The sequence below is a fragment of the Ranitomeya imitator genome, chromosome 6 (genome assembly GCF_032444005.1).
Source record: "Ranitomeya imitator isolate aRanImi1 chromosome 6, aRanImi1.pri, whole genome shotgun sequence".
Lineage (NCBI taxonomy): Eukaryota > Metazoa > Chordata > Amphibia > Anura > Dendrobatidae > Ranitomeya > Ranitomeya imitator.
In genome coordinates this window covers 321,595,421-321,667,509 of record NC_091287.1, presented here as the reverse complement: position 1 = coordinate 321,667,509, position 72,089 = coordinate 321,595,421, and positions in this window count along the sequence as shown.

The following is a 72,089-nucleotide window of genomic DNA, read 5'->3' as shown; positions in this document are numbered from 1 at the left end:
AGCAGAGCAAATCAGAAATACCTCCATATTCCCGGGGCAGAAGTACTGGGAACCCTGCACCCAAATAGCAGTTTGTGATCCTTTAATGAGGGGACTCTTAGAAGAACGTCCCTCTACCCTGTCCTCAGCTGAACAAGACCATTCTCTACAGGTCCTCCCACGTCTGGCCAACACTGGATTCACTTCTTCCTTTAAATTTCCAACAAATAGGTTTCACCGACTTGCCTGCTGTACTGGATCTCAGTCACCTCTAAAGTTTCTTCATTTCCTTCCTGCCTCATGCCTCTCAGCTCACTTCTCACTAACTCTGTTTGTTTCCAGATCTCTGCACACTCTCTTCTCTTCCACAAACTTCCTGTCTTTCACTATCCAGAGATTCCCAATCTTCCTCTCCACTATGGGCTGGCCTTACAGTTAACGCAGACACTGTCCCTGCTGTATGTTGCTGGGCAGACTTAACATTTCATCCTGTTCAGTACAAATGCAAAGAGAAAGACAGTGACATCTTGTGGTTGGTCATTAGTACTGCAGCCCACAGGGAGATTAACATGTGTTACCACAAGAAACCATTTTTCCCACATTTACATTAAACTCATTGCTGTCTTCAGGGGAGGAGGTATGACAGCTCAACCACCTCCTCACATCTCACTGCATGCTCTCTTTTACCTTTGTAGGATCTGTGTGCTGCTGCCGTTTGGTTACTCGGGAGGTACGAGAAACCCCTTGATGGATTTTTAGGGAACCAGGTACCAGAAGGTGTTTTTTAGCTGTGCGCCTAGGGACTTTTCTAATCTGTACAGGCAGGGACTAGTTCGGTTTAAGTATGGCATCTTCCTTTATTAGTCCTTCCTTTCCTCCATTCAGAGCAGAAATAGTTTGATTTCTACAGTTTTTGTATTTTCGCTGGATGTATAACATTTCATTCCAGCAGGCCAGATTTCACAATGTTTATTCTATTCATAATTTTATTTAACAACCGCAGAACCCAAAATCTGAACATGAAACCTCAATCAGTATGTATTTTACTTAGCTTAATATAGTAATGGAGAAAGGAATATATTGGCTTTCATTCTGTGTTCTGTAGCCAGATGGCACAAGCTATTAAATTGCAGCCCTGCGATAATAAAATACTGATAAAACTTAACAAGCCTTTTGAAGGCATGCGGTGGCTCCTATGTTCTTCATTCTACCAGATTTTTTAATAACAGAAAGGATAAGACTTCTTTCTGAAGTTTTGATCAGGCAGTATTCACCATATTATTTGCCAAAAGCCATGGAAATCTAACCTTGCAGCTCTTTCATGAGACCTATTGATCATTTTTGTAGGAATCCAGCATGGTTTAGGTTTGTTTGATCAATGTTCTCTTTTTCATGAGGGGAGTTCCTGGGATAAAAGCAAAGAACTGTTGTGAATCATACTGTGAAAGGAAACAAAAAGATGAATAGTAAAAGTTACAGCAAATGGTAAATGTAAGGTCACGTCATTGAACTATTCATCTCATTGCTCATTGTTGCACGCTATGTTTTACTCAAAGAGATACATGTGTTGTTGTGGTTGGCCAGATGTTGGACATAAATTTTTATAATGCACCCTGATATTACTGTGTGCATTGTCTAACAAAGTTTGCAGAATTTATGTAAGACCTTGATTAACTTGGTTAATGTAAGTGCAAATAACATTTAATAAATTGTTGCACTTTCTGACATTCATACAACAGGTGCAGATATGCTTTAATGTGAACATTACCATTTGGTCCTATTAAGCCTTTGTAACGTATTTTCAGTCCATGTTCAGTCCATGACCGCATGAACACAGACAGAACAATGTAAGTCAAAGACACAATTCAGATGTACGGACATAAGATCCATGTAAAAAGAAAGTCTTAGCAAGTACTTGTCATTTCCTCTTTGTGGACAAGACTCGTCCATAGAACTCATCCAATAATAAACCTAAGATCATACAAATGCATTGGATCCAATTACACAGGAAAAATGTACAGTGCCTTTTTTATGGGAAGGTGAAAAATGGTTGTCATGTTGGTTGTCATATTGCTGTTCATCCATGTAGACCACAGCCCACTATGGATCGGTGGTCTTCTAGAGGATTGGACTCCGGTGTAGCAAGGTTCAATGACACTTCATAAACTACTCAGGCGACAGTTCAGAATAGGATTGGAAAGCATTTTAACCATTCACTTTTTAATTTGCTTTTTTCTGATTGGATTAGGGAATTTTTCTTTTGATGGGAACATTGGTAAAACAAGGGGCATGTCATTAATATGAAAGAAAAAATATATGCCTGCAATGTACAAGTGTATTTTTACGGTACAATTTACCCCATTTTCTGTTTTTTACAATCATAAATCTATTGGAAAATTGCTGGGCTTGTCCCTTCTAGATAATGCTGTGAAAAGTGGAAAAAGTCACAAATAATTGTACAAATATGGCATGTGCCATAAAGCATCTCCATTGAGTTTTCATTATAGTCATTTTACTCCTGAAACAAGTATTCTACAGGATGACCAGTTTACGCCAGAGCACATATTTAGCTCTGTCTTCAGTTCATTTGGAGGAGTGACAGGTGGTCTCGAATTAGACATTGATTTTCGTTTTTCAGAACCATCTCCTTCAGACAGGTGCATTGTCAGAGAAGGATACCTTCCATTAGCACAAATTACTTTCTAATTGCAATAATAGTTATAAAGCTGTTTACCTTCTCTTGGGAAGTCCATGTTCCTGACTTTCTCTGGTATTAGACAAGTATTAGACAAGTTTTTAGCCCAGGAAAGTAGATAACAAGAAATTACATTTGGTTCCAGACTTCCATATAAACACCTGTGCTCCTGTGCTTCCTACAAAAAAAAGTTAAGGTAGAAAATTGTGTATGCTGTGAGATTGCTTATAAAATGAGCACATATTCAATAAACACTATGGGCGTGATTTATCATGACAGATGTGGTATGCCGAGTCAGATGCTCCTGATCCATGAAGAGGCACACATGTGGTGCATCACCACAAGCCCTACTACAGTCCCAGTTGAAGTAAGATTTGTGGCATAGCATACGCCATCACTTGTCATGAATTTCACGAGCAATGGTTGCTGCATTCCCCGCCCCTGCTCCATCCATTATGTTGGAGATGAGCGCAAATGGCGTGAGCAGTCCAAATGCTGGAAAATTTTAGTGCAGTCTTAAGTCTAAATGATGCGACTTTTCAAAGCTTTTACACCAGAATACTGGTGTAAAAGCCTTAATGAATAGGATCAACCGCCCATAAACTATTTATATGGTCATATTGGTTGCTAAAAAGTTATGCTATCCATACCTTTACTTGTGCAATCTGTTGCTCCCTCACCAAAAAATCACTGTTTTAATTTGTATGAAGATGAGGTCAAAGCGCAGTGGTCACTTCAACAGCCTCTGCCTCCTCGAATCTATTCCCTGCCCAGAGCCACCATTGACAGACAGAATGCTGGTTGTGTAGTAATGTCAGGGAGATGTGAGACTCATTTGCAGGTAAGTCAAAACAGCGTTATTTCGGTCAAGGAGCAACAATTGCATAAAGTTCTGACATCTTTCAAAGCGCAACATGACCAACAGTTTGAGGCTCTGAATTGTGCTGACAGAGTCCCTTTAAAGTGACAGAACTGTTTTTCTGCAATATGGAAAAGATATAAAAGATAAAAACACCACAGTGTTTGCAGTAAGACAAAATCTATGGCTTATGGTGGAGGAGAAAGCCTACTAGAGCCAAAAAAGCAAAGAGTTCCTCTTTGTTTAAGCATCTGGAGCTTTAAAGATAAGAACAAATTGCTCTGATATGTAAGAATTATTAAAAATTACATTGACTTTTTACATTTTTGGATAATCAGAATCAGTGATCTGCACAAATCTGATTTCTTCTGTTGTGAAAAGACCTGTGAACATCCATCACAAGATCACATGCATCATGCAGGGATACTGCAGGGATGTTGCTGCAGGAAATGTATGAGGGATATGTGAGTGGTGCAGGTCTATGGCTGGAGGTAAAATTAACTTAAAGGGAGTTTGTCACCCCCAAAACTCAAATCAACCACCAGGGCCGTATTTAGAGTTTCTGCTGCCCTAGGCACTTTTAGCGCTGCCTCCCCCTCTGGTGAGTATGACACTATCGACAGTGACTTTGGCAAGAATCGCTGTTGTGAAAGTTGCCTTTTGCAGCAGATTAGGCAGTTTTTCTGCATCTGCCACGTAACGGATCACTTACGGCAACACTGCGTTTGGTTTCATTCATTCCCTATGGAATTGCGGTACTTGGTGTGATCTGGGAAATGCGGTGCCATACTTCCCAACTTTTGAAGGGAAAAAGGTCTAAAGGTTGCGGCGCACGTAGTGTGCCGCGGCAAATTTTAGGCCATGCCTCTGACCACACCCATTTCACAACTAATCACACCCATATCCAAGTCCCAACCACACCCATTTAGCACTGCTGATCACACTGTTTCATATACATTAAAACAAAAAAAAAATATGGCCACGCAGTGCTTCATACTGTACAATGGCTATGCAGTGCTCCACATACTGTGTAATGGCCCTACATGATGTTCCATACTGTATAATGGCCACACATGATGCTCAATACTGTATAAGGGCCACACATGATGCTCCATACTGTATAATGGCCACACATGATGCTCCATACTGTATAATGGTCCCACATGATGCTCCATACTGTATAATGGCCACACATGATGCTCCATACTGTATAATGGCCACATCTGTCCTGTGTCCTTGTGTGTACCACATTGAGAATGGAGAAAACAAAGAAGACCAAAGAACTGTCTGAGGACATGAGAATCCAAATTGTGAGGAAGCATGAGCAATCTCAAGGCTATAAGTATATCTCCATAGACCTAAATGTTCCTGTGTCTACCGTGCGCTGTGTCATCAAGAAGTGTAAAGCCCATGGCACTGTGGCTAACCTCCCTAGATGTGGACGGAAAAGAAAAATTGACAAGAGATTTCAACGCAAGATTGTGCGGATTTTGGATAAAGAACCTCGACTAACATCCAAACAAGTTCAAGCTGCCCTGCAGTCCGAGGGTACAACAGTGTCAACCCGTACTATCCGTCGGCATCTGAATGAAAAGGGACTGTATGGTAGGAGACCCAGGAAGACCCCACTTCTTACCCCAAGACATAAAAAGGCTGGAGTTTGCCATAACTTACCTTAAAAAGCCTAAAACGTTTTGGAAGAATGTTCTCTGGTCAGATGAGACAAAAGTAAGAGCTTTTTGGGCAAAGGCATCAACATAGAGTTTACAGGAGAAAAAAAGAGGCATTCAAAGAAAAGAACACGGTCCCTACAGTCAAACATGGCGGAGGTTCCCTGATGTTTTGGGGTTGCTTTGCTGCCTCTGGCACTGGACTGCTTGACCGTGTGCATGTCATTATTAAGTCTGAAGACTACCAACAAATTTTGCAGCATAATGTAGGGCCCAGTGTGAGAAAGCTGGGTCTCCCTCAGAGGTTATGGGTCTTCCAGCAGGACAATGACCCAAAACACACTTCAAAAAGCACTAGAAAATGGTTTGACAGAAAGCACTGGAGACTTCTAAGGTGGCCAGCAATGAGTCCAGACCTGAATCCCATAGAACACCTGTGGAGAGATCTAAAAATTGCAGTTTGGAGAAGGCACCCTTCAAATATCAGGGACCTGGAGCAGTTTGCCAAAGAAGAATGGTCTAAAATTCCAGCAGAGCATTGTAAGAAACTCATTGATGGTTACCGGAAGCGGTTGGTCGCAGTTATTTTGGCTAAAGGTTGTGCAATCAAGTATTAGGCTGAGGGTGCCAATACTTTTGTCTGGCCCATTTTTGGAGTTTTGTGTAAAATGATCAATGTTTTGCTTTTTGCTTCATTCTCTTTTGTGTTTTTTCATTTAAGACAAATTAAATTAACATAATAATACCAAAGAATTTGTGTTTGCAATCATTTCCGGGAAGAAACTGAGTATTATCTGACAGAATAGCAGGGGTGTGAATACTTTTGACCATGACTGTACTGAGCCCGAGTGACGGGCAAGACACCACATGTACTGAGCCCGAGTGACGGGCGAGACACCACATGTATTGAGCCCGGGTGACGGGCGCGACACCCCATGTACTGAGCCCGGGTGACGGGTGAGACATCCCATGTACTGAGCCCGGGTGACGGGCGCGACACCCCATGTACTGAGCCCGGGTGACGGGTGAGACACCCCATGTACTGAGCCCGGGTGACAGTGAGACACCCCATGTACTGAGCCCGGGTGACGGGCGCGACACCCCATGTACTGAGCCCAGGTGACGGTGAGACACCCCATGTACTGAGCCCGGGTGACACTGTAATATGTAAGTAACATCAGACTGTATTGTGGGGACCATTCACTTCTATAGGAGGGTGTTAAAGGGAACCTGTCACCCCCAAATTCGCGGGTGAGGTAAGCCCACCGGCATCAGGGGCTTATCTACAGCATTCTGGAATGCTGTAGATAAGCCCCCGATGTAACTTAAAAGATGAGAAAAAGATGTTATTTTATACTCACCCAGGGGCGTTCCCGCTGTTCGTCCGGGTCCGGCGCCTCCCATCTTCATCAGATGATGTCCTCTTCTGGTCTTCACGCCGCAGCTCCGGCGCAGGCGTACTTTGCCTGCCCTGTTGAGGGCAGAGCAAAGTACAGCAGTGCGCAGGCGCCGGGCCTCTCTGACCTTTCCCGGCGCCTGCGCATTGCAGTACTTTACTCTGCCCTCAACAGGGCAGGCAAAGTACGCCTGCACCGGAGCTGCGGCGTGAAGACCAGAAGAGGACGTCATCTGATGAAGATGGGAGGCGCCGGACCCGGACGAACAGCAGGAACGCCCCTGGGTGAGTAAAATATAACGTCTTTTTCTCATGTTTTAGGATACATCGGGGGCTTATCTACAGCATTCCAGAATGCTGTAGATAAGCCCCTGATGCCGGTGTGCCTACCTCACCCGCGATTTTGGGGGTGACAGGTTCCCTTTAAGGAGGAGGAGGAGGTGAGCTGTGACATCTCCTATTGTGACTGTTGGATCTGGTTGCCGGGCTCTACCTTCCTGTGGTTGTTACATTGTATCCTCCGCTCACCTTTCGGGGTGTTGCGCTCCTCGTCCACTTGTCTCAGGAGATCCGGTTGAACACTCGGTCCGGCGCTGACATCCTGCAATATAACGGAAATGGCGGCTGAAGCTGCAGCACCAGGAGACACCGGAGAACGGCGGGGACAGAGCGCGCTGTAGCCGTGGACACATGTAGTATAGCATGCGGCTGCCGGTCATGTGACGCCTGCACTCACTTTCACCAGAGGAGCGGCGCTATATGTCAGAATATCAGAGTAGAAGCCTCACTGTCTGATCACCGGATATTTCTGTGGGAGGACGGCGCTGATCCGTGCGGGCGACACTGGCACAAGCGACTGTGGACGCGGGGATCTCCCAGTGTGGATGGGACTCCGCGGAGGATGGGGGTCGTCTGCTGTTATCTGCTCCATCTGCGCCCAACAGAGAAGACAAACAACTCTACAGGACCACGACAGCTGCAGAACATCGCCCCTCCCTGCAGAACATCGCCCCCCCTCCCTCCCTCCCTTCCTGCAGAACATCATCCCCCTCCCTGCAGAACATCATCGCCCCCCCTCCCTCCCTGCAGAACATCATCGCCCCCCCTCCCTCCCTGCAGAACATCATCGCCCCCCCTCCCTCCCTGCAGAACATCATCGCCCCCCCTCCCTCCCTGCAGAACATCATCGCCCCCCCTCCCTCCCTGCAGAACATCATCGCCCCCCCTCCCTCCCTGCAGAACATCATCGCCCCCCCTCCCTCCCTGCAGAACATCATCGCCCCCCCTCCCTCCCTGCAGAACATCATCGCCCCCCCTCCCTCCCTGCAGAACATCATCGCCCCCCCTCCCTCCCTGCAGAACATCATCGCCCCCTCCCTCCCTCCCTGCAGAACATCATCGCCCCCCTCCCTCCCTCCCTGCAGAACATCATCGCCCCCCTCCCTCCCTCCCTGCAGAACATCATCGCCCCCCCTCCCTCCCTGCAGAACATCATCGCCCCCCCTCCCTCCCTGCAGAACATCATCGCCCCCCCTCCCTCCCTGCAGAACATCATCGCCCCCCCTCCCTCCCTGCAGAACATCATCGCCCCCCCTCCCTCCCTGCAGAACATCATCGCCCCCCCTCCCTCCCTGCAGAACATCATCGCCCCCCCTCCCTCCCTGCAGAACATCATCGCCCCCCCTCCCTCCCTGCAGAACATCATCGCCCCCCCTCCCTCCCTGCAGAACATCATCGCCCCCCCCTCCCTCCCTGCAGAACATCATCGCCCCCCCTCCCTCCCTGCAGAACATCATCGCCCCCCCCTCCCTCCCTGCAGAACATCATCGCCCCCCCCTCCCTCCCTGCAGAACATCATCGCCCCCCCCTCCCTCCCTGCAGAACATCATCGCCCCCCCCTCCCTCCCTGCAGAACATCATCGCCCCCCTCCCTCCCTGCAGAACATCATCGCCCCCCCTCCCTCCCTGCAGAACATCATCGCCCCCCCTCCCTCCCTGCAGAACATCATCGCCCCCTCCCTCCCTCCCTGCAGAACATCATCGCCCCCCCTCCCTCCCTGCAGAACATCATCGCCCCCCCTCCCTCCCTGCAGAACATCATCGCCCCCCCTCCCTCCCTGCAGAACATCATCGCCCCCCCTCCCTCCCTGCAGAACATCATCGCCCCCCCTCCCTCCCTGCAGAACATCATCGCCCCCCCTCCCTCCCTGCAGAACATCATCGCCCCCCCTCCCTCCCTGCAGAACATCATCGCCCCCCCTCCCTCCCTGCAGAACATCATCGCCCCCCCTCCCTCCCTGCAGAAGATCATCGCCCCCCCTCCCTCCCTGCAGAACATCATCGCCCCCCCTCCCTCCCTGCAGAACATCATCGCCCCCCCTCCCTCCCTGCAGAACATCATCGCCCCCCCCCTGCAGAACATCATTGCCTCATCCTCCCTCCCTGCAGAACATCATCGCCCCCCTCCCTCCCTGCAGAACATCATCGCCCCCTCTCCCTCCCTGCAGAACATCATCGCCCCCCCTCCCTCCCTGCAGAACATGATCGCCCCCCCTCCCTCCCTGCAGAACATGATCGCCCCCCCTCCCTCCCTGCAGAACATGATCGCCCCCCCTCCCTCCCTGCAGAACATGATCGCCCCCCCTCCCTCCCTGCAGAACATGATCGCCCCCCCTCCCTCCCTGCAGAACATCATCGCACCCCCCTCCCTCCCTGCAGAACATCATCGCCCCCGCTCCCTCCCTGCAGAACATCATCGCCCCCCCCTCCCTCCCTGCAGAACATCATCGCCCCCCCCTCCCTCCCTGCAGTACATCATCGCCCCCCCTCCCTCCCTGCAGAACATCATCGCCCCCCCTCCCTCCCTGCAGAACATCATCGCCCCCCCTCCCTCCCTGCAGAACATCATCGCCCCCCTCCCTGCAGAACATCATCGCCCCCCCTCCCTGCAGAACATCATCGCCCCCCCTCCATGAAGAACATCATCGCCCCTCCCTGCAGATCATCGCCCCCCTTCCTCCCTGCAGATTATCACCCCCCTTCCTCCCTGCAGATCATCGCCCCCCTTCCTCCCTGCAGAACATCATCGCCCCCCTTCGTCCCTGCAGAACATCAACGCCCCCCTTCATCCCTGCAGAACATCATCGCCCCCCTCCCTCCCTCCCTGCAGAACATCGCCCCCCCTCCCTGCAGAACATCATCGCCCCCCCTCCCTCCCTGCAGAACATCATCGCCCCCCCTCCCTCCCTGCAGAACATCATCGCCCCCCCTCCCTCCCTGCAGAACATCATCGCCCCCCCTCCCTCCCTGCAGAACATCATCGCCCCCTCCCTCCCTCCCTGCAGATCATCGCCCCCCCCTTCCTCCCTGCACATCATCGCCCCTCCCTCCCGAACATCATCGCCCCCCTTCCTCCCTGCAGAACATCATCGCCCCCCCTTCCTCCCTGCAGAACATCATCGCCCCCTTCCTCCCTGCAGAACATCATCGCCCCCCCTTCCTCCCTGCAGAACATCATCGCCCCCCCCTTCCTCCCTGCAGAACATCGACCCCCTTCCTCCCTGCAGAACATCGCGCCCAGTCCTCTGTCCCTCATACTCACCTGTCAGCTGCCTGTCCCACACACCGCGCGCGCGCCGCCGCAGCCTACATCCCTCTGGCGCTCTGTCCCACTGCAGCGCCTTCTTCCTGAGTGAGCGGTCATGTGATACTGCTCAATAAGGTCATGAATATGCGCATATTCATGACCTTAATGACCGGTACCATGTGACCGCTCACTCAGGACGCGCTACAGACGGTGAGAACAGGCATCGCTGGAGGCTGGAGCAGGTGAGTATCGTCTTCAAGGAGGGTGGGTGGGACGCGGAGGCGGGGTTTTGCGGTCGGTCGCTTTTGTGACTTAAAAAAAAAAAAAAAAAATCCTTGCCCAGGTGCCGCCCCCCGCAATGTCGCCACCCTAGGCACGTGCCCTCGAGTGCCTAGTGGCAAATACGGCCCTGTCAACCACTATACAATCATATAGGGGACTTAACCACTATAAAACTCATACCTGTACTATAGATTTCACTACTGTAGGTTTTCATAAAAAAAGTCAACATTTTATTGTATTCCCCGGCAACACACACAGTCTTGGGGTCATACTTAATTCCGAGCTTTCATTCAACCCCCCCATCTGAACACTAGCTCGCTCTTGTTATCTGCACCTCAAACATATTTCTAGAATTCGACCCTTTCTTACTTTTGATTCTGCAAAAACTCTTACTGTTTCTCTTATTCATTCTCGTCTGGACTATTGTAAAACTCTACTAATCGCTCTCCCTCTTACCAAACTCTCCCCTCTCCAATCTGTCTTGAATGCAGCAGCCAGGATCATATTCCTCACCAACCGTTACACCGATGCCTCTACCTTGTGCCAGTCATTACATTGGTTACCCATCCAATCCTGAATCCAGTATAAACTTATTACCCTCACCCACAAAGCACTACATGGCTCAGCACCACCCTACATCTCCTCCCTCGTCTCAATCTACCACCCTACCCATGCCCTCCGTTCTGCTAATGACCTGAGGTTAGCATCCTCAATAATCAGAACCTACCACTCCCATCTCCAAGACTTTTCACGCGCTGCGCCAATTCTTTAGAATGCACTACCAGGGTTAATACGATTAATCCTCAACCCACACAGTTTTAAGCATGGCCTAAAAATGCATTTGTTCAGACTGGCCTACCGTCTCAATGCTTTAACCTAACTATCCCTGTGTTGCCCATTCCAAATTTTTAAGATAATCAGGTTCCTCGCATCATGTTCTCATACACTTTATGCAATTAATAGTCCTCTGTGACTGTACTGTTACATATTCTGGCTGATAACTAGTTCATGCAGCAGCACATGAACACCTGATTCTTACACTATAGCTGCTCCGAACAACTAAAGCATCGTCCACCTTTTGTGCCTCCCCTTTTCCTCATAGATTGTAAGCTTGCGAGCAGAGCCCTCATTCCTCTTGGTATCTGTTTTGATTTATGTGTTTATTGTTATGCTGTAATGTCTATTGCATGTACAAGTCCCCTCTAAAATGTAAAGTGCTGCGGAATATGTTGGCGCTATAGAAATAAAATTATTATTATTGTATAGGTCAATAAGGGGTCCTTGGTGCACCCTTTTGCCAAGGGCTCAGTGAATAATTTTGCTCTCTTATTAGCTTTTACTGTTAGCTTGACTAACAGCGCTACCTTGCCCAAATGAAGTGCTGTTAAGGTGATCTCTCATCCCTCGCTTCTGTCTAAAGCAACTGCTTTCTGCAGATAGCGTAACACATTTGTGAGCTGACTTTGCAGACAGGAGAGAATAATGAGAGGGCGCCTGCACTGAAACAGTGTGAGCCCGCTCGCTCAGCTCCTGCAGTGTCAGTGCAGACATTTTAGGCTAGGCATTCAGTTCAGGCAGTGCTCCATCTGGGCATGCAAGCACTATTGTGGCACCCCAAGAGTTCAGGTACCACAGTGATATTGCCTTCCTCTCGGGGAGGGTGATGCCATGCCTGGAAACGAGGAGAATCCTTTTGGCAGGTAAGCTGTACATTCAACACATTCTGACTCCAGGCCAGAACGGGGAGCTCTGAACCCAGTTTTCAGGGGAGCTTCCCTAGATAATATACATTCTGGTCTGGAGGAGGAGTGAGATAGTCTGGTGCAGACAAGGAACAGAGAAGGAAAACAAGAGAAGTCAGGAGCTAGAGGAGAGCTACAAGTTGGCTCCCTCTAAGCTAGAGCACAGAAACCGGGCACCAGGAGCCCGAGGCTGTGTGGAACTACAAGTCCCACAGCAGAACCGGAGGGCAAGAAACCGAAACTGACTTGTCCGTATTACACCTGAGGTACAGCATCAACCAGAACCTGGAGTCACCATGAATAGAGACCCCAAAGAAACGGCCTGAGTTGCCTACCATGCAGGTACTGTCCCAGGACAGGAGAGAAAGAGTACCTTGCCAGAAAGCCGCAGGCAGCAACGGACTAATTTTCAGTGCATACTGGAAGGCTCACAACCTGACCTGACCAAGGGGTTCAATCAGTTTCCTGACTGCCTGGACTCCACCATCACCTGTTGCCAGTACCCTGGACTGAAACTGACTGCCAACAGTAAACCAGGTAAAGACATTGCAACCCTGTGTCCTTCATTTATTCTGGCACCACACCACTCTGGCCAAACACACCGGGAGCTCTGGGACCCCACTTCACCTGTGGGAAGTGAAACCATCTTTGCTGCAGCATAATCACCCCCAGAGGACCCCTTTAAGCAGCGTCAGTCACTCTTGACCGAGAACCACAGGTGATGTCACAAACTTTTATTATTTTCACATCCAAATTCAGGTGACAGGTTCCCTTTAACAACGACTGGACCCGGTACCGAGTATCCCTAGGCCCTGGCGGCGACTCCTAATCAATCAAGCTAAAAAAAATGTGAAGAATGCTAATTGAGAGGGTGAAAAAGCGCACTGAAACCTTGGCTGAGAGTGCAAACAGGACCCCTCATTTGCAAATGCGGATTCAATTCAGGCAGTGCTCACTTTGGAAATTTTAACAGATGTTAATCAAACTAAGGCAAACTGTGGAGGATACCAATGCAGGGTGCAGAATGATGCACTTACTCCTTGTTAAGACGAAGTAGTCCAGCTCCATGGAATAGCAATCTTCTTTTATAATACAAAAACTGATGACAAGTTAAAACCTCAACATTGAGATGGATACGCTGTCCGTGCTCAGAACTGCATCACTGACTTGCATTGGGGAGCTGGACATTTCTTATATTCACTAAACCCTTGGCCTTGCTATTTAGATTGCAAATTAGATTGTGAGCCCCATTGGGGACAGTGATGATAATCTATGTAAAGCTCTGTGGAATATGATAGCGCTATTTAAGCAAAGCATAATAATAAATAATAGGAGGGTAGGTTTACATACATCATAACGGGAACTGGTAGGTGTCATTGCATAAGAATATTTAAGTCAAAGCCATAATTTGATCTTAAACACAGTAGAAACCTAGAAGAAATATTAATACTTTGCATCACTTCTTATTTCACACCTGATTGCCCTTAACTGGGGATATATTCACATGCAGGAGTCTGCTATAGACTCAGTCTGCTGCAAATCATCTTTTAACTTCCATCTTTTAAATTACATCTTTTTAATTATGATTCTGAATTAGACTGAATTCTAGAATGCATTTGGCTACTCATCACTACTACAATATTATCATCACCTGCACCATCTAATCGAGCTGTTCTCCTCTTCCCACAGGTATGCACTGACTTTACCCAGCTCTCCCTGGCTCCAGAATATCTCTGTATACTGCATTGATTTTCCATGGTATGTACTGACTTTACCCAGCTCTCCCTGGCTTATGAATGTCTCTGTATATTGCACTGGCTTTTCTATGCTTCCCCTGGATCTGAGTGTCTTGGTGCAGCACATATAATCCTTTTAGTATGCTTTCTCACCTATGAGCTTGTTTCCACGACCTGTTTTCATGTCTCTCATTGTGTGATCCTGGCATCTCTTTGAGTGGTCAGTCTTACCCCTCCCTCACTTTATGACCTTTGCTTAACTCTCTACATCTGGTCTCCCATACCCAGCCACCCCCTCATTCACACCTGATTGCCCTTAACTGGGGATATATTCACATGCAGGAGTCTGCTATAGACTCAGTCTGCTGCAAATCATCTTTTAACTTCCATCTTTTAAATTACATCTTTTTAATTATGATTCTGAATTAGACTGAATTACATCTTTTTAATTATGATTCTGAATTAGACTGAATTACATCTTTTTAATTATGATTCTGAATTAGACTGAATTGGACTGGAATTGACTGGAAGGTAACAGAACAACAACCACTACAATGTTTCGGTTTCTTTTCTCTTTCACCCCCATACTACTTTCCTTCTTACAATCTCCTGCAATCCCTCCTCCTAGTAAGGAACTAGTCATTTCTTCCTCCATACTCCCCAGCCATCTCACCTTCTCCTCAGAACTGTTCCTCCACATACAATCCTTTTTATCCAGACACACACGGCCACATCATGTCCTATCCTGCTCCCACCTTCTAATGATCTGTCTGTTACTCCTCATTGCTGGTGACATATCCCCAAATCCCGGCCCTCCCCAATTCATCCCCACACTCGTTTCTAACCCCCTGCCACGATCCTCCGCACGTTTTCCCAACCACAACAACCTCATACCCATTCATCCAGCCCCCACTCCCCAGCTCCCCCTACTTGGAGCACTATGGAACGCACGCTCCATCTGCAACAAACTGACATTTATCCATGACCTCTTCATCACCAACAAACTCTCCTTCCTCGGCCTCACTGAAACCTGGCTCACCCCCTCTGACTCGGCCTCTCCAGCTGCGCTCTCCTATGGCGGATTCCACCTCTCTCACACCCCTCGCCCCAGCAACAAACGCGGTGGAGGAGTTGGCTTGCTCCTGTCCGACACCTGCTCCTTTACTCCAATCCCGCTACCACCCTCCGCTACTCTTCCCTCGTTTGAGGTGCACTCTGTCCGCATCTATTCCCCCTCCAACCTCCAGCTGGCTGTCATCTACCGCCCCCCAGAACTAGCCATCTCCACCTTTCTCGACCACTTCACCACCTGGCTACTTCATTTCCTCTCTGTTGACATCCCCACTATCATCATGGGTGATTTCAATGTCCCCATTGACACTTTCACCTCAGCTACCTCTAAACTTTTATCACTGACTGCCTCCTTTGGCCTCACTCAATGGTCCTCGGAGGCCACTCACAAAGATGGCCACACGCTGGACCTCATCTTCACCCGCCTCTGCTCCCTTACTAACCTCACTAACACACCCCTCCCCCTGTCTGACCACAACCTACTGACATTCTCGTCCCTCTCCTCTCCTAGTGTGCAACCCCCACTCCACAAACTCACTCACCCTCGCAGAAATCTCAAACATCTCAACTTACAATCACTCTCTGAGTCCCTTCTCCCTCTCACAGACATAGCCTCCCTTCATGACACAGATGCTGCTGCCACTTTTTATAACACCACAATAACAACAACACTCGATTCGGCCGCCCCACTCATGCATAGTAAAACTCGTACAATTAACAGGCAGCCCTGGCTGACCAGCCTGACCAAAGAATTGAGACGGGCTTCCAGGATTGCTGAGCGGAGATGGAAGCGATCCCACTCTGCCGACCACTTCACTGCATACAAGCAGTCCCTCGCCAGCTTCAAGTCTGCGCTCACTGCCGCAAAACAAACTTACTTCTCATCCCTCATATCCTCCCTGTCCCACAACCCTAAACAGCTTTTCAACACTTCCAATTCTCTACTCCGTCCCCCCGCACCTCCTCCCTCCCCCCTCATTTCTGCTGATGACTTCGCCTCTTTCTTTAAACAGAAGATCGATACGATCAGAGAAAGCTTTGGCCCACAGCGCCCACTGCCCCTCTTAGCTGCTCAACCCTGCTCCTCCAAAACCAGCTTCTCCACCATGACAGAAGATCAGCTCTCCACCCTCCTGTCAAGATCACACCTCACCACCTGCACGCTTGACCCGCTCCCATCCCACCTCATCCCTAACCTTTCCACGGTCTTCATCCCAACCCTAACGCACCTCTTCAACCTCTCACTCACAACAGGTGTCTTTCCCTCATCCTTCAAGCATGCCAAGATCACACCCATCCTCAAAAAGCCCTCCCTCGACCCATCCTCTGTGTCTAGCTATCGCCCAATATCTCTTCTCCCTTATGCCTCCAAATTGCTGGAGCAACACGTCCATCTTGAACTGTCCTCCCACTTCTCCTCCTGCTCCCTCTTTGATCGGTTACAATCAGGCTTCCGTTCCCATCACTCAACTGAAACTGCCCTAACTAAAGTCACCAATGACCTACTAACTGCCAGGAGCAAGCGACACTACTCTGTCCTCCTTCTCCTGGACTTGTCTTCTGCCTTTGACACTGTAGACCACTCCCTTTTGCTACAAATCCTCTCATCCCTTGGCATCACAGACTTGGCCCTTTCCTGGATCTCGTCATATCTGACAGACCGAACATTCAGTGTCTCCCTCCCCCACCCCACCTCCTCACTTCGCCCCTTGTCAGTCGGTGTTCCTCAAGGCTCTGTTCTAGGACCCCTACTCTTCTCCATCTACACTTTCGGCCTGGGACAGCTCATAGAATCCCACGGTATGCAGTACCATCTCTACGCTGACGACACGCAGATCTACCTCTCCGGACCTGACCTCTCCTCCTTGCTTACCAAAATCCCGCACTGTCTGTCTGCCATTTCAGCCTTCTTTTCTGCTCGCTTTCTACAACTGAACATGGACAAAACAGAATTCATCATCTTTCCCCCATCTCACTCTACCCCTCCACCAGACCTATCCATCAATGTCAATGGCTGCTCACTATCCCCAGTCCCACACGCCCGGTGCCTCGGGGTGATCCTCGACTCTGCCCTCTCTTTCAAGCCACATATCCAAGCCCTTGCCTCCTCCTGTCGTCTCAAACTCAAAAATATTTCCCGGATCCGTGCTTTCCTTGACCGCAACACTGCAAAAACGCTAGTGCATGCCCTTATCATCTCCCGCCTCGACTACTGCAACCTCCTACTCTCTGGACTCCCCTCTAGCACTCTGGCACCACTCCAATCCATCCTACACTCTGCTGCCCGACTAATCCACCTGTCCCCCCGCTATTCCCCAGCCTCTCCCCTGTGTCAAGCCCTTCACTGGCTTCCTATCGCCCAGAGACTCCAGTTCAAAACCCTCACACTGACATACAAAGCCATCCACAACCTGTCTCCTCCATACATCTGTGACATGGTCTCCCGGTACCTACCTACACGCGACCTCCGATCCTCCCAAGACCTCCTTCTCTACTCCCCTCTCATCTCTTCTTCCCATAACCGCATCCAAGACTTCTCCCGTGCTTCCCCCATACTCTGGAACTCTCTACCCCAACACATCAGACTTGCGCCTACCATAGAAACCTTCAAAAAGAACCTGAAGACTCATCTCTTCCGACAAGCCTACAGCCTGCAGTGATCCTCAACCTACTGAACAGCCGCACAGCCAGCTCTTCCCTCTCCTAGTGTATCCTCACCCACCCCCTGCAGACTGTGAGCCCTCGCGGGCAGGGTCCTCCCTCCTTATGTACTCGTGTGCCTTGTTATCTGCTCATGTTTAATGTATTTGTCTATATTTGCCCCGTATTCACATGTAAAGCGCCATGGAATAAATGGCGCTATAAAAATGTATAATAATAATAAAAAAAAAAATAATAATTTCAGGAGTTTCAAAATATTGACTGAATCTGAAGTGTGATTTGTGCCTTTTTACATTTTTTGGATGAGAAATTGGAGCTGTGATGGGGTGGTTTAAATGTAGCATCTGAATCAAAACTCTAGTAGCCAAAGAAAGTTTTACCTTATGGTGAATGGGTATGTGGTATAATTTCACAGAATTTTATACTTTTTAGTTTCTAAGCCAACATTTGGAGCCAAGTGAAATTGAAAACCATGTGGTTTAGAAGATTGTAAGTATGGATTATATGTTGCTCTACATTATTCTTTTTGTCATGTTAGGATCGAATTGAGTATTGTACTTTCTATATATAATCCAAAGATTTCTAAAAATTACCTATTCTAGACCCAATCACCAATGTGACTTTTTTAGAATCGCGGAAATGAGTTACGCTGGCGCAGCCTGAATTTATATCTGAAGCCTAGCTTCTGTTTCTGGTAACATTGTGGAGCGCAAATGAGACATCCAATATACGACAAAACGGATAAAATGTAGTATAATTATATACTGTTAGACTGCTTTCCATGTATAGACTTCCCACAATGTGCTGTTACATAATTATGTTGCCATATTTGCGTAATTATTTTCATCAGTGTATAGAAATATCCACTTGCATTTTCCCAGGATGAACCTTTATTGGTTTTCTCACAGAACGTGCTTTATATAGACTTTTAAGTGTGAGTTCACGCCAGGTCGAGAGATGTCATCCATGTGAGTCACGCTATTTATTCTTCTCGAACTGAGGAACTATTTAATTCAGTGAAACAGTTACCACTATATAAAAAAAGACACAAGGAAAGTTCAGCCAAAAAGGAGAATGATTAACTTGAATGCAACATTCAACTAAATGATACCCTTTACATAAGTTCACATCAATGTGTCTATTTTATTAACTTATATTACATAAGAGGCAATCTCTAAGTTAATGCATTGAAATATAAATATTTATGAAGTCTTGAAATTATGTCTATGATTTATCAATCACTCTGCAGAATTTCATCCGGCCGCCAATTGCTTAGTTCGTACGCTTATCAGCAAGTCTTTTTTTCAAACCTTTTAGACCATAATATAGTTTTTAGTTAATGATACGGAAAATTTCCCCTTGTGCTGGGGTCGTTTTTTAACTTTTTTTTCTCTTTAACCCCTTCACCCCGAAGCCTGTTTTCAACTTCCTGACCAGGCCATTTTTTTCAATTCTGACCACTGTCACTTTGTGAGGTCATAACTCTGAAACGCTTCAACGGATCCTGGTGAATCTGAGACTGCTTTCTCGTGACATATTGTACTTTATGATAGTGGTAAAAATGTGTAACTTTTAGTTTTTATGCCTTTAAATTAGAGAGTCATATCATACAAAATAGTTAATAAATAACATTACCCACATGTCTGTTTTACATTAGCACAATTTTGGAAACAGAATTATTTTGTTAGGAAGTTATAAGGGTTAAAAGTTGACCAGCGATTTCTCATTTTCACAACAAAATTTGCAAAACCATTTTTTTTAGGGACCATCTCACACTTGAAGTCACTTTGAGGGGTCTATATGACAGAAAATGCCCAAAAGTGACACCATTCTAAAAACTGCACCCCTCAAGGTACTCAAAACAACATTCTAAACATTTATTAACCCTTCTGATGCTTCACAGGAATTTTTGGAATGTTTAAAAAAAAAATTGAACATTTAACTTTTTTTCACAAAATTTTTACTTTAGATCCAATTTGTTTTATTTTACCAAGGGTATCAGGAGAAATTGGACCAAAAAAGTCATTCTACAATTTGTCCTGAGTACGCCGATACCTAATATGTTGGGGTAAACCATTGTTTGGGCACATTGCAGAGCTCGGAAGGGAAGGAGCGCCATTTGACTTTTCAATGCAAAACTGGCTGTAATTGAGATCGGACACCATGTCATGTTTGGAGAGCCCCTGATGTTCCCAAACAGTGGAAACTCCCCAAAAGTGACACCATTTTGGAAAGTAGATCCCCTAAGGAACTAATCTAGATGTGTGGTGAGCACTTTGAACCCCCAAGTACTTCACAGAAGTTTATAATGTAAAGCCGAAAAAAAAAATCATATTCTTTTTCACAAGAATTATTTTTTCACCCCAATTTTTTTATTTTCCCAAGGGTAACAGGACACATTGGACCACAAAAGTTGTTGTGCAATTTGTTCTGAGTACGCTTATACCCCATATATGGGGGTAAACCACTGTTTGGGTGCATGGCAGAGCTCGGAAGGGAAGGAGCGCCATTTGACTTTTCAATGCAAAATTGTCTGGAATTGAGATTGGAACCCATGTCGCGTTTGGAGAGCCGCTGATGTGCTTAAACAGTGGAAACCCCCCACAAGTGATCCCATTTTGGAAAGAAGACCCCCTAAGGAACTTATCTAGTTGTGTGTTGAGCACTTTTAAACCCCAATTGTTTCACTAAAGTTTAGAATGTAGAGCCGTGAAAATTAAAAAATATTTTTTTCCACAAAATGATCTTTCAGCCTGCAATTTTTTATTTTCCCAAGGGTAACAGGTGAAATTGGACCCAAAAGTTGTTGGTACGCTGATACCCCATATGTGGGGGGAACCACCGTTTGGGCACATGGCAGAGCTCTGAAGGGAAGGAGCGCTGTTTTGGAATGCAGACTTTGATGGAATGGTCTACGGGCATCAAGTTGCGTTCGCAGAGCCCCTGATGTACTTAAACAGTAGAAACTCCCACAAGTGACCCCATATTGGAAACTACACCCCCCAATGAACTTATCTAGATGTGTTGTGAGAACTTTGAACCTCAAGTGTTTCGCTAAAGTTTATAACGCAGAGCTGTGAAAATAAAAAATATATTTTCTTCCACAAAAATGATATTTTAGCCCCAAAATTTTTATTTTCCCAAGGGTAACAGGACAAACTGGACCACAAAAGTTGTGGTCCAATTTGTCCTGAGTATGTTGATACCACAGATGTGGGGGGAACCGCTGTTTGGGCGCACAGCAGAGTTCGGAAGGGAAGGTGCACTGTTTGGAATGCAGACTTAGATGGATTGGTCTGCAGGCATCACGTTGCATTTGTAGAGCCCCTGATGTGCGTAAACAGTAGAAACCCCCCACAAGTGACCCCATATTGGAAACTAGACCCCCCAAGGAACTTATCTAGAGGTGTTGTGAGAACTTTGAACCCTCAAGTGTTTCACTACAGTTTATAACACAGAGCCGTAAAAATAAAAAAACCTTTTTGTTTCCACAAAAATTATTTTTAGCCCTTGGTTTTGTATTTTCCCAAGGGTAACAGGAGAAATTGGACCCCAAAAGTTGTTGTCCAATTTGTCCTGAGTATGCTGATACCCCATATGTTAGGATAAACCCCTGTTTGGGAGCACGGGAGAGCTCGGAAGGGAAGGAGCACTATTTTACTTTTTCAACGCAGAATTGGCTGGAATTGAGATCGGATGCCATGTCGCGTTTGGAGAACCCCTGATGTGCCTAAACAGTGGAAATGCCCCAATTCTAACTGAACCCTTAACCCAAACACACCCCTAACCCTAATCCCAACCATAACGTAACCACACCCCTAACCCTAATCCCAACTCTAATCCCAACTGTCAATGTAATCCAAACCCCAACTTTAGCCCCAACCCTAACCCTAACTTTAGTCCCAACCCTAACCCTAACTTTAGCCCCAACCCTAAACCTAACTTTATCCCCAACCCTAACCCCAACTCTAACCCGAACCCTAACTTTAGCCCCAACCCTAACTTTGCCCACAACCCTAACCCTAACTTTAGCCCCAACCCTAACCCTAACTTAAGCCCTAAACCTAATGGGAAAATGGAAATAAATACATTTTTAAAAATGGTATTATTTTTCCCTAACTAAGGGGGTGATGAAGGGGGATTTGATTTACTTTAATAGCGTTTTTTTGGTGGATTTTTATGATTGGCAGCCATCACACACTAAAAGATGCTTTTATTGCAAAAAATAGTTTTTGCATAACCACATTTTGAGAGCTATAATTTATCCATATTTTGGCCCACAGAGTCATGTGTGGTCTTTTTTTTTGCGGGACAAGTTGACGTTTTTATTGGTACCATTTCCGGGCACATGCCATTTTTTGATCGCTTTTATTCCATTTTATTTTTGTGAGGCAGAATGAGCAAAAACCAGCAATTCCTGAATTTCTTTTAGTGGGGGCGTTTATACCGTTCCGCGTGTGGTAAAATTGATAAAGCAGCTTTATTCTTCAGGTTAGTATGATTACAGCGATACCTCATTTATATTTTTTTTATGTTTTTGCGCTTTTACACAATAAAAACTATTTTATATAAAAATAAATTATTTTTGCATCACTTTACTCTGAGAGCTATAACTTTTTTATTTTTCTGCTGATGATGCTGTATGTCGGCTTTGTTTTTGCAGGAAAAGATGACGTTTTCAGCGGTACCATGGTTAATTATATCCGTCATTTTGATCACATTTTATTGCACATTTTGCTCGGCGGTATGATAATAAAGCATTGTTTTTTGCCTCGCTTTTTATTTATTTTTTTTGCCGTGTTCACTAAAATGGTTAACTAGTGGGATAGTTTTATAGAGCGGGTGGTTACGGACACGGCGATACCAAATATGTGTACTCTTATTGTTTTTTTATTATTTACATAAATAAATGGATTTATTGGAAAAATTGTTTTTTTTTTTCTTTATGTTGGGATTTTTTTTTTAGACATTCTATTTTTTTTTTTTACACTTTATAACATTTTCCCAGGGGGGGACATCTCTATATTTCATCAGATCGCTGATCTGACACTTTGCATAGCACTGTCAGATCAGCGATCTGACAGGCAGTACAGGAGGCTTTCCGGCAAGCCACCTCAGTGAAGGACCCGGAAGGAGCCCCGTGGCCATCTTGGATCCGGCGGCTCCTTCCCAAGCACCGGAACAACGCGATGGCATCACACTGTTCCGGTGGGAGAGCACAGGGAGCACCCATCCCTGCACGATGCCCCTCTATGTCGCTTTCACTACTGACAGCGGCATCAGAGGGGTTAAATGCCCACAATCGGCGGGGGCTAGCGGGGTGTCAGCTATCACATACAGCTGACACCCACACGCGATCGCTGCGGTGCTCACTGTGAGACCGCGCGATCGTGCCACCGTACTAGTACTGCGGTTTGCGGGAACTCAGTTCCTGCAGAGCAGTAGTAGTACGGCGCATGGCACATGTCGGGAAGGGGTTAATAAAAAATGCATTTAAGAGCAGACTGCTTAAATGTGTTGTTAAAACAACTTTATTCAGTCACCCTATAGCCTTATTGCTTTTTTTTACCATTAATATAGCATCACATTTTTTCACTCCATCAATATCACAATAATTTTCATTATAATCATACTGTTGTAGATATTGTGATATTATTGATCCATCACATTGTAGCATTATTTAGTCCGTGATGGTATAATTCAATTACTGTATATTACCATTATAATACAATTATGGTGGTATTAATTACTGCACAGTAGTATTATTCAATTTATGTATGGTGATACTATTCAATTACTACTTGGTGATATTATTCAGTCCATGGATGGTAAAATTCAGTTACTGTGCAGTATTATTTTTTAGTTCATATAAGGTGATATTATTTAGTAATTATATTGTGATATTATACTTATATTGTGAAATAATTTGATAACTGTATGGTGTTATTATTTACTGTGTGCTAGATTATCAATCAGTTGTGTTAATAATATTATGACACAGTATAATTGTTTCGTTTGGTCAATCAAGATTAAAAAAAAAAAGTAAGATTATCCATGTATTATGCAGGTCTGCATTTTTTATGTCTGCCTCGATAGTTAAAAGGTTACTGTGGCAACAGTCAACAGCATATTATTCAAATAAAGTTTTTATGTTAAATACATTGACCCCAGTTCATCAAAAGCTGTTTTTCCTGAAATCAGGCGTAAATTGCTTTGACAAGGCACCAATTTTTTGTGAGTAAAAATTTGGCAACTTTAGACGTTTATATGCCAGTTTCTTCCAGCTCCGCCAAAATGAGTGGTGCTGGGGTGGGATGGTTGTTTGATGGGGCATGATGCACAGCTTGTGTATTTTTTCTTTTTCAATTTTTTTTATTATAATTTTATAATTAGTTACAACATGAGCTACATATAAGAATAACATGTTCATTAAACAAAAATGCATAAGTCAACAAGGCAGTCCATCAATAGTTTGGATGCATGACTTGTCTAATTCTTGATGAGCTATGGTGCATGAAGATGCACACCACTTCAGTATTTGGTCAGTATTTTACATCAGTATTTGTAGGCCAAAACCAGGAGTGGGTGAAAAATAGAGAAGTGGTGACGTGTTTCTATTATACTTTTCTTCTAATTGTTCCTCTCCTGATTTTGGCTCACAAATACTGATGTCAAATACTGACCAAATACTGAATGTGTGCACATGGCCTAAAACCTGTATAGAGCATAGGAACATACCATTCATCAGGTAAAGACACACTTGATCTCTTCCTCTTCACAGCACAGTTGACTGCTTGCTATAGAAGTCAATTAACATTTCCAGAAAACATTTCTAAAAACATAATAAAAACATCTAAACTCAGAAAATGAAAAACAGAATAAAAAAAGAATGTTTCACTATTTGATTTTAATAATTCTAAATGATATAAGTGATACGCTCATTTTAAATTCTTAAAATTGTCTACTGCTCTTCCACTCCTGCTAATCTCTATATGTACCTTTCTTTCTTGTGTTTCATTTGAGGAGTAAGGAATCTTAAATGGGACATCACAGGGGGACGTCCCTATGCTCACTCCAACACAGCTTCTTTCACCCCTCCTGGAACAGGACCTCATAAAGGGCGGTGCAGCCATCACTCACCCTGCTTCTGTCACTGATGTCCCCTGAAGATGACCTGTTTCAGGGGTGGTGATGGAGAAGTGACAGCAGCTTCCGTCCCCAACACTCGCATCTTCAGTGGCTGACACCGCGAGGCCATAGGGACACTTTTCCATCGGTCCACAGCAAAAAGGATGTTGTCAGGGCACGGCGGTGATATAAGCTGTGGTAAGTGACCACAGCATCGCCCCATAATGATGCTTGGATTCAGAGGGGGGGTGTTAAAAGCTGCAGAGAAGTTATCCCATAGAATGTAAGTCCGCAAGGACATGTTCCTCGCCCCTCTGTACCAGTCTGTCACTGTAAACTTGCTTACTGTAAACGATATCTATAATTCTGTATGTAACCCCTTTCTCATGTACAGCACCATGGAATTAATGGTGCTGTATAAATAAATAAATAATAATAATAATAATAATAATTACATGGCCATCCTCCTGTGATGTCTTATTTGAGACTCTCCTTAAACAAAACATCACAGAAAGTAAAGCTATAGGGATTAGCTGTATAGAGAATGGTAGAGAATTTTATAATAAAGCAAATTACAAAAAATGATTAGGGCTTAAAGGTAGATCTTTTTAAACGGTATTATAGATATCAGACAATTTCTTTAATAGATGTCATAATAAACCTAGTATGGGGATAATGAAGAATAAATATGTAAAGCATTGTGGATGCTGACCCTTCTGCTGTTAATTAGTGCTGTGCTGATTGTTTTTTTTGACAAAAATAACTCCTTTTGAAAGCAATTTAATCTCTATAAAAAGGATTTTATGTTGCTGGAACAATACAATTTTTCAATATTCTCATCATGTAAGAGGAGTTTAAGAGGAGGGTAAATATTTTTTCCATAAAAAATAAAGAATTACTGGCAATTACAGCAAAATATGTTAATCTAGGAATCTGCCCAGTTCTAAGTATAATGTAAAAAGTTTTTTTTTAAGCATTGTTCCTTTGCTCACTTTTGAATTGGGGAGTGACAAGGACTGGTGGTGTCACTTCAAGGTATTGTGTGTAAGTGTAAGTATTATACACCTGTACTTTTCTAATTCCTAATATGGAAGCGGAGCCAGACTACCCCTTTAACACTTGTGAAATCTACATGTCCTATTGTTGTATTCCTCCACATTCCATTTTTTCCTTTCTCTGGATCAACATTGCAGGTGAATAGGTTGATGGACTCCCAGTAACATGGGTAGGAAGATTGAAAACAGATATGTTATGTGCTTACTTCAGTTGATTGACTTTCCCAAGAATAATTGCCATATTGCTTTTCACTAATTGCCTGCACGCAGTTGCCCGCTTCCTTTCAGTGGGACATAGTTAAATGAAACTTTAAGATGCAGAAAAGGCATTATTTCTTTTTCAATGCACTCACTACCACAGGAGCAAGTTAACTAAAGCCATAAAGTGAGTCTGAAGCCATCACCCTTTATAGATTTTTACTGCTGATTGACCTGAGGCAAAAAGCAACACCAAGTGTTCTACCTGTTAAACAGCCAGTTTTAACAGCAAAGCGCCAGCACCATCGTCTTAGATCTATAAATTACACTAGAAATTCACTGGAATTAAAGTTAAGCAAAAAAAAATGGGATTGTAATCACTTTATAGCTGGAGGGGTCTGTGTTGTACTACAGTCAATCCAAAAGGACAGATTCAACCACATGAGCAATAACAATTATTATGTTTCAAAGTACCATTTAATGACTGTGAATTAATATTTGAAAAGATCAGCTTCAAAGTACATAATGAATCATAAACAAATTGAAAGCAAAAGAATAATCTGCGGCTTTGTTTTAGGTCGTCATTGATTTGTGTTAGAACTGCCGTATTCATTTGCACATGAGATTCAATTTCATTGCCTAGACACCGAAAAATGCAATATATGTTTGATATTATTATATCCTTTACATTGTCTGGCACTAATCATTTATACATACAGTACGTGAACAATTTACATTATTAAAGAAAATTTCTTGCGTATATGCAAATTTACATTGTCTTAAATAAGCATCCCTACTAGCGCTCGTTTCGTGATAATCGTGCAATCCGACTCCCAAACATTCTGGTCAATTGACAGATTAGCAAAATGCTTTGGTTTGGCAAAAAGATCCTCATTCCCGCCAGCACAACAACTTGTGTGCACAGTACCAGTGCTGCCAAGAACAATGGTAACCTATGAGCACTCAAGTGGAAGCAGGGTCTGCCTGTGTAAATGGGCCTGCGAGACATGGGAAAATGGTATCTAATTAATATCATTTTGATATCTGATGGAATTCTCTATCAGATGCAGTTTGGCCCAGGAATACTTGCTCCAAACTCAGCCGCCATCTTTGGCATTACCCCATACAAATGTTTTTTTAATTAGCTAAAGCAAATAGGCCTTTGAAGCTCTCTGCATGGGGACCAAAAGGCATAGACCCTGTGTCCCCAGCAATTATCACAGGGGTGTGAACTCTTGTGCATTTACCAGCCAACTGACTTCCTTTGTTTGACTCAAGCTGCCATGCAGACATTGTGGCACCACAGATCCCAGCACAAGGCTCTGAGATATTGAATCTGGAAAATGACCTATGATAAAAGAATGCAATATCTCTGAACCTAGCTGAGCACATAATTGGAATCTGCATTCCTTTCCCCACGAGCCCATACCATGCAGCACTGTTGGAACTCTGTGTTATTGAGTTACAAAGCATAGCTACCAGGAATTAAATACAGTAGCCATATTTGGTCTCCCTGTACAGATAAAATCCAGCAAAACCCAGTGGTGCCACCATCTTATTTAGAGCTTTGGTTGGAAAGTTATGGGCATCCAAGGTTCTGGACAGAAAACCTTACTCACAGATATGGAAGAAGAGAGGCTGCACAAGCCCAGGGGTGGGCGCAGCATGTGGGAGGGGGCAGCCTAGGAGATAATAGGCAGCTCCTCATTTTGGACTCAGCTTTTTCTACAGGCAGGAGGCTTGTTAGCTGACCTGACCAGCAAATCACGTAACAATGGATTGGACCTGTGATCCATCAGCACCTCCCTGTGGTCACATGCTACATCACACAGTAATTGCAATCTATCTGTACCCTACCCTTGTACTACACTCCTGACTGTATACTTGTACATTTGTTCTTATATACAGTACAGACCAAAAGTTTGGACACACCTTCTCATTTAAAGATTTTTTTTGTATTTTCATGACTATGAAAATTGTACATTCACACTGAAGGCATCAAAACTATGAATTAACACATGTGTAATTATATACTTAACAAAAAAGTGTGCAACAACTGAAATTATGTCTTATATTTTAGGTTCTTCAAAGCAGCCACCATTTGCTTTGATGACTGCTTTGCACACTCTTGGCATTCTCTTGATGAGCTTAAAGAGGTAGTCACAGGGAATGGTTTTCAATTCACAGGTGTGCCCTGTCAGGTTTGATAAGCGGGATTTGCCTTATAAATGGGGTTGGGACCATCAGTTGTGTTGAGCAGACGTCTGGTGGATACACAGCTGATAGTCCTACTGAATAGACTGTTAGAATTTGTATTATGGCAAGAAAAAAGCAGCTAAGTAAAGAAAAACGAGTGGCCATCATTGCTTTAAGAAATGAAGGTCAGTTAGTCTGAAAAATTGGGTAAACTTTGAAAGTGGCAAAAACCATCAAGCGCTATAAAGAAACTGGCTCACATGAGGACCGCCCCAGGAAAGGAAGACCAAGAGTCACCTCTGCTTCTGAGGATAAGTTTATCCGAGTCACCAGCCTCAGAAATTGCAGGTTAACAGCAGCTCAGATTAGAGACCAGGTCAATGTCACACAGAGTTCCAGCAGCAGACACATCTCTACAACAACTGTTAAGAGGAGACTTTGTGCAGCAGGCCTTCATGATAAAATAGCTGCTAGGAAAACACTGCTAAGGACAGGCAACAAGCAGAAGAGACTTGTTTGGGCTAAAGAACACAAGGAATGGACATTAGACCAGTGGAAATCTGTGCTTTGGTCTGATGAGTCCAAATTTGAGATGTTTGGTTCCAACCACAGTGTCTTTGTGCGACGCAGAAAAGGTGAACGGATGGACTCTACATGCATGGTTCCCACCGTGAAGCATGGAGGAGGAGGTGTGATGGTGTAGGGGTGCTTTGCTGGTGAGACTGTTGGGGATTTATTCAAAATTGAAGGCATACTGAACCAGCATGGCTACCACAGCATCTTGCAGCGGCATGCTATTCCATCCGGTTTGCGTTTAGTTGGACCATCATTTATTTTTCAAAAGGACAATGACCTCAAACACACCTCCAAGCTGTGTAAGGGCTATTTGACCAAGAAGGAGAGTGATGGGGTGCTACGCCAGATGACCTGATGGTTTGGGGTGAGCTGGACCGCAGAGTGAAGGCAAAAGGGCCAACAAGTGCTAAGCATCTCTGGGAACTCCTTCAAAATTGTTGGAAGACCATTTCCGGTGACTACCTCTTGAAGCTCATCAAGAGACTGCCAAGAGTGTGCAAAGCAGTCATCAAAGCAAAAGGTGGCTACTTTGAAGAACCTAGAATATAAGACATATTTTCAGTTGTTTCACACTTTTTTGTTAAATATATAATTCCACATGTGTTAATTCATAGTTTTGATGCCTTCAGTGTGAATTTACAATTTTCATAGTCATGAAAATATAGAAAAATCTTTAAATGAGAAGGTGTGTCCAAACTTTTGGTCTGTACTGTATATATCCCCAGTCTGGACTGGTGATATATTTCCCCCTCGTTGGGAGCTCCTCAATAACTCGTACATATAAGGGAAGCCTCTCTGGGGACTATTTGACCTCAGTGCAGTTCCCTGACTGACCAGCGGTAAGTGGTAGCGCCAGAGAGCCAATCCCTGATGTGTCATTCTCTCCCCTCCCCAGAGGTGAGTGAAGTTGACACTCCCCTTCCCTTGTGTGATCCATTACAGATTGGTGGAAGCGGTGGAATTGAGATAATAGTGTGTGTGGGATTCCTACTCCCAGACACTAAGGACCAACAGCAGTAGCATTTGCTGCTGGGGTCTTAAGATCAGCTCAGCACTAGCCAGTCCGAGTGCAAGTACTGTAGGTATGTGGGTGCTCGCGCTGCCGGTGTGTCCGTGACCGAGTGCTGAAAAGACTGGCTGCAGGCACTCGAAGCTGATTAAGAATGATGGCCGGGGAATTATTCCATAATGCGGAGAATGACTGTACTGGTTCCATGGAGGGGGGTCCCGCCTGGGCTCCGCAAGGGACGTGATGCCAGTGCCCTACCTTGCTACAGAAGAATGTCCCCCTACTGCCCTTCTCTACAGACAGCTCAGGTCAGAGGCCCTCTATCAAGCTGCCCTGGCCAGTCTCCAGGCAGGGCGCGAGGAATCATCGCAGTCCTCCTGAAAGCAGCAGAGCACCAGGCAGATCGGGAGGTGGCAGAATACCATGCAGAGCGAGAGGAGGCAGAATGCTGTGCGGCTGCAGAGCGAGAGGCTGCACAAGCAGAGCAGGAGTGCAAAGCAGTGGAGCTACTTAGCGACAGCATCAACTGAAGTTAGCTCAGCAGGGTTTCCTACCACCCACCCCAGCTCTTCCGAAGCCCAAGACTGCCAAGATCTGAGCCGAGGACTTCCCCTTGCTGGAGAACGACAGAGACCTGGACTCCTTTCTGCGGGCCTTTGAGCGGACTTGCTGACAGCACCATCTGGCCTCTGATCAGTGGGCCAACTACCTGAACCCCCGTTTGAGGGGTAAGGCCCTGAACATCCTGGGGGACTTACCTGCCGGGGCAGAGCAGGACTATGAGAGCATCAAACAGGCCCTGATCCAGCAGTTCAAACTCATTCTGGAGTCTTGCCCCAGGAAGTTCTGGAGCCTGCAAAATGGCCCCAAGGTCACCTGGGCCTACCACATGCGGGACCTCCTGTGAGCTACAGAGCACTGAACCAAGGGTCTGGAGCTCACCACCGGCCAGATCCAGGAGGCGTTTGTCCCAGAGCAATTTTTGTGGAACTGCCCAGAGGACCACCAGCAGTACGCCCGTGGCCAGAAGACAAAGGGGGCCGCTGCTACTGCTGCTCTGGCAGAGGACTATGCCAATAACTGGGCCCCTGAAGCCAAGCAGGCCACCCACAGCACCTGGAGAGGGAGTAAGACTCATCCTGACCCTGTTTCCCCAGCCCCTAGAATGCAAGGGGTGCCCCCCTCTGCTCCCCTCTCCAGGCCAGGGGTAGAACCCAGGAGGTGTCACCTCTGCAATCATCCTGCACACATACATGTGTCCCCAGTGCCCCAAAACCCCATCCTCATTCCCAAAACCATCCCGTCATGTGTGTTGGTGGGGGTGGTGGGAGGTCCTGTGACAATTTCCAGCCTGTCACCATAAACCACGCCACTACTATGGAACTGCAGGACACCAGCACCGAGATGACCCTCATGGGGCCTGAGATGGTGTTCCCCCAGGACTTGATACCCAGAAAAACCCTTGCCATCTCCGGGATTGGAGGAGTCGAAATGTCACTGCCCATCACCAAGGCCTATTTGGACTGGGGCGCCTGGAGGGGAATAAGGGAGGTGGAAAGTGTTGGCGAATATTCCCTCAAATGTCTTACTTGGGACAGATTTGGGGCTGCTAGTATCACAGTATGTGGCTACTGAGACCTCAAGTTCTGATCCCCACTGTGTCTTGAGTTGTCTACTGCTAGTAATGTTGTAAATGTGTTACTTGTGCCTCCTGCATTAAGGGGGGAGGTGGGATCTGAGAGTCACTCCTGTGCTGACTGGACACATGCAGCAGACAAAGATGAGACAAAGCCAAATGACACAGGAAGGTGTGAGAATGCCCCCAGGTGTGATGGGACAGTATGCTCTGGAGGGAAAGGTAGGGGGCAGGTAGCTGCAAGGTCAGAACCAGAGTTGGTGGGAGGGGCTGCTGCAGTGATTGTAGGGCCCCTAAATGAGTCCAGACTGCTGGTTTCTGTGCAGCTGCAGGAAGAGTAATGTGCCAAATGGGTTGGGGCTGTCACAGGAGAGGTGGAGCTTCCAGGTAAGGCCCCAGGGCAGGAGGTTCCCACCCCCGTGATGGCAGGAGACCAGGTTGGTCCACCTGACTCGGCGATTTGTGGGGAAGCCGAGGGGAGGCAGGAACTACCCAGGGTTACAGCGGTGGTCGCTGTCACCTGAATTGGGAGTGCTGGAGCACAAGGAGCCTCACGGAGGTCCGATGGCCCAGTGGGATACCTGGAGACGGGTCTCGGGTAAATGACAGAAGATGTGGCAGTTTCGTCTATTGTGGCCATGTCTAGTCAGGGGTTTCAAGTGGCTTTGGAAGTCAACGATAGCCTCAAAGCTCTTAAGGAGCAAGCGGCACAGCCTTTCACGGACTCAGACCTCGAGTGGGTACTGTAGTCTGGGACCAGGGACGGCTATACCTGGTGTCAGTTCAGCAAGAGTCACCAGAGGCATGACCTAGGGACTGACAGTTAGTTTTACCCCATCCATTCCGGGCGGAGTTGTTGCGGATCGTGGATGAGGTTCCGATGGCCGGACACTTAGGGATCGCTAAAACCAAGGCAAGGCTAGTTCAGCATTTATACTGGCCTAAAATGGGGGCTGATGTGGCTGCCTACTGCCATTCCTGTGACAACTTGTAGACAGTGGGGAAAGCAGAGCAGCGCCCCAAAGCCCTACTTGTGCCATTGCCTTCCACGTGAACCTCCCTCGACGTGGCAACAGGAGGAAAACTGATGACAAATCAAAGAGACGAATAATACTAATGGTCACAAAAAAGCCCAGAAAAACTTCTAAACAGATTAAAGGTGAACTTCAAGCTCAAGGAACATCAGGGTCAGATCGCACCATCCGTCATTATATGAGCCAAAGTGGACTTCATGGGAAACGACCAAGGAGGACCCCATTGTTGAAAAAAAATCATAAAAAAGCTTGACTGGAATTTGCCAAACTACATGTTGACAAGCCACAAAGCTTCTGGGAGAATGTCCTAAGGACAGATGAGACAAAAATGGAACTTTTTGTTAAGGCACATCAGCTCTATGTTCACAGACAGAAAAATGCAGCATATCAAGAAAACAACACTGTCCCTACTGTGAAACACGGAGGAGGCTCTGTTATTTTCTAGGGCTGCTTTACAACATCTGGCACAGGGTGTCTAGAATATCTGCAGGGTATAATGAAATCTCAAGACTATCAAGGGATTCCAGAGAGAAATGTGCTGCCCAATGTCAGAAAGCTTGGTCTCAGTCGGTCATGGGTCTTGCAACAGGATAATGACCCAAAACATGCAGCTAAAAACACTCAAGAATGGCTAAGAGCAGGGATGGGCAATTAATTTTCCCAAGGGGCCACATGAGAGATCGTAACCATTGTGGGGGGCCGAACCATGAGGCCAAAATTAATTCTGCTCAATATTAATATCGATATATTATATTTATTATATTACTAGCTGAAGAGCCCGGCATTGCCTGGGCATAGTAAATATCTGTGGCTAGTTATAGCACCTCACTTCTCTTATTTTCCCATCACGCCTCTCATTTTCCCCCTCACATCTCTCATTTTCTCCCTTACACCTCTCATTTTCCCCCTCACTCCTCTTATTTTCCCCCTCACTCCTCTCTTTCCCCCCTAACACTTGTCATCTCGACCTCACATCTGTCATTTTCCGATCACTCCACTATTTTCCCTCACTCCTCTCATTTTGCACCCACACCTTTTTATTTTCACCTCACACCCCTCATTTTCACCTCACACTTCTCATTTTCCCCTCAGTATATACATGTTTGCCATCTCCCTTATATATATTATACACCTGTATGTCATCTCCTGTATATAGTATATACCTGTATGTCATCTCCCCTGTAAATAGTATATACCTGCTGTATGTCATCTCCTCCTATATTGTACATACCTATGTGTCATCTCATCCTGTATATAGTATATACCTGTATGCCATATCTTCTGTATATACTATATACCTGTATGTCATCTCCCCTGTATATAGTATATACCTGCTGTATGTCATCTCCTCTATATACCTATGTGTCATCTCCTCTTTTATATAGTATATACCTGTGTGTCATCTCCTCCTGTATATAGTATATACGTGTGTCATCTCCTCCTGTATATAGTATATACCTGTAAGTCATCTCCTCCTGTATATAGTATATGCCTGTGTGTCATCTGCTCCTGTATATAGTATATACCTGTGTGTCATCTCTTCCTGTATATAGTATGTACCTGTATGGCTACGTTCACATTAGCGTCATGTGACGCAGCGTCGTCGACGCACAACAACGCATGCGTCATGCGCCCCTATCTTTATCATTGGGGACGCATGCGTTGCGTTGTCGTGCGTTTTTGTAAAAACGCACGATGCATGCGTCGTTTCACCGCACCTGGGTGGCGTCGGAGACGCTACATGTTGCATTTTTGTAGCGTCTAAAAAACGCATGCGTCGCACTTGCGTCGCTCGTGCATCGTCATTGCGTTACAATCTCTTATTGAAACCAATTGACAACGCACGAGACGCAAGTGCGTGCGTCGTGCGTGTGTTGTGCGACGCATGCGTCGTTAAATAAAATTAAACAAAACAGTGTCTAGACAGTGTCTAGACAGTGAAAACAGTGATAAAAACATCCCCCATATATAAAGAAAATGTTTGGATTGTTTGTCACTTCTGCTGCAGCATCTACAGGCAACACATCAGACTAGACGTCATCATCTGCTGTCCAGAGATATAAGTATAGAATGATTCTGTGCATTTTCTACATGTTTTATTTTTTAATTGTTTTTGCAAGTTGTGTATTATATTCAGCACTGTGGTTGTTTAAAGACATTGTTGTATTTTTAGTCTGGTTGTGATGTATGGCGTTGTATAGGATGGCGTTTCATTGTCTGCGGCCTTGATTATTGCTCTTTCCAGGATAGATTTTTCTTTTCCATTTACTGGTTTGGTGGTGTTTTTTGTATTCAGTTGTGATGTTTTATTCTTGCGTTATATGAATTTAATTGTCTCCGGTCATGTTGGTTTTATTGTAAAGTATGGTGGTATAGAATGATTCTGCGCCCTTTTATTAAATGTAATAATTTATATCGCAGGTTGTGTATTATGTTCTGCACTGTGGTTGTGTAAAGACATTGTTGTATGTTTCTGGTTGTGATGTATGGCGTTGTATTGCCTTTTATTGTCTCTGGTTGTTATTTTTTTCCTTTCAAAAATCTATTGTGTTTTTTGGGTTGCATCGGGCATACTGTACATTTTTTTAAACAAAACTCTCTTTTTGGATTACGACATAGGGTCTGTTGTGTATTTGTTTTGTTATCTTTAGGCTTTTGTTTGCTCTGGCATTGTGTTGTCTCTGCCATTGTTTTTTTTAATCAATGTGGCAGTGTTGTTTGCTCAGCTTTCGTTCAGTTGGAGTGCAATGCTCTTTGTGGTTTAAATGTAAATGTTTTTTTTTTTTTATATATATTTTACTATGCTCCGCTGTATTGTGCATAGGATAAATGTTATTTTGTTCTTTATTTCAGAATTGCATTAGTAATGGCCAGCGACTCAAGCCACACCCCACCGCTGAGGAGTCCGGTGAGTACATGATCTACTATTGCTTACTATTCGCTGTCATTTGTAGATGGGTCACTCAACTTTTTGTAAACTATTTTCCAGGCTTCTTCAAGTGAGGAGGAGAGCCAGGAGGAACAGAGCCAGCAGGAGCAGAGACCACGGGACCAAGCTGTGGTGGCAGGACGGCAAGTAAGTTGTTATGTCAAACCTATTCATTTTTTTCTTTAACTTTTTTATTTTTGGGGGTATGTGGGGTGGTGGGAGGGGGGGTGGTGGAGGTGGTAGGTGGTGGTGGAGGAGGTAGGGAGAACAATTTTTATCTTGCAAACATTAATATTTTCCATTTATTCTAGGTTTCACAACGGGCCCATGATGACCCACTGGACATAGACCTGATGGTGGCATCCATAGAGGAACGAGGCCCGTTGTGGGACAGCCGTGACCCCCGGCACGCGGATCAGGGCGTGTTGCGCCGTTTGTGGATAGAGGTGGCAAAATCACTGTGGGATGGCTTCGACAGCGCTTCCCCCGTGGGCAAAGCTAAATTTCGTAAGTATTTCCAAAATGCTGCTATGACCCATCATGCCAGGATACACAACCGTCTGTGATGTCTTCTATTGGGATTGCACACGGTTGCGTTATCAATTTCAATATTTTCTCTCAAACTAAATTTTTCTTTTAATTTATACACAGTTAAACAATTGAAGACCAGATGGCGCTCCATGAAGGACCGTTTCAAGAGGGGCCTGAAAAAGGAGGGACAGATCCGTAGTGGTGCTGCAGCTTCAAGGTCCATCTACAAATATAATCGCATTTTGCAGTTCTTGCGACCGGTCCTTGAAAGCAGAGAGTAAGTATAGTACCTATGCACACACATAGTTTTTCAAACATGCATATTCACGTACTATATTCCAGCCACGTAGTTTATTGCCCAGCCATTTATTTTGGCAAGTACAAAGTATAGAAATGAAGAAAAAAATTCAAACTCACCGAGGCGTGAAAAGTAAAAACCAAATACTTTTATTCACTTCAATCATAAGCAGAGGATGAAACATCAGCACAATACAATAAAAACACTATCTACGCATTTCAGGTGACAGGGAACATCAGACATCATGATTAAGGGTGCCCTATCACCTGAAACGCGTAGATAGTGTTTTTATTGTATTGTGCTGATGTTTCATCCTCTGCTTCTGATTGAAGTGAATAAAGTATTTAGTTTTTACTTTTCACGCCTCGTAGAGCTCGAATTTCTTCTTCATTTCTGGTCTTCTCACGCTTGACACAGCGTCTCCGTGCTCCGAGCCTTCTGGGATTACTACTATGGTGAGCTGGACTTCCTCTTCTTTGTCCTGAAATACGAAGTATACAGAACACAGAAAGATAGTACATTGGCCATGCCCTGGCAATATTTCATAGTGGAGTAGTATATTGCCCATCCAGGTGTATCCCAGATTTTTTTCAAAAAAAGGAAAAATATAATAGACACGGCATACCTTCTACTCCAAGGCAGGTTATGTTCCCATGGTTGCTCAGCTCGCAGGACCTGTAATGACGTCTCGGTCACATGACCGTGACGTCATGGCAGTTCCGACGAGAAGCGTAATTGTTGGGAGTTACAAACGGCTAACATGGGTGACTATTTAGAAATAAATAAATGTATTCTATTTTTAATATTGATGCGGCATATGCAGTGTCAATATTAAAAATTGGTTAACATTAACGGCGGCAATGGATACCGCCGGTAAAGTTAATTAATGACAGGGGAGTACGCTTGCGACGGGCCTTCACTGCGGGGAGTAAGGAGCGGGCATTTTAATCAGGCCTGTCACCCGCGCTGATTGGTCGCATCAGCCATGTCAGGCAGCTGGCCGGTTCAATCAGCAAACCGTTACGACTAAAACTGAACAAACCCTTACAGTAATAGTGTGTGATGCAATGTAAAGTTTTACACAGGTGGTGACGAATGTGAAATGTTATATTTTGTATACTAATGATTTCCTTATGTTTTCACAGAACACACAGCAGCACCCGCGAGACTGTCCGACCCTCTGGAGCGGTCCTTCGTGAAGCGCCATCTGAACCGTCGCAGCCATCCCACAGCGAGAGCAGGTCTGCACCACCACAATCTGGCGAACTGGCAGCCGGTCCATCAGATGTTCCCCTGGCCGAGGCCTCTGTCGCTCCTTCCTTCGGGTCTTCCCGACAGCGTCAGCGGGCCTTGGACAGGGCGATCTTGCCCGAATTTTTACATTTGAGCACCGTATTCCAGAATGGTTTCAAGGCGCTGTGCGATAAAATGTCTAATATCGACCGGCGTCTTGAAAACATAGAATCGGAGCTATCGAGGCCGGCCAAACATTTTTTTAGTGCCATTCAGAAGGGCATGGTTGAACATCTTACGCCGGAACTCCAGATTTCGGTGATGCAGGCCTGCAACAACTCATATGTCACTGCTCTGCAGCAGGCTCGGGTCATGCAGTCAGCGACTACAATGCCCGCAGTACCATCGCTGGCTGCCATGGCTCCGACTCCTGCTGCAGAGCACCACCACAGAGCTCCGCGTGCCGAGGGCCACCGCCACCGCCACCGCCACCACAGAACAGAGCCCCAAACTTCTGCTCCTGCCAGGCCTTCAAGGGCACACCGAAGGGAAGCCGACCCACACCCAGAGGGAGAGAGGAGGAAAAAAAAGCAGAAGACCAGCACTACAACCTCGGCTATGGCTGCTCCCAAAACAAGCACCCAAAGTACCCAGCCTGGGTCTACCCGGAGCACACCCAGTACCCAGCCTGGGTCTACCCGGAGCACACCCAGTACCCAGCCTGGGTCTACACGGAGCACACCCAGTACTCAGCCTGGGTCTACCCGGAGCAGGAGTAGCCAGCCAAGGACACTGGTCGTCCCTCCTCCTCCCTCACCTCCTGCGTTGGCAGTCTCGCCACCCTCTACTGGCTGGATTGATGTCGGCATCCCGTCAAGTGTCATAGAGTATGCAGCTTCCTCCCCCTCGTCCTCCTCCTCGGTCTCCTCAACACACACCAAAAGTGGAGGATATCAATCCCCCTTAATTGCAGACATTGAGACCCCATAACATTTTCCAAATTTTTTTTTTGTGTCCCTAAAATAAATTTGTTATTTTGTTCAAAAATACAGAGTTTTTCTTGTCTATAATAAAGTTTGCACCAAATCACACCGTGCGCCGTATAAAAAAATCTTGTGTTTGTAACACCTGATGTGCAATGTCTGACACTATTTTATCAATATTTTTTTTCATTTTTTTATAGGGCTGTCGCTCATTGTACTATGAGATGTTACAAACACAAAGAGCATTGCTCAATATATCAATTTTAAAATCTACCATCACACAACGATTTCATTAACGATATAGTTGGTTTTTGTCAGTAACCAACGTTATCTTTTCTGAAATCGTCCAACGATCAGGCCCCTGCTGGGAGATTGTAGGTCTCAGCTAATGATTAGGAATTTTTTTTGGGTAAATGATCACACGCTGTCATTGTTGGATCGGCGTGTTTGACACCGATCCAGCGATGTCTTTGCTGTAAACAAGGGAATATTGGGTTACTAGCGCAGTGTTTTAAACAATACAAAAATTGAACAATACCCCAAAAAAAAAAAGGTGTCAACCACGTCCCTCGCCGTCATCTTCCCGCAGTGACTGACACTGTCATTCCCGCCCGTAAAGCAGAGCACACCTCTTACTTAATAATAAACGCTGTGCTGTGCTTTAGGGCTGGCACAGTACGGAAAGCTGACGGCGATGGACGTGTCACACACCGGAATGTAAGGGTTTTTTTTTTTTTTTTTACATTTACAATGGTAAACAGGGAAAACATCGTGAGTGCGGCCATGCGCTTCATAACACAATGTTTACCCAGATTACACGGGGACTTGCTCTTTTTTGGTCGCTGGAGAGCTGTCTGTGTGACAGCTCTACAGCAACCACGCGACGACTAACAACGATCACGGTCAGGTCGTATCACTGGTCGTGATCGTTGGCTAATCGTTTTATTACCGTACCTTAAGAATATTGGTCAGGTGAGGTGGTAGCAATGTTCACTGTGTCACCACTATTTGACTCTGGACGTATTCTAGCATCTTGAGTCCAATAGTGTTAACTCAGTAGAGTTTTGCAAACATGATCGTCTACCTCCTTGTCAAGCCAGATTCCATATGCAAATAGTCTGCAAGATTAAAAATGGTTGACAAGGTGGGAGACGATCATGTTATATTTCGAAACTATGGAACACACGGCTGAAATTTTTTTTTGTTTTGTCAGTCCATTTGGGTACTGGTGCTCACATAAATTTTGTGGGACACACATTAGTTTCTATAACATTGGATTTTAAATTAAGTTTACTATGGAAAAACATATGGGAGATTTGATTTGTTAAAACGGAAAGGCACAAGAACTTTATTTCAAAACACAACGCATTAGAAAATCAGGGGACATTAAAACAACATTTAAATAACATTACATAGGCTGGTAAAATGACATGGACTCCACAGTGTTTACATGACAGTGTTTTTATTGTATCATAATACCAAGATGAATTAAACCATTTGATCTTGCCATGAAACACGCCCAACATCTGAAACAAAGTATGCAGCAAATTGGTCCCTCATATGAGCAATCTCCACAGTTGTCCGCAGAGGATGATCTTGATAATCAGGCAATGGATTTGGTATGGGTTCATCGAGTTCCACGGTGACTCTCTCTTTATCAATAATATAATTGTGGAGAACCACACAAGCCTTCACCACCTCATCCACTGTCTCAATTTTCAAATTTATAGCGGATCCTAAATTACGCCATTTGGAGACAAGGATTCCAAAGGCGCACTCCACAGTTCTTCTGGCCCTGGACAGTCTATAATTAAAAATACTTTTTGTGCGGTCCAACCCCCGACTGGAGTACGGTTTAAGTAGGTTGCCACATCCCCAACCACATCAAATGGCATGGCCGGGCCTTCGGTGTTTTGGGAAGAGGTCGTGGCTGGGGGAAATTAAAATTGTTCTCGTATAATCTTCGGCCCATGTCAGACTCCTTAAATGTCCGTGAATCATTTGCACGGCCAAACGCTCCAATGTCCACAGCGAGAAACCTGCAGTCCGCACCTGCAATTGCCATGAGCACTGTGGAAAAGTATTTTTTATAATTAAAAAACAGAGATCCACTTCTTGAAGGCTTGGTAATCCTAATGTGCTTCCCATCCACGGCTCCAATACAGTTTGGGAAAGAACACACTTGTTCGAATTTTTGGGCGTTGGCCTGCCATAATTCTGTTGTAGGGATGGGTAAAAATTCCTCCCGGAGGTTGTCCCACAATGCGCGGCATGTGTCGGCAATAATACCAGAAAGTGTGGAGACTCCAATCCTAAACTGGAAATGCAGTGATCTCAAGGTCTCTCCGGTAGCCAGGAAACTGACAAGAAGAAAAATAAATAAATATAATTAATTAAATTGTTATTAAATAAATTTTCATTTTTAATTACAATCCCCCACCCCACAAAACCATAACACGTTACTTTAAAAAATGGCAAGAACATATAAATCCTTCACATTGCATTACGTACCGTAGAGTCACCAGCAGACGTTCCTCGGGGGAAATTGATTTACGGAGCTGCGTGTCCTGCCTGGAAATGGCTCCTTCCACCAGACGCAGCAGATATCGGAAGCTGTTTGGAGACATCCTGGAGTATTCAAAGTATTTCTCCTGGTTTTCATTTAACTCGCCAAACAGACAATGGTAGGCTCCACGACTCTCTCGGACTTCCACTATAGGGTGTAGCCAAAAACCCCGACGACTCCTTCTCCGTAGTTTTTCTCTTTTCCTCTGTTCATGACAGGCAATAGCAAGGGCAAAATCCAGCTCCATATTGAGGTAGATACTCTCCATGGGAAGCTCCATCTTGATGCTGTATGGTTGGAATTAATGTATGCCAGGGTATATATACCACAATTCCATTATACCCACCCTCATCTACCCATTGGTGACATTATCTAGTGTCTAGACACTAGACCCACCCTCTTCTATTCATTGGTGGTATTATCTAGTGTCTAGACACTAAATTGTGTTGAGAAATGACATCATTGTTTGGCAACGCATGCGTTGTAAAACGCTGCGTTTTTTGGAAAAACGCAACAAAAACGCACAAAAAACGCTGCGTTTTACGACGCATCCGTTCGACGCATGCGTCAAAAATGGTGCGTTTTTGCATGCGTTTCCGATGCGTCGTGCGTTGCGTCGACGACACTGCGTCACATGACGCTAATGTGAACGTAGCCTATGTCATCTCCCCCTGTATATATTATAAACCCGTGTGTCATCTCCTTCTGTAGATTATATATATCTGTGTGTCATCTGCTGCTGTGTATAGTATATATCTGTGTGTCATCTCCTGTATATAGCATATACGTGTGTCATCTCCTCTGTATATAGTATATATGTGTGTGTCATCTCCTCCTGTATATAGTATATACCTGTGTCATCTCCTCCTGTATATAGTATATACCTGTGTGTCATCTCCCATGTATATAGTATATACCTGTGTATCAATTCCCCTGTATATAGTAAATACCTGTGTGTCATCTCCCCTGTATATAGTATGTACCTGTATGTCATCTCCCCTGTATATAGTACATACCAGTGTGTCATTTCCTCCTGTATATAGTATATACCTGTGTGTCATCTCCTCCTGTATATAGTATATATCTGTGTGTCATCTCCCCTGTATATAGTGTATATCTGTATGTCATCTCCTCCTGTATTAGACCGCGTTCACACGTTATTTGGTCAGTATTTTTACCTCAGTATTTGTAAGCTAAATTGGCAGCCTGATAAATCCCCAGCCAACAGGAAGCCCTCACCCCTGGCAGTATATATTAGCTCACACATACACATAATAGACAGGTCATGTGACTGTCAGCTGCCGTATTTCCTATATGGTACATTTGTTGCTCTTGTAGTTTGTCTGCTTATTAATCAGATTTTTATTTTTGAAGAATAATACCAGACTTGTGTGTGTTTTAGGGCGAGTTTCATGTGTCAAGTTGTGTAAGTTGAGTTGCATGTGGCGACATGCATGAAGCGACTTTTGTGAGATGAGTTTTGTGTGGTGACATGCGTGTAGCAACTTTTTGTGTGTCGAGTTGCATGTGACAGGTTAGTGTAGCAAGTTGTGTGCAACAAGTTTTGCGCCTGGTGAGTTTTGCGGGTGGCGAGTTTTATATGTGGTGCGTTTTGAGTATGTGCAAGTTTTGTGCGAGGCAACTTTTGCATGTGTTGCTACTTTTGTGCATTTGGCAATTTTTCCGCGTGTGCAAGTTTTGCGTGTGGCGAGTTTTCCATGAGGTGAGTTTTGCATGTGTGGCGAGTTTTGCGTGAGCCTAGTTTTGCATGTGGCGAGTTTTGCACGTGGCGAGTTTGTGTTTCGACTTTTATGTGGCGAGGTTGGTGTATGTGTGGTGAAATGTGTGCTGAGGGTGGTATATGTGTTCAAGCACGTGGTAATGTGTGGCATGGTAATATGTGGCGCATTTTGTGTTTGTGTTCATATCCCCGTGTGTGGTGAGTATCCCATGTCGGGGCCCCACCTTAGCAACTGTATGGTACATACTCTTTGGCGCCATCGCTCTCACTCTTTAAGTCCCCCTTGTTCACATATGGCAGCTGTCAATTTGCCTCAAACGCTTTTCCTTTCACTTTTTCCCCATTATGTAGATAGGGGCAAAATTGTTTGGTGAATTGACACGCGCAGGGTTAAAATTTCACCTCACAACATAGCCTATGACGCTCTCGGGGTCCAGACGTGTGACTGCAAAATTTTGTGGCTGTAGCTGCGACGGGGCAGATGCCAATCCCGGACATACACACATACACACACACATTCAGCTTTATATATTAGATTGTTAATTGTATTAATATTAATTGTATAATTTAATATTGAGCAGAATTAAGATTGCTGACATCCCCTATATATCTTTTGAACTCGAGCACAGCCCCTTCTGTATATCGAATGAGCCCCCCAACAACCCCTTATATGCGGCATTATCCTCACACAGCCTCCCCCATATGCAGCATGAGCCCCACAGTCTCCAATCATATGCGGCATGAGCCCCACACAGCCTCCCTATATACACTGCATGAGCCCCACACAGCCTCCGCATATACTGCATGAGCCCCACACAGCCTCCCCATATACTGCATGAGCCCCACACAGCCTCCCCACATACAGCATGAGCCCCATACAGCCTCCCCATATACTGCATGAGCCCCACAAGGCCTCCCCATGTACAGCATGAGCCCACACAGCCTCCCTATATACACTGCATGAGCCCCACACAGCCTCCCTACATATACTGCATGAGCCCCACACAGCCTGCCTATACATGCTGCATGAGCCCCACACAGCCTCCATATATATACTGCATGAGCCCCACACAGCCTCCCTATATATACTGCATGAGCCCTACACAGCCTCCATATATATACTGCATGAGCCCCACACAGCCTCCCTATATATACTGCATGAGCCCCACACAGCCTCCCTATATACTGCATGAGCCCCACACAACCTTCCTATACATACTGCATGAGCCTCACACAGCCTGCCTATACACACTGCATGAACCCCACACGACCTCCCCATACACAGCATGAACCCCACACAGCCTCCCCATATACAGCATGAGCCCTACACAGCCTCCCTATACACAGCATAAGCCCCACACAGCCTCCTCATATACTGAATGAGCCCCACACTGCCTCCCCATATACAGCATGAGCCCCACACAGCCTCCCCATATACTGCATGAGCCCCACACAGCCTCCCCATATACAGCATGATCCCAACACAGACTCCCTACATACTGCATGATCCACACAGCCTCCCTATATACAGCATGAGCCCCACACAGCCTCCCTATATACTACATGAGCCACCACACAGCCTCCCTATATGCACTGCATGTCGCCCCCATAGCTTCCCCATGTGAAGCATGTTGCCTCCATATGCAGCACCATGTCGCCACCCCATGTGCAGCACCATGTCACCCCCCATGTGCAGCACCATGTCGTCCCATGTGTGCAGCACCATGTCGCCCCATGTGTGCAGCATCTTGTCGTCCCATGTGTGCAGCATCATGCATTCCCATGTGTGCAGCCCAATGTCACCCCATGTGTGCAGCACATTGTTGCCCCATGTGTGCTGCACCATGTCACACCGCCATAGCCTTCTCATGCCCACCCAAACAGCACATACACAACAACACCACATACTGACCTCGGTCCCATTCCCTGGCACTTTGCTTCTCTCCCTGCCTCCACTCACACGCTGATTGGTGGAGGAAGTGGCTGGAGGCCCCTCCTCCACCAAAGGAGTCAGTGGCGGGCGCAGCACAGAGCCGCACTTTGCCCAGGCCTGCCTAAGAGGAAAACATAGGACTATTCTGAAGTGGCCTTCTATGAGCCCTGACCTAAATCCCAACGAGCATCTTTGGAAAGAGCTGAAACATGCCATCTGGACAAAATACCTGTCAAGAGGTGCAGAAGTCTCATTGACAGTTACAGGAATCGTTTGATTGCAGTGATTGCCTCAAAAGGTTGTGCAGCAAAATATTAAGTTAAGTTACCATGATTTCTGTCCAGGCCTATTTCATGAGTTTAATTTTTTTTCAATTCTGTGGAAGCATGGTTGAAAAGCAATGTCTCACTTTCATTTGTTCATTTTCATAGATTTTTTATTTATTATTACTTTTGTCAGATTCAAGTTATTTATGTGACCATTGTGGGGTTTTCTGTCATTAAACGAGGTGTACCAACAATTTTGACCACGTGTGTATTAGTATTAATCAACATATGTATGCAACTTGAAGATTTTGCATACAAAATAAGCTTTAAAAGTCATATTGATTTTTACTTTTTATTCTTAATTATTTGCTTATTTGTTTTATGACAGTAACTTTCTTACAGGTGCATTTCCATTAAATTTGTGTATATGTGTCTGGTGTGTAGTGTGAGTGTTTTAATATACTCATCTACCGGCGCTTTCTCTGGGATCCAGCGCCGTCATGCTCCACTTCTCAGTGACGTCACCTTAATTCAGACTATCCGGCTTACTCTATGCATGAGCTGGAAGTCTCTTTTAGGCTACATTCACATTTGCGTTGTTGGGCGCAGCGTCGTCGACGCAACCAACAACGCATATACACAATGCTGTGTTTTTTGACGCATGCGTTGACATAAACTAGTAATGTTCATGAATTTTGGCGCAGGGAAAACGCTACAAGTAGCGTCATCCGCGCCCTGTCTGGTGCTTCAAATTGACGCATGCGTCGTAAAATAGAACGCCTACCGGCGCATGTTCATGCGCCCCCCCCTGTTAAAGATAGGGGCGCATGACGCATGCGTCGGTATGCGTCGACGACGCTGCGCCCAACAACGCATTTGTGAACGTAACCTTACAGTGAAAGCTTATGGAGCCTCGTTCTGTTCTCCTTTCTTCTCTAGGCCCAGTTGAGTCCTTCAGGCATGTAATTACTCATCTCTTTGTCCTTGTCCAGTCTGCACAACTAAGTTAAAGTGAGCAGCAGAGGATAAATCTTCAGCCTATATTGAGTACTACAGTGGTTAGTGTAAAAACTTGAATATTTTAGGTTTTTCATATAGCCAGTCACTTTTTTAAAAGTATGCATATTAAAATTATTTTTTTAAATAAAAATAATAATTAGATTAAATTCTTTAACCAGAATTATATGAGAAAATGGCAATTATGAATGAATGCTGACTGTCAGAGACAAAATAACCTGGCTCAATAGTTAACACTTATATTCAGTCTAACCTGAGTGATCTAGATAGGAAAAGGTGAAAACAGGTTAATAATGAGATTCATGGGCCTAATTTCAGACATACTTCTTGGCAGAAAGTAGAAAGTTAAGCACAGCTCTCTAAGAACTTCCAGGAAACAGGTCATCATACCCACACAGATGTGTCTTCACCATCAGAAGTAATCCGGGGAGCAGGGATAGATAGGGCACCCCTAGCTTTAGGGATAGGGAAGGAAGTGCTTACTCTAGGTGAGCCACTGCTACCAATCACCACCGAGGGAGGAGGGGACATGGAAAACCAAGGAGTGGCCCAGTGCAATGAGCCCCTAGGTCACACCAAGGTAGAACCAAGCACCTTAATTAGCACATTTCATAATGCTCTCATTTCTCCTAAATGGAGGCAGTGATTACAACAGTAAAGTTGTAACTTTATCCTCTAAAAGGCTATGCTTACTTTATACTGTCAGTTTAGGCTGGCAGACTCCCTTTAACCCCAGAGCCCTACATTTTTTATTTTTCTGTCAATATGGCCATGTGAGGGTTTGTTTTTTTGCACAGTGAGTTGTACTTTTGAATGATATTATTGATTTTGCCATATAGTTTTCTGGAAAACTATAAAAAAAATGTAAAGTGCAGAGAAATTGTAAAAAAAAGTGCAATTGCACAATTCTTTTTTGTTTTGTTTTTTACCATGTTCACTAAATGCCAACACTGACCTGCACGTATGATTCTCCAAGTCCATACGAATTTGCAGACACCAAACATGTTTAGGTTCTTTTTTATTATAAGTGGTGAAAAAAAATCCAAAGTTTGTAAGAAAAAAAAAATTGCCATTTTCTGAGACCCATTTTTCTGGATTTGGGGCTGGGTGAGGGCCTATTTTTTGCACACAGAGCTGATGCTTTTATTAATACCATTTTGGGGTAAATACAATGTTTTGATCACTTTATTACAATGTTGCGACGACCAAACAAAACGTAGCTCTGACTTGATTTTTTTCTTGTTTACCAATCGGATTCATGTACTTTATATTTTTGATAGATCAGACATTTCTGAATGTAGTGATACCAAACATGTGCCCGCATCAAAGGGGGATAGACGACCTTGTATGTACCTATACACCCAATTTGGTTAGGTGGTTAACTATAATTTGCAGAGCGCATTGCTCTGATGCTGCATTGGGCACATTGATTTGATTTTTAATGTATGAAGTTTGCATGCTCTTTATAAACTAAATTTTAAAGGGAACCTGTCACCAGTCTTGTCATGTATGATATGAACCAACACCACCACCTTCCTCAGCGCCTGTGCTGCATTCTAGAAAGTTGTATATTATGTCCTAATCCCTTGTATATCCCCCAAGAAACCTTTTGAAGTGCTTCAGCGAGATATGCAAATTTGGAAGGTTTGCTTAGATGATGGGTGACATATATACCAGGAAAGGACCCAGGATGGGAAGCATATATACCAGCCAGAATGGTGGCATATATAACAGGAAAGGGCCCTGGATGGGGGAAATAGATACCAGGATGGGGAACATATATACCAGGATGGGGGAATACATATACCAGGATGGGCCCAGGATAGGAGACATATATACCTGGATAGACCCAGAATGGGAGACACATATACCAGCTTGGAGGACATATATACCAGGATAGGGGACATTACTACATAATGGGGAAGAGTGGGCAACACCTATGTCTTTATAGGATTTAGAACTGTACAAGGGCCCATACATCTAAACAACATTATTCCTCAGAAATAAGAATACAGATAATAAATGGGAAATGTTTAAGAACATCCTAAATAGGCAGTGTAAGCGGTTTATACCTTGTGGGAATAAAAGGACTAGAAATAGGAAAAACCCAATGTGGCTAAACAAAGAAGTAAGACAGGCAATTAACAGTAAAAAGAAAGCATTTGCACTACTAAAGCAGGATGGCACCATTGAAGCTCTAAAAAACTATAGGGAGAAAAATACTTTATCTAAAAAACTAATTAAAGCTGCCAAAAAGGAAACAGAGAAGCACATTGCTAAGGAGAGTAAAACTAATCCCAAACTGTTCTTCAACTATATCAATAGTAAAAGAATAAAAACTGAAAATGTAGGCCCCTTAAAAAATAGTGAGGAAAGAATGGTTGTAGATGACGAGGAAAAAGCTAACATATTAAACACCTTCTTCTCCACGGTATTCACGGTGGAAAATGAAATGCTAGGTGAAATCCCAAGAAACAATGAAAACCCTATATTACGGGTCACCAATCTAACCCAAGAAGAGGTGCGAAACCGGCTAAATAAGATTAAAATAGATAAATCTCCGGGTCCGGATGGCATACACCCACGAGTACTAAGAGAACTAAGTAATGTAATAGATAAACCATTATTTCTTATTTTTAGTAACTCTATAGCGACAGGGTCTGTTCCGCAGGACTGGCGCATAGCAAATGTGGTGCCAATATTCAAAAAGGGCTCTAAAAGTGAACCTGGAAATTATAGGCCAGTAAGTCTAACCTCTATTGTTGGTAAAATATTTGAAGGGTTTCTGAGGGATGTTATTCTGGATTATCTCAATGAGAATAACTGTTTAACTCCATATCAGCATGGGTTTATGAGAAATCGCTCCTGTCAAACCAATCTAATCAGTTTTTATGAAGAGGTAAGCTATAGGCTGGACCACGGTGAGTCATTGGACGTGGTATATCTCGATTTTTCCAAAGCGTTTGATACCGTGCCACACAAGAGGTTGGTACTAGTGTTGAGCGATACCGTCCGATACTTGAAAGTATCGGTATCGGATAGTATCGGCCGATACCCGAAAAATATCGGATATCGCCGATACCGATATCCGATACCAATACAAGTCAATGGGACATCAAGTATCGGAAGGTATTCTCATGGTTCCCAGGGTCTGAAGGAGAGGAAACTCTCCTTCAGGCCCTGGGATCCATAAGGAGGTGTAAAATAAAGAATAAAAATAAAAAATATTGATATATTTACCTCTCCGGCGGCCCCTGAACTCAGCGCGGGTAACCGGCAGGCATCTTTGTTCAAAATCAGCGCTTTTAGGACCTGAGAAACACGTCCCGGCTTCTGATTGGTCGCGGGCCGCCCATGTGACCGCCATGCGACCAATCACAAGCCGCGACGTCACCGCAAGCTATTAGCGCGCTCATTTTTGAAAAATGAGCGCGTTAATGACTTTCAAAGACGTAGCGGCTTGTGATTGGTCGCGGCCACGCGACCAATCACAAGCCGCTATGTCTTTCAAAGCCATTAACGCGCTCATTTTTAAAAATGAGCGCGTCAATAGCTTGCGGTGACGTCGCGGCTTGTGATTGGTCGCGGCCGCGACCAATCACAACCCGCTACGTCTTTGAAAGTCATTAACGCGCTCATTTTTCAAAAATGAGCGCGCTAATAGCTTGCGGTGACGTCGCGGCTTGTGATTGGTCGCGTGGCCGCGACCAATCACAAGCCGCAACGTCTTTGAAAGTCATTAACGCGCTCATTTTTCAAAAATGAGCGCGCTAATAGCTTGCGGTGACGTCGCGGCTTGTGATTGGTCGCGTAGCCGCGACCAATCACAAGCCGCAACGTCTTTGAAAGTCATTAACGCGCTCATTTTTCAAAAATGAGCGCGCTAATAGCTTGCGGTGACGTCGCGGCTTGTGATTGGTCGCGTGGCGGTCACATGGGCGGCCCGCAACCAATCAGAAGCCGGGACGTGTTTCTCAGGTCCTAAAAGCGCTGATTTTGAACAACGAAGCCTGCCGGTTACCCACGGACTCACCAGGGGCCGCCGGAGAGGTAAATATATCAATATTTTTTATTTTAATTCTTTATTTTACACATCTCTATGTATCCGATACCGATACCCGATACCACAAAAGTATCGGATCTCGGTATCGGAATTCCGATACCGCAAGTATCGGCCGATACCCGATACTTGCGGTATCGGAATGCTCAACACTAGTTGGTACACAAAATGAGAATGCTTGGCCTGGGGGAAAATGTGTGTAAATGGGTTAGTAACTGGCTTAGTGATAGAAAGCAGAGGGTGGTTATAAATGGTATAGTCTCTAACTGGGTCGCTGTGACCAGTGGGGTACCGCAGGGGTCAGTATTGGGACCTGTTCTCTTCAACATATTCATTAATGATCTGGTGGAAGGTTTACACAGTAAAATATCGATATTTGCAGATGATACAAAACTATGTAAAGCAGTTAATACAAGAGAAGATAGTATTCTGCTACAGATGGATCTGGATAAGTTGGAAACTTGGGCTGAAAGGTGGCAGATGAGGTTTAACAATGATAAATGTAAGGTTATACACATGGGAAGAGGGAATCAATATCACCATTACACACTGAACGGGAAACCACTGGGTAAATCTGACAGGGAGAAGGACTTGGGGATCCTAGTTAATGATAAACTTACCTGGAGCAGCCAGTGCCAGGCAGCAGCTGCCAAGGCAAACAGGATCATGGGGTGCATTAAAAGAGGTCTGGATACACATGATGAGAGCATTATACTGCCTCTGTACAAATCCCTAGTTAGACCGCACATGGAGTACTGTGTCCAGTTTTGGGCACCGGTGCTCAGGAAGGATATAATGGAACTAGAGAGAGTACAAAGGAGGGCAACAAAATTAATAAAGGGGCTGGGAGAACTACAATACCCAGATAGATTAGCGAAATTAGGATTATTTAGTCTAGAAAAAAGACGACTGAGGGGCGATCTAATAACCATGTATAAGTATATAAGGGGACAATACAAATATCTCGCTGAGGATCTGTTTATACCAAGGAAGGTGACGGGCACAAGGGGGCATTCTTTGCGTCTGGAGGAGAGAAGGTTTTTCCACCAACATAGAAGAGGATTCTTTACTGTTAGGGCAGTGAGAATCTGGAATTGCTTGCCTGAGGAGGTGGTGATGGCGAACTCAGTCGAGGGGTTCAAGAGAGGCCTGGATGTCTTCCTGGAGCAGAACAATATTGTATCATACAATTATTAGGTTCTGTAGAAGGACGTAGATCTGGGTATTTATTATGATGGAATATAGGCTGAACTGGATGGACAAATGTCTTTTTTCGGCCTTACTAACTATGTTACTATGTTACTATGTTACTATGTGGGGGGGCAGGTACAAATTTTGCACCAGTGCGCATCAGTCTATTTACGCCACTGATAATCAGAATTTAGTTTTTTTTAACCTCCTACATTTTCAGTGTCTTTCCGGCTTTTGAAACTAATACTTCCATACTGTCATGTGATGCTGAGACCTGGATACATCTGAAGAAGCACAGAGTACAGATCACTGCATCATAGGATAGTCGTGCAGTTTTAACAGTCACTGCTGAACCAGAGGCGTGCGGTCCTAGCCGTATGTCTTCAGTTTCAGAGTTATCATATATTTGTCATAAAAATAAAACATTGCATTCCTAGGAAAAATGCAAATAGCATCTAGTCTAACTCTATTGACTCACATCTCTATCTGCCTAACCAGGCTTTAAATGAACTGGTTAAGATAGGGACCAGGCTTAGCTCTAATTAAAACTTGTCTGGTAAAGATGGGTGGATAATGGTGCATGGCCCAGGATAGCCATACACCCCAATGCATGAGCAGTCTAAGGCTCTGTGCATACGTTGCGGATTGTATGAGTTTGTGCTGCATTTTTTTGCTGTGACAATGAGGCGAAAACGCATGCACAACACAACCCATTGAATTAAATGGGATTCCACAATGCTGTGCTAATGCTGCATATTTTTCCGCAGCAGAATTGCATCACGGAAAAATACACAGCATGCTCATTCTTTGTGTGGAATCGCGGCGATTCCGCCCACATAGGAATGCATTGATCCGCTTTCTTTCCGCACGGGGCTATGCCCACCATGTGCAAAATAAGCAGATCATGTGCGGATGGTACCCAGACTCTCCTCCAGGCCCTTAATAAATAATTAAAATCAAAATTAGTTATATACTCACCTTCTGGCGGCCCCCGGTTCCAGCCCAGCCGTTAGCGATGCTCCCGGCAGCTCCCGTTCCCAGTGATGACTTAAGTTGCGACAATGACATGTGATGACGTAGCGGTCTCGCATGATGCTACGTAATCTGGGGTCATTGTCGCAAAGCATAGCTGGGAACGGGAGTTGCCAGGAGCATCTCGAGGATCGGGAAGGCTGCGGGGGACACCGGAACGTGAGAATATCATGATTTTTTATTTTTTTTACTATTTTTAACACTATCTCTTTTTACTATTGATGCTGCATAGGCAGCATCAATAGTAAAAAGTTGATCACACTTGTCAAACACTATGTTTGACAAGTGTGACCAACCTGTCAATCAGTTTTCCAAGCGATGCTAATTACGCTAGCAAAACGCTAGTGTTTAGCGGGAATACGCATGCCAATTCCGCATGTGTATTTCCCGCGGCAGGGCGTTGCGGAATTGCCGCAGAAATTTCCGTGGCAATTCCACAACGTGTGCACATAGCCTAAGACCAAGTTCACATGTTCAGTATTTGGTCAGTATTTTACCTCAGTATTTATAAGCCAAAACCAGAAGTGGGTGACAAACACAGAAGTGGTGACGTGTTCCTAATATACTGTACTTTTCCTCTGATTATTCCATTTCTGATTTTGACTTACAAATATGGATGTAAAAATATTGACCAAATACTGAACGTGTGAACATGACCTAAGTGTAGATTCACATGAGCATATTTTCGTTCTGAATGTGCGGACAGCACTGGCTCCAATATTACTCAGTTGGGCTATTTTCACTGATCAAATATGCTTGTGATAAAAATTGCAGCATGAACTAGTTTTTTCTTTATGCCGATTCAAGTCTACGGGTTTCACCAAAAAATGGATCCCATAAGGAACATCCTTATAGCATCTGTTTTTAACAGATATATTGCGATTCTGTAACACAGGGAACTGTTAATGGCCTTGTAGATTATTAATAGCTGCTGCTGTAAAAAAAAAAATGGATTGTATGTGGACTGCACACAAATGACAAGTGAGAAAAAAATCATCCACATTTTCTGGATGAAACTAAAGATTTTTCATTCATTTTTATTTTTTTTTTTTAAAGTATTACATTGAGATGCTATCATAATTAGTGGTGTGTACATGTTCTTTTTAGAAGCAGGGCAGACTCTCAGAATTATTTGGAAGAATTCACTTTCACACTGTATATGCAGTAATAATGATATAATGTATATGTATAAATTGTAATGCTATGGTGTCGTCGCTGTGCAGTGAGAAGGCAGTCACCGGCAACAGTTCAAAATAAAGTCTTGTTTAATTTTCAGCATACTCACAAACAGAAAATAAAATGGATCCTCCGGATCGCAGCTGGGAAAACAAAGACAGTCCATGACCAGTTGCCGTGGGCGACTGCACCACCATGTACGGTGGGGTGCCAGGCTTTTGGCTCCACTTGGCCCTGTGTTGCCTCACTCAGGAAGAGCTCTACAAAGGCTCCTGCTTGGTATAACAACTCAAGTAGTGGACCCTCTGGGTTGTTGCTTCAGAGCCCTCGAGGACGAGCGGACCAGATAGCGCCACCCCCTGTACAGGGAGTGTTTGGGACAAGCCCAAGGAGGGTGAAGCCGCAACTGCCGGAGCCAAAGGGACGACTGTGGGATGAACCAAAGAAGGACAGCAGACGGGAGAGAGACGGAGCCACTGAGCTGACCCAGACAGCAGAGACACAGGACGGGCAGAGGCTGCAAGGACAGAGTACTGACCGGTATGGCGAAAGGACACATTTGGCAGAGAACGACAGGAACACAGGTCTGGAGGGTACGGCAGGAACACAGGATAGGCAGGCATGCAGGATTGGCAGGGACAGCTGGAAACACAGGTCAGGCAGGAACACAGGACTGATAGGCACGACAGGAACACAGGACTGGTAGGCACGGCAGGAACACAGGACTAGCAGGGATGGCAGGAATACAGGACTGGCAGGTACGGCAGGAACACAGGACTGGTAGGCACGGCAGGAACACAGGACTGGTAGGCATGGCAGGAACACAGGACTGGTAGGCACGGCAGGAACACAGGACTGGTAGGCATGGCTCCTAACTGGAGCATTTGTTTTATTTCAGCTTGCATTCGGGCTTCTGGCACTCGGCACAGTTTCATCCAGATCGTTACCCAGGGCTCGGTGACGATGTCATGCTAGATCACTGAGGTTCACCCCGGCAGCTCTGAGAATATGTCTGTATTCTGTTGTACCAGTGCCCGAGCATCCCGTCGCTGCTGTTTGGTGAGTGCGTCATTAATTTTAACCTGACCCCCTGCCGGTGCCAGGGGGTTTGCTGGTGGTACGACCGGAGTCCCCTCTGTGATCAAACATTCCCAGTTCTTCGAGGGCTTTAGCAGATTTACATGGTACAGTTCCTTTTTCCGGGTTTTTTCACTTTATAATTCACTTCCCCCACCTTTCCCATATCTCATAAAGCCCTTGCCACTTGGGCATGAGCTTACTTTCTGGGGTGCACACTAGTACCAACACCCGGTCCTCTTCTATAAAGGTCCTGACCGTGGACCTTTTATTGTACGTGCAGCTGTGCGCAGCCTGGGCATCCATTAAACTCTCTTTTACTATGGGCCATACTGCCGCAATCTGGTCCTGCATGCTTGCCATGTGCTCAGTTATGCTTCGATGCTGAGTCTGCTCCTGTTCCCACATCTGCTTAGCTACATCGAACAGTCCCCTCGGATGCCTGCCATATAACAGCTCAAATGGGGAAAAACCTGTGGACGCCTGTGGTACCTCACGGATGGTGAACATCAGATAGGGAAATAACATGTCCCAATCGTTCCCATCCTTGGCAACCACCTTTTTGAGCATAGCTTTGAGGGTCTTATTAAACCTTTCCACCAACCCGTCAGTTTGTGGGTGGTACACCGAGATAAATAGCTGTTTAATCTGGAACAGCTTACATAGCTTCCAGGTCATCTTGGACATAAAAGGAGTCCCCTGATCTGTAAGGATCTCCTTTGGTAGCCCAAGGTGACAGAACATGGCAAATAGCTCATGGGCTATAAGTTTGGCCGAGATGTATCGCCTCTGGGTAGCGGGTGGCGTAGTCCACTATGACCAAAATATGTTGTTGGCCACGGGCGGATTTCACTATGGGGCCTACCAGATCCATGGCTATCTGCTCAAACGGTACCTCTATGATGGGCAGAGGCACCAATGGACTCCAGAAGTTCGCGGTGGGTGAGAATAGTTGGCACTCCAGACACGTGTCGCAGTACCTCTGGACCTCCGCATAAACCACAGGCCAACAAAAAGGCTGCAGGATGCGCTCCTGCATCTTTTTGGCCCCAAGTGCCCTCCTAGTACCACCCGACGATAAGATTGGGGTACCACAGCTGTTCCTTCACCTCATCACAGACTTTATCCACCCGGTATAACAACTCCCCGTGGATAGCCATGCGGGGAAAAACCTGTCTCTGCACCTGGTTGCTGAGCTACCCCATTCATTTCAGGTATCCCTAACTTGGGATCTTCGGGTTCTGTGCCCGAAATAGCATTTACCTTGGGAGGGTTAACCCCGGCCTCCCACAGGAACCAGAACAGGCGCAAGTCTTTTCCCAACACAGCCCCATACAGAAGAGTTTTTACCATTTCCACCACATGTTTAATATCCCCACATGGTGTGGAAAAATTCACCTCTGCAGTTGGGTACTGTTGGAGCTCCACATGTATGCACACCACCCCCACTTTACGTCCATTGGGATTGTCCCCGGCAACAAGGGAACTATGAGCCACTAAGAGTCACTAAGCTCTCTGAGTCCACGAGAGCCTCCATCTGGTACCCATTGAAGAGTACCTGGCACAGTTGAGGTCCTCTTCTGTCAGTGCCAGTAGTGGCGGTGAAGACTGGCTGGGCATACATAGATGTATGGCAAATATACCTGCAGTTCATGAGTTCAGCTGTCAGGGGGCAGTTGGCAGTCATATGTCCTGGCCCTTGGCACCGCCAACATTTAATAGCTGCACCACGAGGGGACCTAGGAGCCGATTTAGGGGATACGGGTGTACTGTCACTCTCCTGTCGGATTACCCCCTCAGTACGGGCTCGGTCCGGTTTGGGCCCAGTGGAAGGTCATGGACTTTTCTCAGGCTCATGACCTAGCAGAGCCTTACGTGACAGCCGAAGTGGAGCAGTGTCCCCTATAAAGCCCTAAGTATGGCTGCCGGGAGAGCCCTCATCAGCCAGTCGACCACTACCGTCTCCACTATCTAAAGTGGGGTTAAAGTCTCTTGTTGGAGCCATTTTTTTACCAACAAGTCAAATGGTTGAGGGACAAGACTCTCAAAAGGACAACTGGTACACCCGCTGAGCCCGCACATAGATATTAACCCCCAGTCTGGCAAGGATCTCACCTCTCAGCTTTTCATAGTCCAGAGCATCATCCCGACTGAGGTCCAGGTATGCCTTCTGGGCATCTCCCGTCAGAAAGGGGGCCAACACTTCAGCCCACTGAGTCACCGGCAAGCTCTCCTGACTCTGCAGTGCGTTTGAAAATGGTGAGGTAGGCCTCCATGTCATCCTCAGGCACCATCTTCCTCAGCGCTGACCGAACTCTGTACCAGGCCTCCGACCGGAATGTGGATGCTGAGGTGGGTGCTTCCTGTAGAGCTGCAGTCTGCTGCATGAACAGGTTATTTGTCTGCTGCAACTGATGCAGCTCCTGCTGCCGAAGTTGCTGCTCCTGCTGCCATTGTTGCTGCTTTTGCTGCATTTGCTCTTGTTGCTGTTGCTGCAACTGCAGCTGCTGCTGCATGAGGGCCAACTGTTTAAGTATTTCCTCCATTTTGTCAGCCGGCTTGAGCTGTAGAGTTGCAGCCTTGATTACTGACATGCAGCACGCTTTGGGGTATGCCTCAGTTAACACTGATCCACATTCTCCAACCATATATAGTGCTGCGGTGTCCTCACTGTGCAGTGAGAAGACAGTGATCCGGCAACAGTTCAACATAAAGTCTCGTTTAATGTTCAGCGTACTCACAAACAGAAAATAAAACGGATCCTCCGGATCGCAGCTGGGAAAACAAAGACAGTCCATGACCGGTTGCCGTGGGCGACTACACCACCATCTATGCTGGGGTGCCAGCAGTCTTTTGGCTCCACTTGGCCCTGTGTTGCCTCAACACTGACACACCCAAACCCTTCCTGCAAGGTTTTTAACTCTCCTCTGGAATCTGTGGCCACTTATAAGATCCCACCTGGAGGAAACAGAGCGGGACCACTACTTTCCTGCAGTCCGTTTAAAAAATAAAAGCCCATATCTGGTTTTCCTTAACGATTCCTTTTTCCACATAACCTGACCAGGTTCATGCTTACTTTTATTCTGCCTTTTATTCCGCACAAGGCACTACAGCAGATCTAATATGCTTCTGAGCGCATCCTGGGTGACACATAGTGACCCTCGCATATGACACCGGTCACTGCCTCACAATATATATATTTATATATAATAAGGGCTTGCTCACACTGCCATATATTCTCTCATGAGAGAGAATCAGATCGATTATGCTAATGACACTCAGCTCAAACTCTGATCAGTGTCAGTCTATGATCCAATTTTCTCACATGCGAGAATCGCAGCCAAGGTGCGGAGAAGAGGGAGAACTTAATTTCTTCATCTTCCCATTGTCTGAGTCTACGGATGTCGAACTGCACTCAGATGACATTCAAGTGCAGTCCGATGTTTCACACATCCATAGACTTGAATGGGTCTGTGTGATCCAAGTTTCAGAGCCATTCGCAGCATGCTGCAATTTTTTTCTGATTTGGTCTGTAGAAACAATTGCAGATCAGCACTGGCCCATAGTATAACATTGGCCTGAGTGAAATCTGACCAAACATCAGATAGCTCTCGTCTAAGTTATGCGCTCGCCCTAATAATAAAACTCCATTTCACTCATATGCAGAGGAGAACTGTAACTAATGAATAAATGCCATGTGTAATATCAGAAAGCAAACATCTAGTGAGTGAAATGTATTCATTGTCATTTTCTATCATATTTATTCCGATCTGTGTTTTTCCCCTGCCATACATGGTCATTTTTTATTTCGTTTTTTCATTCTCATTCCACAGCATATATGGAGTGTTACTGGTGAGAACAACATTCTGTTCCAATCTCTACTAACAAAACTGCAGGAGATGAAGTCACACAGTGCAAGCAGGCTGAATGAATTTGATGATTCCACCAGAAATTGTATTATGTTTATAGCGTAGAGACACGACATATAACAAGCCGAGCATGACACGCGTCCTCCGCTGCTGGACACGTAATGTACTCGCATTCACATCGCAGGCAGGAATTTATCTTATTTCTGATACATTACTTTGTAGCGAATTGGAAATATTTAAATTCATGTCCCTGAACCTTCTCCCCCGAAGTTATTAAATCAAACGCACGGAGTTATCATATCTCATTACTGCACACAAACTGGTCACACAAAAATGAATAAGGCACTTGTGTTAAATGAGACGTGAAATCTGTTCATTTTCCTTATAACAGTCAGAAGCAGTATACTAAATAATGCTGGGTTTAGCATAAAATATCGCAATTAGATATGAGAAGTCAATTAAAGGAGCCCACTCAGTTAAAACACCTTTTATTCTTGTATCACACATGCAGTTTACAGTGAAAATTGCTGATTTTATTTTCATGGTTGAAAAGCTATGGACTATGGATCAGGAAACATAATGCTCTAACTGAACACTGGGATTTTATCATCAAGTTATAAGGAACGGAATCCATCTCAACAATGAGTATTGCCATCACCACTCAGGAAGCCGGTCTGCTCCCAGGTTCTTACTAGTAAGGCTGCCGTCACACTAGCAGTATTTGGTCAGTATTTTACATCATTATTTGTAAGCCAATGCCAGGAGTGGAACATTTAAAGGAAAAGTATAATAGAAACATATGCACCACTTCTGCATTTATCACCCACTCCTGGCTTTGGCTTACAAATACTGATGTAAAATACTGACCAAATACTGCCAGTGTGACGGCAGCCTAAAGAATGATAACTAAAGTAAAATCCTGACAAAGTTAAATAAAATGTGAAGTGTAGTTGTTTGAATCAATTTTTCAAAAATTATACAATATGCCAAATAGTGATATACCATTTTGCATTTCTGTGAGTTGACTGCAGGGCCGGACTGGCCATCGGGCAGTTCTGGCAAATGCCAGAAGGGTCGGTGGCAGTAGTGGGCCGCTCGAGTGTGCCGCTGTCGGCACACTCCCCCCACTCTTGGCACACTCCCCCGCTGTTGGCACACTCCCCCCACTCTCGGCACACTCCCCCGCTGTCGGCACACTCCCCCCACTCTCGGCACACTCCCCCGCTGTTGGCACACTCCCCCCGCTCTCGGCACACTCCCCCCGCTCTCGGCACACTCCCCCCACTCTCAGCACACTCCCCCAGCTGTCAGCACACTCCCCCCACTCTCGGCACACTCCCCCAGCTGTCAGCACACTCCCCCCACTGTTGGCACACTCCCACTGCTGTCGGCACACTCCCACCGCTGTCGGCACACTCCCACTGCTGTCGGCACACTCCCCCAGCTGTCAGCACACTCCCCCCACTCTCAGCACACTCCCCCAGCTGTCAGCACACTCCCCCCACTGTTGGTACACTCCCCCAGCTGTCAGCACACTCCCCCCACTGTTGGCACACTCCCACCGCTGTCGGCACACTCCCCCCGCTCTCGGCACACTCCCACTGCTGTCGGCACACTCCCACCGCTGTCGGCACACTCCCCGGCGCCCCGCATTCAACTTGCAATGATTGCAACTTGAATGCAATGATGGAGGAGAGAGCGTCTGCTGTCGCTCCCTCTCCCATCATTCCCTGCTCTGCCTTTGACACTGCGGGTGCACGATGACATTATATCATCGCGCACCTGCTGTGTGTCGGGCGGGCAGACTGCAGCTGCTGAGACCGGAGCCTGGAGCAGCGCGGGGCAAGAGGAAAGGTGAGTAGAGTGTTTTTTTTTCTTATATATACATCAATGAGTGATAACTGGATTGTGGGGCTATGGGGGGGTGCATTACATTCTATGGGGGGGGGGTGCATTACATTCTATGGGGGCTGTGCTGCATTATATTCTATGGGGGCTGGCTGCAATACATTCTATGGGGGCTGTGGCTGTATTACATTCTATGGGGGCTGTGCTGTATTACATTCTATGGGGGCTGTGCTGCATTACATTCTATGGAGGCTGTGCTGCATTACATTCTATGGGGGCTGGCTGCATTACATTCTATGGGGGCTGTGCTGAATTACATTCTATGGGGCTGTGCTGCATTACATTCTATGGGGGCTGGCTGCATTACATTCTATGGGGGCTGTACTGCATTACATTCTATGTGGGCTGACTGCATTACATTCTATGGGGCTGTGCTGCATTACATTCTATGGGGGCTGGCTGCATTACATTCTATGGGGGCTGGGCTGTATTACATTCTATGGGGGCTGTGCTGTATTACATTCTATGGGGGCTGTGCTGCATTCCATTCCATGGGGACTGTGCTGTATTATATTCTATGGGGGCTGGCTGCATTACATTCTATGGGGGCTGGGCTGTATTACATTTTATGGGGCTGTGCTGCATTACATTCTATTGGGGCTGTGCTGCATTCCATTCCATGGGGACTGTGCTGTATTACATTCTATGGGGGCTGGCTGTATTACATTCTATGGGGCCTGGCTGCATTACATTCTATGGGAGCTGTGCTGTATTACATTCTATGGGGGCTGGCTGTATTACATTCTATGGGGCATGGCTGCATTACATTCTATGGGAGCTGTGCTGTATTACATTCTATGGGGGCTGTGCTGTATTACATTCTATGGGGTCTGTGCTGTATTACATTCTATGGGGGCTGTGCTGTATTACATTCTATGGGGGCTGTGCTGTATTACATTCTATGGGGGCTGTGCTGTATTACATTTTATGGGGCTGTGCTGCATTACATTCTATGGGGGCTGGCTGTATTATATTTTATGGGGCTGGCTGCATTACATTATATGGGGGCTGTGCTGTATTACATTTTATGGGGCTGTGCTGCATTACATTCTATGGGGGCTGTGCTGTATTACATTTTATGGGGCTGTGCTGCATTACATTCTATTGGGGCTGTGCTGCATTCTATTCGGGCTGTGCTGTATTACATTCTATGGGGGCTGGCTGTATTACATTCTATGGGGGCTGTGCTGTATTACATTCTATGGGGGCTGTGCTGTATTACATTCTATGCGGGCTGGCTGTATTACATTCTATGGGGGCTGTGCTGTATTACATTCTATGGGGGCTGGCTGTATTACATTCTATGGGGGCTGTGCTGTATTACATTCTATGGGGGCTGTGCTGTATTACATTCTATGGGGGCTGTGCTGTATTACATTCTATGGGGGTTGGGCTGTATTACATTCTATGGGGGCTGTGCTGTATTACATTCTATGCGGGCTGGCTGTATTACATTCTATGGGGGCTGTGCTGTATTACATTCTATGGGGGCTGTGCTGTATTACATTCTATGGAGGCTGTGCTGTATTACGTTCTATGGGGACTGAGCTCTAATGCTGGATACAGCTGTAATTATGTTATATAGTCGTGTTACACTCCCCTCACTTCTTGTAACCTACAAGTGTACGAAGATATTATACAGTCACCATGCGACAAGTCAGCCTGTGTAACTTCAAATGCCAGGGCTGAATTTTAGTCCCAGTCCGGCCCTGGTTGACTGTGATGGTATATAAAATGCAATATACAAATAGTTCTCAAGACAATACAATAGAACTATGTACTTTTCAACAAAGTTTCATCTCTCCATCAGCCTTAACCATCCAATATCATATGGATAACTGGTGCACACTCAGAGTTATATTCTGTTTCTTTAAATACAGGCATGGTCAAAAGTATTGACACCATTGATATTGCTCTAGAAAATGTAGTATTTCTCTCAGAAAATTATTGAATGGCGCATGTTTTGCTATGCACATGTTTATTTCCTTTGTGTGTATTGGAACAACACAAAAGCAGAAAACTGGTAAATTGGGCATAATTTCACACAAACCCCCAAAAAAGGGCTGGGGAAAATTGTTGGCACCCTCAACTTAATAACTGGTTGCACACCCTTTGGAATAGCTGCAATCAATCGCTTCCTATGACCATCAACAAGCTTCTTACACCTCTCAACTTGAATTTTTGACCACTTTTCTTTTGCAAACTTCTCCAGATCTTTCATATTTCTCCAGCGCTTTGTTTCCATCCATTTCTGGGTGCTTCCTTAAGTATGTTTTGGGGTCATTGTCCTCATAGAAGACCTATGACCTAGGTTATAATGCAAACTCAGCTGTCTTTCACTGGGCACTACATGGTGACCCAAAATCCGTTGGTAATCTTCAGATTTCATTATGCGTTTAACAGTGTCAAGGCACCCAGTGCCAGTGGCAGCAAAACAACCCCCCAAAATTTTGGAACCTCCACCATATTTGACTGTAAGTATTGTGTGTTCTTTTTTTTGTAGGCCTCATTCCGTTTTCGCTAAACAGTTGAATGATGCGCTTTACAAGAAAGATCTCTCTTTGTCTCATCTATCCACAAAACACTTTTCCAGAAGGATTTTGGCTTACTCACGTATATTTTGGCAAACTGCAGTCTAGCTTTTTTATGTCTCTGTGTCAGCAGTGAGGTCCTCCTGGGTCTCCTGCCATAGCCTTTCATTTAATTCAAATTCTGACAGACAGTTCACCCTCTCACTGATGCCCCTTAAACCTGCAGGACAGCTTGAATTTCTATGGAACTTGATTGAGGCTGCTTATCCACCATCTGGACTGTTCTGCATTGCAACCTTTTATGAATTTTTCTCTGCCGTCCATGTCCAGGTAGATTAGCTACAGTGCCATGGGTTGTAACCTTCTTGATTATATTGCGCACTATAAACAAAGGAACATCAAGATCTGTGGAGATGGACTTGTAACCTTGAAATTGTTGATATTCTTCAACAATTTTGGAACTTAAGTCCTCTGACAGTTTTCTTCTCCTCTTTCTGTTCTCTATTCTTAGTGTCGCTCACACAGACACACAGTGCAAAGAATGAGCCAATTTCTCCCCGTTTTATCTGGTTTCAGGTGTGATTTTCATATTGTCCTCACCTGTTACTTGCCACAAGTGAGTTTAGACGAGCATCACATGCTTGAAACAAAGTTGTTTACTCACAATTTTGGAACGGTGCCAACAATTTTGTCCAGCCCATTTTGGGGGTGTTGTGTGAAATTATTTCTGATTTGACTTTTTTTCTCTGTTTTTTTTTGTGCTGTTCAAATATATGCAAAGAAAATAAAGATGTGTATAACAAAACATGTGTAACTACATTAATTTTCTCTGATAAATATTTCATTTTCTTGAACACTTTCAAGGGTGCCAACACTTTCAGCCATGACTGTATATATTAAATTATTTGTCTGGGACTTTAACATCGATGGCCTATCCTATGTCATCAATGTCTTATCTGTGGAGGTGTGACACCCGGCCCCCCTCTGATCAGCTGTTCCTGGTGTCGGCACTGCTCAGTTACAGAGCTGCATAGCTCTGTCGACTGTATAGTGGCTGCAACCGGGTACTACACATCACTCCCCTATTCAAATCAATAGGGGGTGGATGTACAGTGCCAGGCTATGGCCATTATTCTGTTGATAACTAAGCAGTTCCGGCCGCCGCCGACATCGGGAACAGCTGATAGGCCATCAATATTAAAGTCCCAGAAAACCTCTTTAAATAATATAACAGCAGAATAACATCAGATAGAAGAGACAGATAATCACCCATGTGTATTTCCAAAGAAATGTGGAATATGGAATAATTCTTTGGAAATACATGTGGGTGATTATCTGTCTATACTATTTGATATCATTCTGCTGTTATGGACATTTAATACATGCTGTATAAAGAATATAACTGTGAGAATGCAGTAGTTATTTATTTATTTATTTGAAATACAGTAAATTTCAGAAATATATGAAGAGTAATAAAATAAATTAAAGGGATTCTGGCATCAGCATTTTATACTCCAAACTATTGATACGTATATCTAACTCTTTCAACGGTGAACCAGCAACGAGTTTACATGGCCAGTCCGTTCCTCCATTACTGAGAAACCAGCATTTGAATTGATACGAAAATGAGGTTAAAGGGCTATTTGTAGGTCTTAAGCTTCTGTCAAGTCAGATCTATTCTCCGCCCTCACCATTAGCTTCAGCGTGACTGGCAGCCTCTATGCTGTGTGACTTCAGGCAAAGGAGCTGTCAGTCAACCAGCAGGAGGCTGCATTGGGTGTAAAATAGAGCTGGAGTGACAGAGGCTTCAAATCTACCATAGCTATTTGCATATCAATTCAAATGTTGATTGATTAGAAATGGAGGACTAGCCATGTAAAGGTATTGCTGAGCTAGTTATTGAAAGAGCTACATGCCCATGTACAGTAAATAGTTTGGAGTGTAAATTCCCTTTAATTTCTTTTATTACTTTTCCTCTTTATATATTTCTGATGGTTATATCACAGATGTGAATTCTCAAAGTTGTATTCAAATACTTCTTTATCTAAATTAAATGTCCTTAACCGCAGAATGGCATCAAATAGTATAGACAGATAATCAGCCACATGTATTTTCAAATAATTGTGGAATATGGAATAATGATTTGGAAATACACGTACTGTAGGTTATTATCAGGCTATACTATTTGATGTCATTCTACTATTCTGGAATTTTCTGTACATTTTGTAAGGGAATAAATAGAAAGTCCAGTGAACTCCCTCCTCGGCTCCTGCAAATCTTCTGCACAGAATCATCTCCTGCTTGATGTGATATGTGTGTCAGGGAAGGTCCACATGACTGATTTCTCCATATCTGAGAGGAAACGGTCTGATTTTTTTGATCCACCTTTTTTAAAAGTTTGATCAGAGTGGCATCAGTTTTTCTCAGAAATGGAGAGGGAATAAAAAGTACCTCCACCTTCTCCATTCTCTCCATTCTGTGAAAACCAGACCTATTTTATTTCAGGGATTCGTAGACTTGAATTGCCAGACATGTACACAGCCCCATAGAATATCATGGGTATGATTGCTGTCAGTGGAGACCACGGGTAGCACTTGTACGAGAAAATTGGTCGTGTGCACAGGCCCTAACAACAAACATAGAAATATTTTAGCACTTTCCGTTGTTTGAAACATGGCAAAAGCCACGTCTCACTCAGAAATGACCGGCGGCTTAATAGAGTGCGTATAATATCAAAGGTTAATTGTACTGAAAGACTTGTGAATAAAGGACATCAGATTTCCATGTTTCAAACAATGGAGAGTGTTACATTTAGAATCGATTTCATTATCCTCTGTTATTATGAAAGTAATGTAAGTGATATATCACTGGAATCAGGGTCTCTACCTCTGGACCATGCTGCTCTCTGATGATGTAGAAGAAACCTGGTAACAGATTCCCTTTAAGATACTTGTAGAATTCTTTAGCTACAAGTGCTTCTGACAAAATTAGAATATCATCAGAAAGTTAATTTATTTCAGTTCTTCAATACAAAAAGTGAATCTCATATATTATATAGAGTCATTACAAACAGAGTGATCTATTTCAAGTGTTTATTTCTCTTAATATAACAGATGAAAATTGACCACAAAATTGGTTGTGCAATATCTTCGGAAGATCTACCATTCATTACAGTGTTTGGCCTAGAACTTCATCTCCCTCTGCTTATTCAGGCTAAAAATTCACTTCCTTCAGTGAACAGAGTCTATCAGGGCGTTCAGAAGGTCTGGACTGAGGTAAAAGCGAATTTAGCTGTAGCTGCAGCAAAAGCTAAGAAGGGTGGTGAAAGACACTACCCGCCGACCTGTGCCCAACATCACCGCCAGAGATAAGTTATGGCTATCCACTAAAAACATTTGACTGCTTACCTTCGGTATGAAATTACCTTCCACTCTGCAAATGCCTAACTCCTAACATGTCTCTCTTCTACACCTTCTGGTCCTCACTAGGTTCACTCCTATGGTCAACACTGTCCCTTCTCCCGCTTCTGACTCCAACACAGATTATGAGATCAATTAGATCTTCGACTTATTCAACTGAAATGCATTTGGTCCTAAAGAGAAATGTTGGGTTCCTAAAAAAGACTTGAATGCTCCAATATTACTCAAGAAGTTTCATGCCAGGCATCCACTTTCTTTTGATAAGGATTCATCTGGGAGAGGCCCTGTTATCACAGGATCCGTGCCTTGCTTCCCTCTTCCTGGTCCACAGAACTGCTGTGCTTCATGTCGTGCTTTGCAGATGGCCTGGCGTAATCTCATGTGAGCATAAGCCCGGGCCTATATAAAGCTCACTTAAACACCCTTGTGTCTTGTTTTTGCATTAAGACTTTTGTGTTGCTGGAGTTTGGCTTTCTACTCAGCTTCTCATGCACTCCACCTGCCTGCAGTACTCTGCTGTTTCCTGCACTCTGCCTCTTTCCTGGCATCCGTCTTCTGCCTGCAGTTTCCTGCAATTCACCTATCTACGTGTGGTTTACTGACATCCTCTGCCTATTAGTGGTTTCCTGCACTCAGCCTACCTCTGCCTTCCTGTGGTATCCTGACATTTTTCAGCTTCCTGTGGTCTCTGCACTCTGCCTACCTGCCAGCGGTCTCCTGTTCCTTGTCTTTCCATATCCAGTGTGCCCCTTCTATTTGCTGTGCATACTCCTGAAGTCTATGTGCCCATCTAGACATTGGGCTTGGAGGATCCATGTCACTTGGTGAATCTAAGAGTATCCATGTACTGATGGTGGTTCTGGTAACGCATTTATCTACTGATGGTGGTTAAGGTGCCCTATTCAGGTACTAATGGTGGTTCTGGTGCCATTTTCATGTACTGATGGTGGTTCTTGTGACCTATTAATTTATTGATGATTCTGGTGACATATCTATGTACTATAGATGGTGTAAGATTGTAGTAGCATCGTATGCAGTGAAGAGGCAGTGACCCACAAAGTTCAAACACAAAAGTCTCTTTTAATGTGTTTCTTCACAGCATTAAAGTCCAATTCACATAAATGCATATAACTTCAGTGTATGTTATCAGTATTCAGTTTACACCAGTTCATAGCAATACCAATCATATGGCTTTAGATTGCGGTCCCTAAACAGGCCAGACTTCACTTGTCCAGTTTAACTGGGTGACCACATGCCATATTGCAGTCTCCATATGTTTCCATACACTCAGCCGCATATGTCCACTAGACATGCCAGCCCTGCTCTGACTAGTTCTCGTGGGTGTCCTGCATCGCTGTATCACAGTCTCTTTACTCACACAGTCGTACACAGTCCAGGATATCCTCCGGATAGCAGCTGGGCACCATATCCACCTGTTTGCAATCGTTACACATGCTAGTCCTCTTTTGGGCACAGGACATCCACCTCCTGCCACAGGACTGTCCACATCCGAGACCAGTACCATGGATGACTTGCATTACTGTATATGCTGTGGGTGCCAGGCTATTCAGCTGCCCTGGGTGCTGGCCCTGCTGGCCTGTGCCTCCATGCACTCAGCCAGCACTCTGCAGGACTCTGCTCTTCACACCAGCACACACCAGACTGACACTGACGTGCACCTGACCCTCCATACCCCTTACTGCAGGGCTTTTAAACACACACAAACCTGTGGCCTTCAGCCACATGGAAAACCCAGACCGGAAATCCGTGACTCTCATGCACACCTATGGACTTCATCCATCTGCATGCACAACCTGGGGAGCACAAACAGCGCCCCCTAGCTGTAACAGAGGCCACAGCCTCACAATGCCTTAGTCTTTATGTACTGATGACTTTGTTTTGTATTCATGTACTGATCACTGTTCTGATGATGAATACAACACCAGAACCATCATCATTATATAAATGCATCACAAGAGCGTTCAGTAGTACATAAATAAAGCACCAGAACAACCATAATTACATGACTACATCTCCAGAACCACCATCAATAAAGGAATATGACACTACAAAAATCATTAGTACATGAATATATCACACGAACTATTATCAGTACATGAAGATATCACTAGAACCGCCATCAATACAGGAATATGTCACCAGAATCAACATTAGCTTTGTTGAAAACTGCATTTATTGCATGGCAAACATACTATAAATACTATTATACTTATCCCTTTAAGCATTATGGGGTCTGTTTAAGTTACTTTAGGGTATCTGCCAAATGCTGGATGACTTAATTAAAACCAAACCACCCCCACTATAGTTAAATTATATTTGCTTCCATGACAGTCCTTGAGTCTGACATTTTACCTCTTCACAACCTCTGACCTATCTGTATGACAAAAAATATTGTCCCTCCTTTTGATGCCAAGCACTCATCTTTCTCCACACACGATGACTGATTTAATCAGCCATCATGTACCTTTAACAGTTGTGGATGTAGTGGAGCTCTGTCCACGGCTGTTAGTCTGATAAATCCCGCTGTCAATTTCTGATGGCAACATTTAACGCGCGCTGGCAGGGGTGTTTGTCCTTAAACGCTTCCATTACCATTTCCCTGACGTGATCACAAGGCACCAATGTGTAGTCAGGACACTACAGATGACCTCTGTGCCCTATCATTACAATCCTCCTGTGAATGCCACCTGTTTATAGGAGATCAAGTTTTCTGCTACACATCATCAGTATTGAGGCAATTTTTTGCTGTTGGGGTCTAATTTGTAAGTACTGTATTATGTTTGATTCAATTGGTATATGATGTATTCAGCCTGAAGTTCTGTAATCATGGCAAAAATTAAGTGGGAGAAGGCGCACCCCTGCCTTGTGCCATTACTTATTTTAAATTAATTTGACATGATGTCACATGTAAAAATATTGGCTCGTAGATTAGAATATAAATCCATAATGTTCATACACATTTTAGTATTAAGTCTGAACTGTTAGTGCTACAATTTGTTTGTACAGTGTGGCAGCATTAGTTGTTAAGAGATGACTGACACTTTCATATGTGTGCATGTTCATGTGCATTCACATGTTCATGGCACCAAACCCTCGTATTACAATCTCATGCTGCAAACCACTTTTCTTGTTTTCAAAGATACTGGAAACCCTAATGGACTTGCACCTAACAGCATTTCTATTTTAGCCAGATAATAATGAGGTCTAATCTCTTTGATCAGTATAATTGCTGTGCTACAGCACCTGATTTCAGAGTACTTTAAAAAATAAAAGGAACTTTGCATTGCTGAGCAATGGTATAATTTAGTCTTGTCGTGGGTTTTGCTGCTCATTTCTAATTGTATAGTCATTGATGACGCTGGTAGTAGCGCATTTACTGACACTGGCAGATTAAATCATCCTCCTACAGAATAACTGTTGAGACATCCTCATATAAGACTGCAAACAATGACTATGATAAACAACCTTCAGAGACAACTTTCTCCATGGCTGAATGAAATGATAAATATTATTAAACCGGTGTGGCACAGCTCATTGTTTCACTTTTGCACTTAGATCCACGTGGGTATTACAAGAGATCCTTTAACTGGATTTTTTATTTGAACTGAGTATATCATCCAATTGCCAATTGCTGATTTTCCGTTAAAGAAGCAAATTTTCCCATAAAAACCTGGGTGTATACCAAAGAGCTTCCCCCCTTGGGCATTTACTTTCTCTTCTCTATGATGCTGTCTAATCAAAACCTTGCCCACAGAGAAGTTCTGTGGTATACATGCCGCGCCCCAGAGTCCTGGTCGTTGCAGTAATGTCACTCTGCCACTAAGGGGAGTGATGTTATGTCTGATTGCACTAAAGGAGTTCACCTGACCAGGTATCACAGTCACACATTACACTTCACACTCCGGCCACTAGGGGGAGCAAAAGGCACTATGTATTAGGCCACTCCTCACACTTTGGTAAAACTGGGGGTTGGATAGGAAGTTAGGCAGAACGCAGCCTGGGAGAGCTCCAGGGAGGACCTGTCAGGGGTGGGTTCCTGGCAGGTACCTAGCAGAAAGGACAGAACGCTACGGAGCCGCACCTGCACTACCTTGCAGCGGCATCCTAAGGAAGGACACGAAGCGAAGGATATTGTGGAGAAGTGAGAAACAAGATCGCAGCACAAGGAGATATCCAGTAGGAGTCGTGCCCCGGGATCGGCAACATCCTACTGAGGCGCGTAGCCGGGGGCCGAAACTCCGAGGAAGTGACAGACTCCAAGCATTACTTTAAACAGCGCAGGACAGTTGATTTTAGGTTGGCTGTCTACCTTACATCACCTAAACAGACATAGGGGGCAAAGTTGGAGAGGGGCGTCTCTAGTGTTATGACCTGGTGGTCAGGACAATAATGGACCTGGTGGTTAAGAGCACAAGGAATGACCTGATAGTTACTGATAATATAGGACGAGCTCTGAGACGTGGGAACTCTGCTGACCGCAATCCCTAAACCTATCACACACACTAGTAATAGCCGTGGAGTGCTCCTGACGCTCCCTAGGCGCCTCGTCACAGCCTAAGGAACTAGCTAGCCCTAAAGATAGAAAAATAAAGCCTACCTTGCCTCAGAGAAATTCCCCAAAGGAAAAGGCAGCCCCCCACATATAATGACTGTGAGTAAAGATGAAAATTACAAACACAGAGATGAAATAGATTTAGCAAAGTGAGGCCCGACTTACTGAACAGACAGAGGATAGGAAAGGTAGCTTTGCGGTCAGCACAAAAAACTACAAAAAGACCACGCAGAGGGCGCAAAAAGACCCTCCGCACCGACTCACGGTGCGGAGGTGCTCCCTCTGCGTCCCAGAGCTTCCAGCAAGCAAGACAACAATCAAAATAGCAAGCTGGACAGAAAAATAGCAAACCAGAGAAAAACAAGCAGGAACTTAGCTTCTGCTGGGAAGACAGGTCACAAGAACGATCCAGGAGTGAACTAGACCAATACTGGAACATTGACAGGTGGCATGGAGCAATGATCTAGGTGGAGTTAAATAGAGCAGCCAGCTAACGAATTAACCTCGTCACCTGTGGAAGGAACCTCAGAAGCCGCAGCCCCACTCACCACCACCAGAGGAAGCCCATGGACAGAACCAGCCGAAGTACCATTCATGACCACAGGAGGGAGCTTGACAACAGAATTCACAACAGTACCCCCCCCCTTGAGGAAGGGTCACCGAACCCTCACCAGAGCCCCCAGGCCGACCAGGACGAGCCAAATGAAAGGCACGAACCAGATCGGCAGCATGAACATCGGAGGCAAAGACCCAGGAATTATCTTCCTGACCATAACCCTTCCATTTGACCAGGTACTGGAGTTTCCGTCTCGAAATACGAGAATCCAAAATCTTCTCCACCACATACTCCAACTCCCCCTCAACCAACACCGGGGCAGGAGGATCAACGGATGGAACCACAGGCGCCACGTATCTCCGCAACAATGACCTATGGAATACATTATGGATGGCAAAAGAAGCTGGAAGGGTCAAATGAAACGACACAGGATTGAGAACCTCAGAAATCTTATACGGACCAATGAAACGAGGCTTAAACTTAGGAGAGGAAACCTTCATAGGAACATAACGAGACGACAACCAAACCAAATCCCCAACACGAAGTCGGGGACCCACACAGCGCCGGCGGTTAGCGAAACGTTGAGCCTTCTCCTGGGACAATGTCAAATTGTCCACCACATGAGTCCAAATCTGCTGCAACCTATCCACCACAGTATCTACACCAGGACAGTCTGAAGACTCAACCTGCC